This window comes from Sprattus sprattus (genome assembly GCF_963457725.1).
Source record: "Sprattus sprattus genome assembly, chromosome: 20".
Classification (NCBI taxonomy): domain Eukaryota; kingdom Metazoa; phylum Chordata; class Actinopteri; order Clupeiformes; family Clupeidae; genus Sprattus; species Sprattus sprattus.
Window position 1 is genome coordinate 18,018,234 of NC_137918.1, and position 54,513 is coordinate 18,072,746.

Sequence of the window (54,513 nt, forward strand, 5' to 3'; positions counted from 1 at the left end):
AGTGCATGAAATGCCCTGTATTGTTATTCCAAGGCTTCTTCTTCTTCTTCTTATTCTTGTTACCTTTTTCTGCGATTAATTCAGCCCGAACCACTTAACGTAGAAACTTCATTCAAACTTTGTCGCGTAGGTCTTGTAAACGACACTTATGCTATGTATTTTTCACTTTTCTAAACTTTATACTTTTTAAGATATTAAAGAAAAACGAATATAAATTTCTCCCATTGACTTACATTGGGCCATTATGACATCATAATAGGGTCTTTAAACTGGCTTGCACCTGTGCTTTACTCTGCCGTGCTAAGGCAAAAGACCGTAACTTCAAGTTTGGTCAAAAATGAGTTTTTGACGTATTTGTAAAATATCAGCAGTAATTAAACAAATGTACTGATATTAAATGTACTACTAACATGCCATTATCAAATTAAAGCCAGTGACATCAGTATTTTGGTTGATTTCACGATGTATAGTCTACCGACAGTTAGCATACCAAGCTAGGTAGCATTACCATTAGAATTGCATGGCAGATATGCTAAGCTATCGGGCTATTCCCCCACCCAGTGCCTGTGGCTAGTCTGAAAAAGGTGCATCTAAATCGGGTAACTTCGCTTGGCGAGCGGGGGCATGTGGAGGGGGAAAATGGGCCTCATTACAGTGCATGAAATGCCCTGTATTGTTATTCCTAGGCTTCTTCTTCTTCTTATTCTTGTTACCTTTTTCTGCGAGTAATTCAGCCCGAACCGCTTAACGTAGAAACTTCATTCAAACTTTGTCGCGTAGGTCTTGTAAAGGACACTTATGCTATGTATTTTTCACTTTTCTAAACTTTATACTTTTTAAGTTATTAAAGAAAAACGAATCTAAATTTTCCCATTGACTTACATTGGGCCATTATGACATCATAATAGGGTAATTAAACTGGCTTGCACCTGTGCTTCACTGACACCTGCGGCAAGCAGTCCAAGCAAGCTTCCAAGGGTCCTCTTCTCTCTGTACCTCTCCATTCAACTGTATAACTAGGAATATTAATAGACACCTTCCATACTCTACTTTTTTTTCTCTCTATCACTCTCACTCTACTTTCTCTCACACTCCATCTCTCTGCTTCACTCTTTTTTTCTCCTTCTTTCAATATTTTCACTCTCTCTTTACTGTCTTTATCCAGAGCCACTCTTGTTCACTCTTCTTTCCTTACTTTGTTTCTTCCTCTTTTCTTTCCTTTCTTCTTTCCTTCTTTCTACTCTTCTTTACTTTCTTCTTTCCTTCTTCCACTCTTCTTTCCTTTCTTCTTCCCTTCTTCCACTCTTCTTACCTTTTTCTTTTCTTCTTTCCTTCTTCCACTCTTCTTTCCTTCTTCCACTCTAATTTCCTTTCTTCACTCTTCTTTCCTTTCTTCTTCCCTTCTTCCACTCTTCTTTCTTTCTTCACTCTTCTTTCCTTTCTTCTTTCCTTCATTCAAACTTTGTCGCGTAGGTCTTGTAAAGGACACTTATGCTATGTATTTTTCACTTTTCTAAACTTTATACTTTTTAAGTTATTAAAGAAAAACGAATCTAAATTTTCCCATTGACTTACATTGGGCCATTATGACATCATAATAGGGTAATTAAACTGGCTTGCACCTGTGCTTCACTGACACCTGCGGCAAGCAGTCCAAGCAAGCTTCCAAGGGTCCTCTTCTCTCTGTACCTCTCCATTCAACTGTATAACTAGGAATATTAATAGACACCTTCCATACTCTACTTTTTTTTCTCTCTATCACTCTCACTCTACTTTCTCTCACACTCCATCTCTCTGCTTCACTCTTTTTTTCTCCTTCTTTCAATATTTTCACTCTCTCTTTACTGTCTTTATCCAGAGCCACTCTTGTTCACTCTTCTTTCCTTACTTTGTTTCTTCCTCTTTTCTTTCCTTTCTTCTTTCCTTCTTTCTACTCTTCTTTACTTTCTTCTTTCCTTCTTCCACTCTTCTTTCCTTTCTTCTTCCCTTCTTCCACTCTTCTTACCTTTTTCTTTTCTTCTTTCCTTCTTCCACTCTTCTTTCCTTCTTCCACTCTAATTTCCTTTCTTCACTCTTCTTTCCTTTCTTCTTCCCTTCTTCCACTCTTCTTTCTTTCTTCACTCTTCTTTCCTTTCTTCTTTCCTTCATTCAAACTTTGTCGCGTAGGTCTTGTAAAGGACACTTATGCTATGTATTTTTCACTTTTCTAAACTTTATACTTTTTAAGTTATTAAAGAAAAACGAATCTAAATTTTCCCATTGACTTACATTGGGCCATTATGACATCATAATAGGGTAATTAAACTGGCTTGCACCTGTGCTTCACTGACACCTGCGGCAAGCAGTCCAAGCAAGCTTCCAAGGGTCCTCTTCTCTCTGTACCTCTCCATTCAACTGTATAACTAGGAATATTAATAGACACCTTCCATACTCTACTTTTTTTTCTCTCTATCACTCTCACTCTACTTTCTCTCACACTCCATCTCTCTGCTTCACTCTTTTTTTCTCCTTCTTTCAATATTTTCACTCTCTCTTTACTGTCTTTATCCAGAGCCACTCTTGTTCACTCTTCTTTCCTTACTTTGTTTCTTCCTCTTTTCTTTCCTTTCTTCTTTCCTTCTTTCTACTCTTCTTTACTTTCTTCTTTCCTTCTTCCACTCTTCTTTCCTTTCTTCTTCCCTTCTTCCACTCTTCTTACCTTTTTCTTTTCTTCTTTCCTTCTTCCACTCTTCTTTCCTTCTTCCACTCTAATTTCCTTTCTTCACTCTTCTTTCCTTTCTTCTTCCCTTCTTCCACTCTTCTTTCTTTCTTCACTCTTCTTTCCTTTCTTCTTTCCTTCTTCAACTCTTCTTTCCTTCTTTTACTGTTCTTTCCTTTCTTCCTTCCTTCTTTCACTTTTCTTTTATTCGTTCTTTCTTAACTTTTGCATTTCATGCACTGGTATTTCCTTCAGGAAATGCATTTTCTAGTTCTCTATCGTTCTCTCTCTCTCTCTCTCTCTCTCTCTCACACACACACACACACACACACACACACACACCCCAATGGACTGACATAGATGTTTTATGTGTTTCATGTGACAATTCAAGTTCATTGTTTTATGTGCTTAATGTGATAATTCAATGGTGTGTGTGTGTGTGTGTGTGTGTGTGTGTGTGTGTGTGATAATCATTGTATTGGTAATTGTGATAAATGAAATAGTATTACTACTGATTAATTAATAGGGTCATTATTCCATTGTTATCATACCACTGAGCTTTAACATAGAAGTTACTGCCTTCTGCCTTAGTATGCTTCACTGACACCTGTGCCAAATCCAAAGAACCTCTTCTCTCTCTGTCCCTCTCAATTTAACTGTAACTAGGAACATTAAGACACCATCCATTCTCTATTTTTTTTCTCTCCATCTTTCTCTCTGTCAACTTTCTCTCACACTCAATCTCTCTTCTTCACTCCATTTTTATCTCCTTTTTTCAATATTTTCACTCTCTCTTTATCTCTTCATCCAGAGCCACTCTTGTTCACTCTTCTTTCCTTCTTCCACTCTTCTTTCCTTTCTTATTTTCTTCTTCCATTTTTCTTTCCTTCTTCCACTCTTCTTGCCTTTCTTTTTTCCTTCATCCACTCTTCTTTCCTTCTTCCACTTTTCTTTCCTTTCTTCACTCTTCTTTCCTTCTTTCCTTCTTTCACTCTTCTTTCTTTTCTTATTTCCTTCTTCCACTCTTCTTTCCTTCCTTCACTCTTCTTTCCTTTCTTCTTTCATTATTTCACTCTTCTTTCTTTTCTTCTTTCCTTCTTCCACTCTTCTTTCCTTTCTTCACTCTTCTTTCTTTTCTTCTTTCCTTCTTTCACTCTTCTTTCCTTTCTTCTTTCCCTCTTCCACTCTTCTCTCCTTTCTTCACTCTTCTTTCCTTTTGTCTTTCCTTCTTCCACTCTTCTTGCCTTTCTTTTTTCCTTCATCCACTCTTCTTTCCTTCTTCCACTTTTCTTTCCTTTCTTCACTCTTCTTTCCTTCTTACACTCTTCTTTCCTTTCTTCTTTCCTCCTTTCACTCTTCTTTCTTTTCTTCTTCCTTTCTTAACCTTTGCATTTCATGCACTGGTATTTCCTTCAGGAAATGCATTTTCTAGTTACAGTGCATGAAATGCCCTGTATTGTTATTCCTAGGCTTCTTCTTCTTCTTCTTCTTCTTCTTCTTATTCTTGTTACCTTTTTCTGCGATTAATTCAGCCCGAACCGCTTAACGTAGAAACTTCATTCAAACTTTGTCGCGTAGGTCTTGTAAACGACACTTATGCTATGTATTTTTCACTTTTCTAAACTTTATACTTTTTAAGATATTAAAGAAAAACGAATATAAATTTCTCCCATTGACTTACATTGGGCCATTATGACATCATAATAGGGTCTTTAAACTGGCTTGCACCTGTGCTTTACTGACACCTGTGCCAAATCAAAGGAACCTCTTCTCTCTCTGTCCCTCTCAATTTAACTGTAACTAGGAACATTAAGACACCATCCATTCTCTATTTTTTTTTCTCTCCATCTCTCCATCTTTCTCTCTCAGTCAACTTTCTCTCACACTCAATCTCTCTTCTTCACTCCATTTTTATCTCCTTTTTTCAACATCTTCACTCTTTCTTTATCTCTTCATCCAGAGCCACTCTTGTTCACTCTTCTTTCCTTCTTCCACTCTTCTTTCCTTTCTTATTTTCTTCTTCCATTTTTCTTTCCTTCTTCCACTCTTCTTGCCTTTCTTTTTTCCTTCATCCACTCTTCTTTCCTTCTTCCACTTTTCTTTCCTTTCTTCACTCTTCTTTCCTTCTTACACTCTTCTTTCCTTTATTCTTTCCTTCTTTCACTCTTCTTTCTTTTCTTATTTCCTTCTTCCACTCTTCTTTCCTTCCTTCACTCTTCTTTCCTTTCTTCTTTCATTATTTCACTCTTCTTTCTTTTCTTCTGTCCTTCTTCCACTCTTCTTTCCTTTCTTCACTCTTCTTTCTTTTCTTCTTTCCTTTTTTCACTCTTCTTTCCTTTCTTCTTTCCTTCTTCCACTCTTCTCTCCTTTCTTCACTCTTCTTTCCTTTCTTCTTTCCTTCTTTCACTCTTCTTTCTTTTCTTCTTCCTTTCTTAACCTTTGCATTTCATGCACTGGTATTTCCTTCAGGAAATGCATTTTCTAGTTACAGTGCATGAAATGCCCTGTATTGTTATTCCTAGGCTTCTTCCTCTTATTCTTGTTACCTTTTTCTGCGATTAATTCAGCCCAAACCGCTTAACGTAGAAACTTCATTCAAACTTTGTCGCGTAGGTCTTGTAAAGGACACTTATGCTATGTATTTTTCACTTTTCTAAACTTAATACTTTTTAAGTTATTAAAGAAAAACGAATCTAAATTTTCCCATTGACTTACATTGGGCCATTATGACATCATAATAGGGTAATTAAACTGGCTTGCACCTGTGCTTCACTGACACCTGCAGCAAGCCTCCAAGGGTCCTCTTCTCTCTGTACCTCTCCATTCAACTGTATAACTAGGAATATTAATAGACACCTTCCATACTCTACTTTTTTTTCTCTCTATCACTCTCACTCTACTTTCTCTCACACTCCATCTCTCTGCTTCACTCTTTTTTTCTCCTTCTTTCAATATTTTCACTCTTTACTGTCTTTATCCAGAGCCACTCTTGTTCACTCTTCTTTCCTTACTTTGTTTCTTCCTCTCTTCTTTCCTTTCTTCTTTCCTTCTTTCTACTCTTCTTTCTACTCTTCTTTACTTTCTTCTTTCCTTCTTCCACTCTTCTTTCCTTTCTTCTTCCCTTCTTCCACTCTTCTTACCTTTTTCTTTTCTTCTTTCCTTCTTTCACTCTTCTTTCTTTTCTTCTTATCTTCTTCGGCTCTTCTTCCCTTCTTCCACTTTTCTTTCCTTCTTCCACTCTTCTTTCCTTCTTCCACTCTTCTTTCCTTCTTCCACTCTAATTTCCTTTCTTCACTCTTCTTTCCTTTCTTCTTCCCTTTTTCCACTCTTCTTTCTTTCTTCCACTCTTATTTCCTTTCTTCACTCTTCTTTCCTTTCTTCTTTCCTTCTTCAACTCTTATTTCCTTCTTTTACTGTTCTTTCCTTTCTTCCTTCCTTCTTTCACTTTTCTTTTATTCGTTCTTTCTTAACTTTTGCATTTCATGCACTGGTATTTCCTTCAGGAAATGCATTTTCTAGTTACAGTGCATGAAATGCCCTGTATTGTTATTCCTAGGCTTCTTCTTCTTATTCTTGTTACCTTTTTCTGCGATTAATTCAGCCCGAACCGCTTAACGTAGAAACTTCATTCAAACTTTGTCGCGTAGGTCTTGTAAAGGACACTTATGCTATGTATTTTTCACTTTTCTAAACTTTATACTTTTTAAGTTATTAAAGAAAAACGAATCTAAATTTTCCCATTGACTTACATTGGGCCATTATGACATCATAATAGGGTAATTAAACTGGCTTGCACCTGTGCTTCACTGACACCTGCAGCAAGCCTCCAAGGGTCCTCTTCTCTCTGTACCTCTCCATTCAACTGTATAACAAGGAATATTAATAGACACCTTCCATACTCTACTTTTTTTTCTCTCTAACACTCTCACTCTACTTTCTCTCACACTCCATCTCTCTGCTTCACTCTTTTTTTCTCCTTCTGTCAATATTTTCACTCTTTACTGTCTTTATCCAGAGCCACTCTTGTTCACTCTTCTTTCCTTACTTTGTTTCTTCCTCTCTTCTTTCCTTTCTTCTTTCCTTCTTTCTACTCTTCTTTACTTTCTTCTTTCCTTCTTCCACTCTTCTTTCCTTTCTTCTTCCCTTCTACCACTCTTCTTACCTTTTTTCTTTTCTTCTTTCTTTTCTTCTTATCTTCTTCGGCTCTTCTTCCCTTCTTCCACTCTTCTTTCCTTCTTCCACTCTTCTTTCCTTCTTCCACTCTAATTTCCTTTCTTCACTCTTCTTTCCTTTCTTCTTCCCTTCTTCCACTCTTCTTTCTTTCTTCCACTTTTCTTTCCTTTCTTCACTCTTCTTTCCTTTCTTCTTTCCGTCTTCAACTCTTATTTCCTTCTTTTACTGTTCTTTCCTTTCTTCCTTCCTTCTTTCACTTTTCTTTTATTCGTTCTTTCTTAACTTTTGCATTTCATGCACTGGTATTTCCTTCAGGAAATGCATTTTCTAGTTACAGTGCATGAAATGCCCTGTATTGTTATTCCTAGGCTTCTTCTTCTTCTTCTTCTTATTCTTGTTACCTTTTTCTGCGATTAATTCAGCCCGAACCGCTTAACGTAGAAACTTCATTCAAACTTTGTCGCGTAGGTCTTGTAAAGGACACTTATGCTATGTATTTTTCACTTTTCTAAACTTTATACTTTTTAAGTTATTAAAGAAAAACGAATCTAAATTTTCCCATTGACTTACATTGGGCCATTATGACATCATAATAGGGTAATTAAACTGGCTTGCACCTGTGCTTCACTGACACCTGCTGCAAGCCTCCAAGGGTCCTCTTCTCTCTGTACCTCTCCATTCAACTGTATTACTAGGAATATTAATAGACACCTTCCATACTCTACTTTTTTTTCTCTCTATCACTCTCACTCTACTTTCTCTCACACTCCATCTCTCTGCTTCACTCTTTTTTTCTCCTTCTTTCAATATTTTCACTCTCTCTTTACTGTCTTTATCCAGAGCCACTCTTGTTCACTCTTCTTTCCTTACTTTGTTTCTCCCTCTCTTCTTTCCTTTCTTCTTTCCTTCTTTCTACTCTTCTTTCCTTCATCCACTCTTCTTTCCTTTCTTCTTCCCTTCTTCCACTCTTCTTACCTTTTTCTTTTCTTCTTTCCTTCTTTCACTCTTCTTTCTTTTCTTCTTATCTTCTTCGGCTCTTCTTCACTTCTTCCACTTTTCTTTCCTTCTTCCACTCTTCTTTCTTTCTTCCACTCTTCTTTCCTTTCTTCACTCTTCTTTCCTTTCTTCTTTCCTTCTTCAACTCTTCTTTCCTTCTTTTACTGTTCTTTCCTTTCTTCCTTCCTTCTTTCACTTTTCTTTTATTCGTTCTTTCTTAACTTTTGCATTTCATGCACTGGTATTTCCTTCAGGAAATGCATTTTCTAGTTACAGTGCATGAAATGCCCTGTATTGTTATTCCTAGGCTTCTTCTTCTTCTTATTCTTGTTACCTTTTTCTGCGATTAATTCAGCCCGAACCACTTAACGTAGAAACTTCATTCAAACTTTGTCGCGTAGGTCTTGTAAACGACACTTATGCTATGTATTTTTCACTTTTCTAAACTTTATACTTTTTAAGATATTAAAGAAAAACGAATATAAATTTCTCCCATTGACTTACATTGGGCCATTATGACATCATAATAGGGTCTTTAAACTGGCTTGCACCTGTGCTTTACTCTGCCGTGCTAAGGCAAAAGACCGTAACTTCAAGTTTGGTCAAAAATGAGTTTTTGACGTATTTGTAAAATATCAGCAGTAATTAAACAAATGTACTGATATTAAATGTACTACTATCATGCCATTATCAAATTAAAGCCAGTGACATCAGTATTTTGGTTGATTTCACGATGTATAGGCTACCGACAGTTAGCATACCAAGCTAGGTAGCATTACCATTAGAATTGCATGGCAGATATGCTAAGCTATCGGGCTATTCCCCCACCCAGTGCCTGTGGCTAGTCCGAAAAAGGTGCATCTAAATCGGGTAACTTCGCTTGGCGAGCGGGGGCATGTGGAGGGGGAAAATGGGCCTCATTCTCTATCGTTCTCTCTCTCTCTCTCTCTCTCTCTCTCACACACACACACACACACACACACACACACACACACACACACACACACACACCCCAATGGACTGACATAGATGTTTTATGTGTTTCATGTGACAATTCAAGTTCATTGTTTTATGTGCTTAATGTGATAATTCAATGGTGTGTGTGTGTGTGTGTGTGTGTGTGTGTGTGTGTGATAATCATTGTATTGGTAATTGTGATAAATGAAATAGTATTACTACTGATTAATTAATAGGGTCATTATTCCATTGTTATCATACCACTGAGCTTTAACATAGAAGTTAATGCCTTCTGCCTTAGTATGCTTCACTGACACCTGTGCCAAATCCAAAGAACCTCTTCTCTCTCTGTCCCTCTCAATTTAACTGTAACTAGGAACATTAAGACACCATCCATTCTCTATTTTTTTTTCTCTCCATCTCTCCATCTTTCTCTCTGTCAACTTTCTCTCACACTCAATCTCTCTTCTTCACTCCATTTTTATCTCCTTTTTTCAATATTTTCACTCTCTCTTTATCTCTTCATCCAGAGCCACTCTTGTTCACTCTTCTTTCCTTCTTCCACTCTTCTTTCCTTTCTTATTTTCTTCTTCCATTTTTCTTTCCTTCTTCCACTCTTCTTGCCTTTCTTTTTTCCTTCATCCACTCTTCTTTCCTTCTTCCACTTTTCTTTCCTTTCTTCACTCTTCTTTCCTTCTTACACTCTTCTTTCCTTCTTTCACTCTTCTTTCTTTCCTTATTTCCTTCTTCCACTCTTCTTTCCTTTCTTCTTTCATTATTTCACTCTTCTTTCTTTTCTTCTTTCCTTCTTCCACTCTTCTTTCTTTTCTTCTTTCACTCTTCTTTCCTTTCTTCTTTCCCTCTTCCACTCTTCTCTCCTTTCTTCACTCTTCTTTCCTTTTGTCTTTCCTTCTTCCACTCTTCTTGCCTTTCTTTTTTCCTTCATCCACTCTTCTTTCCTTCTTCCACTTTTCTTTCCTTTCTTCACTCTTCTTTCCTTCTTACACTCTTCTTTCCTTTCTTCTTTCCTTCTTTCACTCTTCTTTCTTTTCTTCTTCCTTTCTTAACCTTTGCATTTCATGCACTGGTATTTCCTTCAGGAAATGCATTTTCTAGTTATTCTTGTTACCTTTTTCTGCGATTAATTCAGCCCGAACCGCTTAACGTAGAAACTTCATTCAAACTTTGTCGCGTAGGTCTTGTAAAGGACACTTATGCTATGTATTTTTCACTTTTCTAAACGTTATACTTTTTAATATATTAAATAAAAACGAATCGAAATTTTCCCATTGACTTACATTGGGCCATTATGACATCATAATAGGGTCTTTAAACTGGCCTGTGCTTCACTGACAGCTGCGCCAAATCAAAGGAACCTCTTCTCTGTCCCTCTCAATTTAACTGTAACTAGGAACATTAAGACACCTTCCATTCTCTACTTTTTTTCTCTCCATCTCTCCATCTTTCTCTCTATCCCTCTCAGTCTACTTTCTCTCACACTCAATCTCTCTTCTTCACTCCATTTTTATCTCCTTTTTTCAATATTTTCACTCTCTTTTTCTCTTTCACTCTTCTTTCCTTCTTCCACTCTTCTTTCCTTCTTTCACTTTTCTTTCCTTTCTTCACTCTCCTTTCTTCTTTACTTCTTTCACTCTTCCCTTTTCTTCTTTCCTTCTTCAACTATTATTTCCTTCTTTCACTCTTCTTTCCTTTCTTCACTCTTCTTTCTTTTCTTCTTCCACTCTTCTTTCCTTTCTTCACTCTTCTTTCTTTTCTTCTTTTCTTCTTTCACTCTTCTTTCCTTCATCCTCTCTTCTCTCCTTTCTTCACTCTTCTATCCTTTCTTCTTTCCTTCTTCCACTCTTTCTTCTTTCCTTTCTTCTTTCACTCTTCTTTCTTTTCTTCTTCCTTTCCTAACTTTTGCATTTCATGCACTGGTATTTCCTTCAGGAAATGCATTTTCTAGTTGTTTAATACAAGCTGGTTGTGATCCGATGATGCCTCATTTTAGAAATTTGCTTGGGGGGTTGGATTATGGTGAAGCAATATATCTTGGGCCTAGTATTAGGAACCTGGAGGCCGATATATTGACTATAGTCTACTACTGTGTCCATTACGGGGCATACATTTGAACAGTTAATGGCAATGAGGGATACGGACACAATGCTAATCCCTGCCTGTAAGCAGAGGGTGGTTCCTCAGCATTTTTAACTAGCCTTCTCGTAGCAGTTTCTTTCTGAAGTTTAAGTATTTTTAATGATCTTATCAAGGACACTATACATTTTATATGGTATAGTTAACATTCATTAATTGGCTGTGAATGTTTTATTATGAAGTGTATATGTAAATGAGAAATGAACTGATAAAAATGAAGGTGATGAAAATGCATATTAATTGAAAAAGCCAGAACATGAAAATACACACTGTGGGAATTTATTTGCTCCATTCTTGCTTGCAAATATCCATTAAACTTGTGTTTATAAATACAGTTATTGAAATAAAGTTATTGAAAGCTACCAATTGGCCAGGTTCTAATCATCAACACTGTACAAGTGGCACCTAATTATCACACACACACACAAAAGACATGTTCCTGCTTCTAGCACATGATTCATACAAGGAATATATTAATACAAGGCACTTGATTATTATATTCTTAAGTCATTAACAGTGTTTGGAAATAATCTCCATCACAAACACACAGACTTCTATAGTTTACCAAACTATCCTCTTCTACCTAATCACCTTTCAGTTCGCACCTCCACCCAACCCCTGCCTACCCTGCTGTGTGGAGATTCTGCAGGCTGCAACTCAGACATACATACATACATACATACATACATAAATCACGTACACAGAATCTGTTAATAGGAGTGGGGTGTTTACATCACTGGCCCCATGTAAATTATGTCAACCTAATGGCTCTGGCCAGGTGCTATGAATGTGGACCTATTTGAGATGTTGTATATGCAAACAGCAGCAAGGAGACGGGATGAATAATCTCAGCTGGGAACAACACAAGGTGACAACGACTTGAAGCCTCCTTCACAATGCAATAACCAGCCAACAATCAGAGTCTAATAGCACAAAGTCCAAGACACGAAACCATGTCTGATGGCTCTCAACATAAACAAAAGCCCAGGAGCCCAGCCTGATAGCTGTGGCCAAGTTTTGATTTGAGATGCGGTATGTGCAAACGACAGCATGGAGACAGGATGTGCGGGGAACAATTCAAGGTGAAAACTTGCATCCTTCATACATTGCAACAACCATCTCACTGACTGGCATGAGATGGGGGGTGAAAGAATGCTAACTAAGTACCTTGACCCTTAACAAAAACTGTTCATTCTGTGCAGTCTTCTAAAGTGATTTTAACATGTTGTATGAAATGTGTGTCCACATATAATAAACAAATGGATGCAACAGCTTCTAGTACTTTCGGTTTATTGTAAATTGTCTTTAGGACAGAGGAGTGGTAAAACCAAATGTAAAAATAAAATCGCACAAAAATGAATTAACTATATACACAGTGCAAACTAAAACAGTGCTCACAAAGGAATACACTATGTGAAGTACAGTGTTCTGGGCTGCGGTGTGGTTAGCATTGGTTGCCCATATAACTGTCCGTGCCGTGCCCAGCGCTGCTGCTCTGGGGGTGTGCAAAGAAGCTTGCTCTGGGGGTGTGCAAAGAAGCTTGCACTGGGCTGTGGAGGTAAGCACATTTGCCTCATCAGAGCGAGGCCATATTTGATGGAGTCAGATATAGTTTCCATAGTGTCATTCAGCCTGTCCATGCTTCTTTGGTCGGCCTTGCTGCTCTCCTCCAATAAGACCATTGTCCGCCTCCTTATCTCCCGATCCTCCTGCTCACCGGAAAGCTTCCTCTTAAGTCGGTCCCCTCTGTGGTTGTTCAACTTCGCCTGGAATAAAGCATAACCAATCACATTATTACACAAACGTCCAAAGTCCAATCTATGTTATAAATTGTGTACGAAAGCACCTACACAAAACACGCAACGGATTCAAACTGTGTGCACAACAAACGGTAGGCAACAAATGTAAGTAGTAGGTCGCTAAGCTTGAAATCATGAGCCTACCTGGAGAAAATCCCTGCGTTGCTGAACAACCGCCGGTGGTGGAATACCTGAAAGTTCAGGTTCAGACTCAGCGATCTCGGACTCCGGAGGAGAGTCTTCCAGGACCGGGGATTCCAACAGATCGGTTGTCTCGAAGCCGGAATCAATGCCCCGCGTAGCAGGTGAGTCACCCCAGAGCTGCTCACACAGCTCGAAAAATAACATAACGCAGCCGTTCCCACTTCTGTGACCAGCGTCAACAGCCTTCCTATAATTCCTCTTCACAAGGTTCAACTTTGAGGTGACCTGCCCTTTAGCCACAGCGTCTCTATGAGGGAAGTCCTTATCCGTCGAGCCCCTTGGACATTGCTCCTCGAATAAGGCTGTAATGTCCTCATACTTGCTCCTGCAGGTCTCCCAGTCTACACCCTCCTGTATCTTATTTACTTTATAATCGAGGCTGATTTGCAACAACAGTCCCACCTCGTCGTCGCTCCAAATCATGATATTCTTTGCGTTAGCCATGTTCTTGCTTTTTCGGTTGTGGTTGTGGTTGTGGTTGTGTTCTTCTTCTTCTTCTTCTGTCGTGTTTGTTTTCGTCTCCTTCTTCTTCTGCAGTGGAGTTTGAGGTCACGCATTTTTTTATACGCATGCGCTTGTCTTATTTTCCGCTTTCTACCAATCAGTTGTCTGTACCACCGTTAGAGCGCCACCAACAGGCGTGGGGGCTACAGCTCATGTCACGAGATGCAATTATAAAAGAATTATAAAACACAACTTAAATGTCAGGATTTACTGAACCATCACAACCCCAATGAAGGTTATCAAAGCAGAAACACAATGAAAAGGCCCTTAATTAATACATATTTATTTTATATACAGTATATTCTGAATAGTGAATAGTAGTGAATGGTATAGTGAATATACTGAATAGTGAATAGTGTTCATTCCTGTTGTATTCTTAAAGTAAGGTACACTATGAAATGGCCTTTAATATATATATTATATATATATATAAACATACATATATATGTTTCATGTGAACCTTTTTTATTCCTGTTGTATACTTAGTTAGAGTAGTAAGATACACAATGCAAAGGCCCTTAATACAAATACAAATAATATCATTTTACTTCACATTAAGTGTTTATTTCTGTTGTATTTTAAAAGTAAGGTTCACAATGAAAAGCCCTTGATATATAGATAGTCATATATTTGTATTCCACATGAATTGTGTTTATTTCTGTTGTATTCTTAAAGTAAGGTACACAATGAAAAGGTTCTTTAGTTGTACCTCAGCTGAGCAGTCCACTGCTCCCTTCAGTCAAAACATGAAAAAATGTAAAATATTCAGAGTGAACTGGGGTAAATTTCTGGGATTCTGGTGCAAATGATGATGCCCTCTGTGTATTTAAAACAATAATAAAGTTTCTTGGGTAACCTGGTTCCTATTTAACTCAGTTGTGTGGGTTTTGTGGGGCTTCAAACTGGTATGTCAGTCTGATATTACCATTATATCATTATTAAAATACAAACACACAGGCTTCTACAGTTTACCCACCTATCCTCTTCTACCTAATCACCTTTCAGTTCGCACCTCCACCCCACCCCCACCTAGCCTCCTGTGAGGAGATTCTGCAGGCTGAGCTCCAGCCACCCACACTTTAGGGCAATCAGGTGTGTAAACGGTGCTCATACATATGGAAATCCTTCTCATAATCCTTTGGCGTTCTATTTTGCATTCCCAAGGTTCCTGTAGCTGATTGGATGAGCCACCTTTTTAAGGCAGACACTTGGATGGTCTATAAGTATAGTGTTTATGTGTAACTCATAGGCAGCACTACTATTCTGCAGTTCTTGTTTGCACATCTCCACTCTATTAGTCTTTTATTGAAGGAAGGTTCAAGGATTTCTTTTGCAAAACAGAGCTCAAATGTCAGGATCTACTGAACCACCCCTATTGCTCATGTCAGTGAAGGAGGAGTTTAAAGAAGAAGAACTTGATGATTTCCTGCAAGAGGATCTGTCTGCAATTCAGAAAATGCAAGAAAAGCCTGGACTGGAACCTGACCGTAAGACTGAAATATACGCATCACTAACATTAGCCCACAAAGAAGAAGAGTATTCACCATTGGAAATTAAACAGGAAGACAAATCTGATTTGAGAGAATATATTCACAATCAGAATCAGAATCATCAGAATCATGTTTATTGGCCAAGTACATTTTCATATACAAGGAATTTGTTGTGGTGTTTAGTTGCTCTCAATGTACTTTAACTGAAAATGTGCAATATATCACAACAGTATAGGATAAAATAAATAAATATAATGTAATATAAATATAATAATAAATATAATACATTTTCAAGTGTTCATTAAGGTGACGACAAGGGGAAAAAAAATGTTCCTGTGTCTGGTGGTTTTGGTGTGCAGGGATCTGTAGCGCCTGCCAGAGGGGAGGAGCTGAAACAGATTATGTCCAGGGTGTGAGGGGTCTGCAATAATTTTCCCTGCCCGTTTCCTGGCTCTGGTGGTGTACAGGTCCTGGATGGTGGGCAGGTCGGCACCAATGATGATTTCTGCTGATCTGACTGTCCGTTGTAGTCTGTTCCTGTCCAGTTTAGTGGCCGATCCAAACCAGACAGTGATAGATGAGCAGAGAACAGACTCAATGACTGCAGTGTAAAACTGGATCAGCAGCTCCTGAGGCAGGTTGTACTTCCTGAGCTGGCACAGGAAGAACATCCGCTGCTGGGCCTTTTTGGTGACTGATCTAATGTTTGGCTCCCACTTCAGGTTCTTGGAGATTGTGGAACCCAGAAACCTGAAGGATTCCACGGCAGACACAGTGCAGTTCAGTATGGTGAGGGGGGGCAGTGATGGGGGGTTCCTCCTGAAGTCCACTATCATTTCAACAGTTTTGAGCGAGTTCAACTCCAGGTTGTAGCGACTGCACCACAGTCTGTTCAACTTCCCTCCGGTATGCAGACTCATCTCCATCTCGGATGAGGCCGATGATTGTAGTGTCGTCTGCAAATTTCAGGAGCTGAACAGACGGGTCTCCTGAGGTGCAGTCATTTGTGTACAGGGAAAAGAGCAGCGGGGAGAGCACACATCCCTGGGGAGCACCAGTGCTGACTGTCCTGGTGCTGGATGTTATTTCTCCCAGCCTTACCTGCTGCTTCCTGTCTGTCAGAAAGTTCGTTATCCACTGACAGGTGGAGGCGGGCACAGTGAGCTGGGTGAGTTTGGTGAGGAGGGCTTCCGGCATGATGGTGTTGAACGCCGAGCTGAAGTCCACAAACAGCATCCTAGCATACGTCCCTGGGGAGTCAAGGTGTTGTAGGATGTAGTGCAGTCCCATGTTTACTGCATCTTCAACTGACCTATTAGCCCGGTAGGCGAACTGGAGAGGGTCCAGCAGGGGGCCTGTGATGACCTTCAGGTGGGACAACACCAGTCTCTCAAAGGACTTCATGACCACAGACATCAGAGCGTCCGGCCTGTAGTCATTCAGGCCAGTGATGGAGGGTTTCTTGGGAACCGGAATGATGGTGGAGCGTTTGAAGCAGGAGGGGACTTCACTCAGCTCGAGAGATCTGTTGAAGATCCGTGTGAAGATGGGGGCCAGCTGGTCAGCGCAGACTTTCAGATGACTCTTTTCAATGACTCTACTCCTACAAGTAAGTTGCACATTAGTTCTATTATGAAAATCTTTTGATAGTTAATATGAAATCATGTTAATATGAAGCTGCTAGGGCACCGAGATTGTTACTGCCTATCGTAGCTTTTTAACTATCTGTCTGTAGCTTAGGGAACCATCTTCACATTTGGCCGCTGCTAGTGTATGTTAATATTAACTTGTGTTTATGTCTGTGAATACTTACTCCTGTCAATAAGAAGCTGGACAGGCACCCAGAGGGTTTTTACCTATTATAAGTTTACAAGTTAAATTGAGGAGACTGTAACACCAGCTAGATAATTTAAAAGTTGTTTTAAAAACAACCCCCTGATTTGATCTTTTTTACAAATAAAATGTGAGACCTATTGAGATAATAGAGGTACCATTGGAATACCTTAATGATGGGATATAATTTGCAGTCTGTTATATTTAAAATGCCTGTCATCATTCTGTCTCCAGATCTGTCACGCATGTGTCTGTATCTCTGCTTACATTTACAGTGCAGTCTCTAGGTGGTCACTTTTAGCCTAAGGGACTTCCAAGTGATAAACTATTCTAGCAAAAAGCCGTTCAATCAAAAAGACATTGTTTTCAGTGTTGTAGTGCTAATGTAACAAATAGAGGAGAGAGAGGATATTCGTTTTAACATGTTTTCTAATGTTACAGGAGACATTCAAGGGATCCCTTCTAGAAAAAGGAGTACAGAGGAAAAACAAAAGAAAGTCATCGGACATCACCAATCGAACACAAGGAAGAAAAAACATGAATGCTCTCAGTGTTTCAAAACCTTTCCTGCTCCTTCCGTTCTTGCAATGCATCAACGAACACACACCGGAGAAAAGCCATATCGGTGTACTCAGTGTGGAAAAGCCTTTACTCGAATGAGTTCTCTCAAGAAACACCTGATGATCCACACAGGAGAAAGGCCACATCAGTGTACTCACTGTGGAAAAGCCTTTACTCAAATTAGTTATCTCAAGACACACCTGATGATCCACACTGGAGAAAAACCACATCAGTGTACTACGTGTGGGAAGGGTTACAAAAGTAGCAATGAACTTAGAATCCACCAGATGACGCATACTGGAGAAAAGCCACATCAGTGTACTACGTGTGGGAAGGGTTTCAAAAGTAGCAATGAACTTAGAATCCACCAGATGACGCATACTGGAGAAAAGCCATATCAGTGTTCTCAGTGTGGAAAGACTTTTATTCAAATGGGTCATCTCAAGACACACCAGATGATCCACACAGGAGAAAGGCCACATCAGTGTACTCAGTGTGGAAAAGCCTTTACTCAAATGAGTTATCTCAGGACACACCTGATGATCCACACTGGAGAAAAGCCACATCAGTGTACTACGTGTGGGAAGGGTTTCAAAAGTAGCAATGAACTTAGAATCCACCAGATGACGCATACTGGAGAAAAGCCATATCAGTGTTCTCAGTGTGGAAGGACTTTTATTCAAATGGGTCATCTTGTGGCACACCAGAAGAGCTACACGGGAGAAAGGCCATATCAGTGTACTCAGTGTGAAAAGGCCTTTGCTGAAATGTATCAGCGCAACAGACACCAGCGGATCCATACTGGGGAAAAGCCATATCAGTGTACTCAGGGTGGAAATACATGTACCTTTACTTAACTGTCTCATCTCAACAGACACCAGCGTATCCATACTGGGGAAAAGCCATATCAGTGTACTCACTGTGGAAAGACTTTTAATCGTACAGGTTCTCTCAAGAAACACCTGATGATCCACACTGAGGACTAGAACCTCACCGAAATACGTGATATATGCAAAGACTGAAATATACACCAATCTACAACCTTGACCTGCAAAGAAGAAAGAAATCGATCACCATTTTTATTTACAATTAAATGCATGAATTTTGTTTGTTGACTTTAAGTTGTGCTTTAGTCAAGCACATTTACACAGATTGTTTGAGAGATACTACGGGAATGTCTTTACCATGGGCTACTGTGAGCTTGGTATTTTTGCTTCTTCTGGCCTCCTAATGGTGGTATACAGTAATGCACAGTCTGTCCCAGCCACTGCCACTTCCTCATGTTCCATTTGTTAAGTGTAAAGTGTGTGAAGGATTGGCAACTGCATTGGAGTTGACTTGATGTAATACATTTGGGGCCGTATTCACAAAGAATCTTAGGGCTAAAAGTAGGTCATAAGTGGCGAATTTAGGAGAAACTCCTAAAAATAATGGGCGTGTCAGTCTTAAATGTAGGACTCCTATTTTTTTTTTACTAAGAGCAATTCACAAAATATTTTATCCCTAAAAGTAGCACCTAAGTCTAGGACAGCTTAAAACTCCTCATGAGGACTCCTAAATCACTAAGACATATTCACAAAAAATCGTAAGATGGCTGCAGCCGACTTGGAATTGATAAAAGACATTGCTTAAACCGTGAAGGTATTAATATTGTCGTAGAATTAGCGCGGGATGCAATGACGCCTTTAAACAACGATGTGTCCCGAAGTGAAATGTTTGGAAACATAAAGATGGCCTATTTGGCTTCGCGGAAAACGCAACTGACGACACTGGGAATCATCAGTCAGCCGTTTAATTCATCAAACTATCAACGCACTGTAGACCCCACATCATCCAACAGTTTATCCAGTTGCTTTTGGACAATCGCCTATTACACAATATCAAAGTAAATTCCATGGCGATCGCAGGAATGTCCAGTGACGGGACACACATTACAATAATTCGTCCACCGTGGCCTGGATGTACCGATGACTCGTGCATTTCAACGGAAAGCGGTCGCAGGTTTTTGAGAACTTACCAGCTGGATGCCGCTGGGGTGACAGTGGCTATTGGTCCTGGGACCAGTAGGCTTTCGCCTAGGCTACAGTTCACGTTCGTTTCGCTTTGATCAATTAAGATTGGAGGGCTTGAAGGGCCGTATGTGCTGATATTTGAAGTGGTCAAGGGCTGGAAATATAATAGCCTAACAGTTTGCTGGGTGCTTTAATTATTACTGCCTTGATTACATGCAATTGCCATATTATATATTGATCGCTTTCTATTTATCTTATCGTGCAAATTGTCATTCCCGTTGGATGCACAAACTTGTCATCATGCGTGTGCATTCTGCTAACTGCACTGTCCATAACTATTTAATATGACTTAATTTGAAGCCTAGCTTATTCTCTTATTTTCAGTTGATATAGTGGGATTGTTAGAGGGACGTCACAAATGAGTTTTTAATGAGAGAGCCTGTCAACAACCAATCACCGTCCTCACCCCTTCTAAACTCGTGCATGAGAATCGACGTCATCCATAGCAACGGTGCTTTTATCTTAAGCTTAGGAGTTTGTATTATCCTTAGTATGAGTAGGTCTCAGAGGCGTTGTGAATCACTTTTAAGAAATTACTCCTACGTAAAACGTTTTAGCGCGAGTTAGGAGCACTCTTAGTGGTAAGATAAAAAGCTTTGTGAATACGGCCCTTTATCTTTAAGAGTATAATGCACCGAATGTGACAAAATGCAATCTCAGAATAGATGTATAATGTAAACTGACTTTTGCTGTTAAGTATAATGATATTTCCATGTCTTAACTGAATGCTTTTACCAAGTTAAACCATTCAGTAAATAAACAAAATACTGTCAAAATGCTAAATTAACTTACTACCGTGTAGTTGTACTTTTTCTTTGTTACTGACAGTGGTGATGCAGTGGAAAGCCAAAATGTGCATTACAAATGTTGCCAACGATTCATAGGTCTGTAAAAACTGGAGAAGGGACGGTTAATATTAGTTTGATCTCACTATTTGAGCACACAGTTTTTCAAACGCTCAGGGGAGGTATTGAAGACAAATGAAACATGACCATTGTCAGATATTTACAGAATCAAGAACAACAGCTGAGAAAATGTTTTGCATTCTTTGTGAACAAACCCTTGACTCTCAAAATGTGCTCTGCAAGTCTTTAGTGCCACTTGGTGGACTTTCCACAAAGCTGAAGATATTTGCAAAGGCTATTCAGAGGATCAGGCCCTGGGCTCTGTAAAGCACCAAGAGATCCTTGTATTGTTTTGATGCTATATAAGTAAAATGTCATTTAATGAAACTAATGATTATGAATCTGGTTTTGATGTTTCTCTACGTGAGAAAACACTGAAGCCATGTGACATTTATAAAGCTGGCTCTCTACATGCAGTTCAAAAGCTGACCACATGATATGTACTTACAGTAATTGTTACCTGAAGCAGTTCATGAGCTACTTGATCACATATTTTGTAGGAAATTATGGTTTGATGGATCTAAGCTATTTTGACGTTATTACTTAACATTTGCCATGGCCTCCTTTCTTTGCTACAACATATTTCTTTGTATTTCTCAAGTAAAACAAGGAAGCAATGTCTGAACAATACGAATGTGGTGCAGTGGCATATTATGGCCACTAGGGAGCACTAGAGAACTCATTTTAGGATTCAAAATGTGCAATGTCACTTAGAACTGGGAGATAGCGGCCAACAATGACATAAGGATATGACTAGACGTTATGGTTTACTGCTCTACCTACATATTTTGCTCATGTATACCGATGTCTAAAATGTCTGTAAATGTCATGTACTGATGTCTTACCCCTGATTTGTTGTATACATGACCTCTTTTACATTACTTTGAGATACAGACATTAGATAACTTTAGGATTTTAGATATCAAAAACTGATGTTAGTGAAGGGTTTTCATACACAGATGAAAGGATAACAGAAAACATAATGTGAGCATAGATCAGCTTTAAATACTAACTGGACACTTGCTTTTGTAACATATTTTACACTGAAGGTCTGAGCACACAGTGCCTTTAAGCACTTCATTTACCCACTCAAACTAAGTTCACTCATGTATACTGAGTGCCCATGTGAGGATTGAAGATGGGCATTTACAGAGGCCCTTTTATGTTTTGCTGCCGCTGCTGGTGCCCGGGCACCTTTTCCTTTTGCACCTCATGGCTGACGCTGTAGGTCTTAGCTGTGAATGAGATTGGCTGTGAGATGTGATTGGATGGAACAGAGGGGAGGCATTGTTTGGGGCAACTGTTAGACTGGATAAAGCAGTGAGGAGGGTCCAGTGATTGGCAGAAACAGGCCTCGACACCAACAGCTGCATCTAAGAATGGAGAGAACGGTAGTGACAGAGGGGACCCACAGATACTATACAGAGGCTACGGCTAAATTTAGATGGAGCCCTATTTACTGTATGCCAGTCATCCGATATTTATATGCCCCTGGGTAGTGTAACATCATTCTAGTATTTTCCAAATGAACAATTCCCAATCATTTGCAGTTGCTCTATTGAAAGAGCCCAAATGTATTCTAGCCAGAACCCCTTTTTTAAATGTCCCTCTGCTTCTAGTGGATTTGTAACCCAGCCTTTGCACCTTGTAATCATCTAGCACTTTAGGAAATTCACAACTTGTTGTATGCTTGTCCAGAATATGCATGTCCTCACAGAAAATGGCGAATAATCTGTCACCGTCATTTAGCGACCTCTGACCTTTTGAGGCAGAATGTGACACCTGCGGTGTGGGGCTACTCCGAAGGCGCGAACATGTGTCTTTTTCTGTTACTGCCTGAGAGAAGAGCCTGGGGGTGGGGAGAGTCCGCAGTAGGATGGCTGCAGGGAGAGATATGCTCTGACTGTGCAGACTGGAGGTTGTGAATGAAGGGGAAAGGAATCGTTAAAAAGAGCCAAAGCATGTTGGATTTGTGATCCCCTCCCCTCTTTGGTGGATTGGAATATTGGCAGCAAGTGATTGACTGTGGGAGGTGACGTTTGGGAGGACGAACTGCTTGCTAAGAAGAGGAACCAAGGTTGGAACACGTGTGAAGGTCAGAACAGACATCTAAAAAAAAAACAAAGACAAACAAAACAGGACATAACCAGGAATTACTTTCTGGAGTATGTCTCTGGAATAAACAAAAAGACACTCTTGATGCAGATGACAACGGCCCTGACGTGCCTGAAACGTGAAGGATTCAAAGAGCAAACCGTCAGTGTGTGTTGCTTCTCCACCAATAGCTACTGGATTCTACCTACTTCATGCCTTACACTTTTGTGATACTTTAACTTCTTTTTTTCCATGTAACACACCTCTGGGAGATTGCTCACTCTGTGAATGCACAAGGCCATTGAATTTCATTACTGATCAACTATTTACACGTTTTGTGAGACCTTTTGGTGGAAATAAGGATAAACCCACTTTGGTTATTTCAGAATATCAAAGGTTCTTGTCAGTTCTGGAATACAGATGTTTCTATACACTTTCCTGGCGGTCATAACTGACCTGGCAGCCGGTCTCCTTGGCCATGCCTCATTTCGCCGCCATTTTCATTTGTTGATGGCAGGTCTAGTCATCTTTGGACCTGCACTAAGCCTGTGGGTCTCCCCATTTAGTGTCTTTGCAAAGAGGACCCATTTCCTTTACAGGTGAGGAGAACATTATACACACAACATTATTAGTACTACACAGAGCTTTTAAAATATCCATTGCAAATGTATGTGAAAGTAATATAACTTGTACTTGTATGCATTTGGCAATCAAAAGCCACACTACTAGACTAGAGCCAATAAACTGACGGCTAACATGAAAGTGTTTATCACACTGGTTTAGGATTAAAGCCAAATTTTTGTCATCACATTCACTGCCAGATACACTGTAACCTGACTACTGAGAACTAATGAGATCTACTTCACGTATCCCTTTTCTCTGTCAAGAATGTTTCTGCGGTCAGGGTGGGGATGGACCTGTGTCCTCGTGGGCTCCTTCGTCTTCCTCCTCTCTTTCTCCGTCCGTCGCTCCATCACCCTCTCCCTGCGCCACCTCTCACGGCTGGCCGTGGCCGGAGGTCTGTGGCAGGGCTTCCGGAAAGTTCTGAGCGTGCTGGAGAACACCACGGGTAGCTGCTACGAGCTCCTCGACAACCCCGAGGAGGGTAATGGGGCTACCCAGCCTCTCTTGGTGCTGCGGGAGGACGCGAGCAAAGCAGCCTGCCTGAACGCTGGCATGCTGTGGCGCGGGTACGAAGTCTCGGAGGACACCTTCCTGCTGTGCCTGTGCTGCCTGCTGCTGGCTGAGGAGACGGCCGTGTTCGGGCCCTACCTGCGCCTGGGTGGGCCCTCAGGGGCTCCGCTGCGCATCATCTTCCTCTTCTGTGTGCTGCTGCTGGGCCTCTGGATCTTCGTGCTACTGTGCCTCCTAGCCTACTTCCCACAGTTCCCCACCCAGTTACTAGGAGGTGCCCTGGGTTGCCTGAGCTGGCGGGCGCTCTACCAAGGCTGGTACCGGCTAGGACCCAGTTGGTACTGCCCAGGAAGGCCAGGCATGGGACTGCTGTCAACTGAAAAGGATGGGGATGGGAAGCCTGTGGGGCCAGGCCAAGAAAACGGTGCTAAACACAAGTAGAGGCCACTCACACTTACCTTACACATGAACCAGTGGTCCACTTCTCTTCTCAAGCCAATGGCACAATAAAGCTGCAGTGTCTAGTGCATTATGATCTTGTTTGTTTGTAACAAGTCTGAGTACACGCCAAGTAAAGAAAGTGAGGCGACTATTACCAACTTGGCTCTACCAACATGTAAACTAATACGCCATGGTATTGGTATCTGACTTTGGGAAAAAGGCCAGTGTATTCAGATGACAGCAACTCAGCATGTCCAGTGAGTGTCAAACAGCTCAAAATTCAAATATGATGAGGGTCAAAACTACTGAGGTAACACTAGATCAGCTTACAACTTAATCTTATTGAGACTGAACAGCCTAGCTAATAGCACAACATCCACTATCACATAAGCTATGAGCTGTTTTGTCAAGACCACATCTACAGTACCTTGCGTAAGTATTCACCCCCTTGGATGTTTTACCCTTTTATGGCTTTTATAAATCAGTCATGGTCAATATAAGTTGGCTTTTTGGACAAAAAAATTCACAAAATAGCTCTCTTTAATGTCAAAGTGAAAATATATTTCTACACAGTTATGTAAATTAAATACAAATATGTGATGAAAATAAGTGCTTGCATAAGTATTCACCCCCTTTATCACCCCCTTTGTATAGACTGACCTAATTCAACAGAGGTCCAGCCAATTGGTGCTAGAAGTCTCACAATTTGTGTAATGGGGGTCAGTGTGCAGTGAATGTGTCTCAAGTGATTGTAGTATAACGACACCTGTGTCTGGAAGGTCCATTCACTGGTCAGTATTCAGTAATCAGTATTACTGGCTATTGTTAAACCATTAAGACCCAAGATCACTCTAAGCAACTCAGAGAAAAGGTTGTTGAAAAGTATAAGTCAGGGGAAGGATACAAAAAAATGTCCAAGGCACTAAACATCCCCTGGAATTCTGTTAAATCCATCATCAAGAAATGGATGGATTGTGGCACATGTGTAAATCTGCCTAGATCAGGCCGTCCTCACAAACTGAGGGGCCGTTCAAGAAGGAGACTAGTAAGATAGGCCACCAATAGACCTATGACTACTCTGAAGAAGTTTCAAGCTTCAGCAGTTGAGATTGGAGAAACTCTGCATACCACCACTGTTGCCTTGGTTCTTCACCAATCTAAGCTTTATGGAAGAGAGCCACTGTTAAAAAAAAAGGATCGACTACAGTTCGCCAAAAGGCATGTGGAAGTCTCCATGGTCAAGTGGAAGAAGGTTCTGTGGTTTGATGAGACCAAAGTGGAGCATTTTTTCAACAGTGGCTCTCTTCAATGAAGCTTTGATTGGTGAAGAACCAAGGCAACAGTGGTGGTATGCAGAGTCTCTCCCATACCAGCTGCTGAAGCTTGAAACTTCTTCAGAGTAGTCATAGGTGTCTTGGTGGCCTCTCTTACTAGTTTCCTTCTTGCATGGTCACTCAGTTTGTAAGGACGGCCTGATCTAGGCAGATTTACACATGTGCCATATTCCTTCCATTTCTTGATGATGGATTGAACAGAATTTCAGGGGATGTTAAGTGCCTTGGACATTTTTTTGTATCCTTCCCCTGACCTGTACTTTTCAATAACCTTTTCTCTGAGTTTCTTAGGGTGATCTGTGGTCTTCATGTTGTAACAGTAGCCAGGAATACTGATTACTGAATACTGACCAGTGAATAGACCTTCCAGACACAGGTGTCGTTATACTACAATCACTTGAGACACATTTACTGCACACTGATCCCCATATCACTAATTGTGAGACTTCTAGCACCAATTGGCTGGACCTCTGTTGAATTAGGTCAGTCTATATAAAGGGGGTGATAAAGGGGGTGAATACTTATGCAATCACTTATTTTCATTACATATTTGTATTTAATTTACATAACTGTGTAGAAATATATTTTCACTTTGACATTAAAGAGAGCTATTTTGTGAATTTTTTTGTCCAAAAAGCCAACTTATATTGACCATGACTGATTTATAAAAGCCATAAAAGGGTAAAACATCCAAGGGGGTGAATACTTACGCAAGGTACTGTACATGGAGTTACTTCTCTATCTTCTATTGGTTCAGTTTTCATCAGTAGGGAGAGTGGGTTGAGTTGTGCCAGCGGGGAAGTTGTGCCACCCCCTATTTCTAGGGAACCATAGAAAAAATTGGTCAAGTGACCACACATTTTTTAAGAGTCAGCCATTTAACTCATCCTGCAAAGAAGGGAGCCTCTCTTGCATGAGAGATAGCCAAGTTCAAAAAACAGTGTTTTGCCTTCCAAAGAAACATGTCTATGATCACGGTTTTTTGATTGTTTTGTCTACAGTTATAGACAAGTTTGAAAACATTTCACACGTTTTAGTGCTTTGGTAAGCTACACTTTGAGTCTATATAGCTAGCATGATTTTAGCTCAAAACAGCTGGATGATGCATTTTTTCCAAAAAGGTGGGATTGGGGTGATTTGTGCCAAAGGGCCTGGGTTCATTTGTGCCAGTGATCTGTATAGAGAATTGCATTCAATTTGGTCTTCATTTAAGTTTCATTTTGTTCTGAACATGTGTTCATGTAAATTACCTTTAAATAGAATTGACTCCACTCAGCTTTGTTCTGATGTGTTCAGGAAGCCCTAGGCCTTGTTTAAGAAAATTGACCATTGATGTGCTCATGTGGCGCAATAGGCTTGTAGAAAATTGGCTCTTGATGTTGTAAAATGACTTTGAATAAACCTTAAATGAGTAATTTTGCATTGAATTTGTCTAGCTTTTATATAGCAATCACAGTTTCTGAGATGCAAATATACTGTTTTACTTCAATAATCAATGGCACAATTTACCCCAATGTATTCTCTTTAATGGCACAACTAACCCCGCGCACAAGACCACTTTTTTTCAGACAGCTATATTTCTTAAATACTATTTTTCAGAACCAAAGTGAGTTCCCAAGGATGCACCACATCCTGAAATATATGTCCATATTTGAGTTGGAAGCATTACCGTCATGGCCTTGCTTAAAAGTCACTTTAAGTAAAAACTGGCACAACTCACCCCACTCTCCCCTATTCACGTTGAGGAAATGTATTGTCCTTACGTATGAGGTTGTGGCATTCTAATGTAGAAGTCTTTATTTAAATCAAAATTCTAAAAACATAGCGTCCTACACCGTCAATAGATATTCTGAATGAGTTCATTAAAATAGTTTTTCTTCAATTGACATGGTGATCCTTTTCAATAAATGAACAAAACAGCAAAAAATGAATGCATATTAAAGTGTTATTTTAATGTTATCCACCAATTAACGTTTGAGTTTTATTACAAAAATATTTTCAAAACGTAATAAAAATTTAACACAAAATGGCATGACTTCATGAAGGGAAAAATATATCTTTTAAAGGGGTGGGACCATTTAAGCAAGTTCAGTTGTTAATGTGACAAGATTTGGACTGTCTGATCTTTCATACAAGTCCAAATGTTGGTCTTATGGAGGTAAAATATCAGACAGACATTACCACTTGCATCAACGAAAGACAAAAACTGAATTTCTTAAAAGCTAAATCCACTGTACATGTCTATTACAACACTTCAATCACAAAAGACATGCGTGTTTATCTCAATAATCACACTGGATTACCAAATTAGTCTTCACTTCAGGGAAACGTAAATCTAACACACAGTATGGCAAACCACTGGATTTTGCATTGCAACGTCATAAACAGAGGGCAACCCCCCCCCCCCCCCCCAACCCAGGCCATTCACAATCAAAATCTGACATGTTTATAATGCAGTTCTTCCAAAAAAAAAAAAAAAAAAAAATATCAAGAAATCTGTACATACATTAATCAGGGATATAATATGGTCTAACATGTGGGAGTTCGACTCTCAATCCTAACTGAATTAAAAAACAAAAAAACACTGGACGTTGTCTGTAAAGTGTGCAGCTCTTGTTTGCGTTTTAAAAAGGGATGTTTGGTAAAAAGACGGGGCCAGGTTTCAGGTCGGAGACGATGGGACGCCTCACGAGCTTGTTGTTGGGATCTCTGACGTGATGCTGTCCAGTGGCTGCCAGTGGCAGTTCATCAGGGAGTCGTAGAGCTCCTCGCTGCGATCCATGTATTGCCTATTTAGAGTTTCCACATCCATATGGGGGTTGGGGTCTAGAGAGAACAGACATTCAGTTATAACGGAGAACGGACCTGCAAAATGTTACATGTGCGGTCATGAGTCACATGAGCTCAGTCTTACCCTCAGCGTTATCCTCTTCGCCTTCCTCTGTGGACTCTTGAGGCTGCTACAGGGAGAAACGATGAAGGGGAGAAAAAAAGAATTAATAATAATATTAAACAGAAGAGACAGCCATGCACTGTGCACACTCCAGATTCGTAACAGTACTTTGGATAAACTGGCTTATACAAATTCAAGGGTTCCAGATCCTGCTTCTCCTAGTCTTATAGCCTTGTGGAATTTAGGAGAATGTTTAGTGTTTGTGCCAAAGTTGTTTCGCCAAGTGCTGCCGTGAATACTCCAGGTAGGCTTAGCTGACATGCGAGAGGGCATTCTGTTCTTGTTTAAAAGCTGAATTTTTGTCCAGCCCAAAGAACTCACAAATGAATGCAACCAAGTCCACACTTTTTGGCAAAAGCAGCACATATGTTGTGGACCACATATCACTGGTAGGGATACTATTGTCATCATGGACGCCTCAGTTGTATTGGCTATTTATAGGGATGCACCGATACCGGTATTGGGCAAATACTGTGCTCATATACACACTCATAAAGGTTCTGACAACACACCAATACTACTTTATGGCAACATTACTCTTTTATTTTATGACTGTCTGGCATTTTTGCTGCCCTATGACCTGGAAAGAGTTGGGTGGGGGAAATTGAGCATAAGCTAATTAAGTACCCATATTGGTACTATGTATCGGCAAGTATACAAATGTCAGTACTCGTACTCCAGACTTTTTTTTCAGCTAGCTCCTATTAAAAGGTCAGGAAATAATTTACGTTTTAACGGTTAGCCGTTTAAGCGTGCCAATCCCTTATAGTAACACTAAACACCATATAAATAATAAACAATGCCCATGGCTTAAAATGACCTAGGGGTGCCTTTAGCGGTGCTGGAGGGCAAGCAATCACTATAAACCAGGCATGAAAACGGGTAAGGGGTGAAAAAGGTGAGGAGGATATTACTCCTCTGGGGGGGTCCGGGGGCGTGCCCCCCCTGTAAGTAAAATTTAAATATGCCATATTTTAAAGCGTCAATCTGATGCAGTTTGAGATGCTTTTTTCCAACCTGGGGAGAGCTGGAGAAACTTAGCTTCAGCCATGAGTCAAAAAATATTTTGGCCTCCTTACTTAGTATTATGCAAGCCATTTCATGCCAGCCTGTCACTGGGTCTATCATTTACAGTATATGAGGCACAATGTGGTAAGGGCACCACAAATGGCTTAATGCATAGCCCCCACGAGAGATGCCGTAACTTAACTTGTCTACTCTTCCATCATGATTGACAGCCAATACAATGTTATGTAATTCAGATTTCAATACATTTTATTGGCGAGGCCCTTCGCGTTAATATTTCCATGCACTCGCATCATCCAGTTATTCAGCGAAAAAACAATACAATCATATATTCTTTAGAAGTACTAAATTATGCAAAATGTAAGGATCTCTTTTCATTTATGGAATTCTTGTCAAGAAAATATGATTCTATTGTTTTTTTCGCCGATGTTGAATAACTGGATGTATATATTTAAATATATGTTAAGCTCCTTTTAAAGTATCCATCTATCTACTTCCAGTGGCACTTGCTCTTGACTGCTTTGCCTCATAGCTTGGCGACTTGGCCTTTTTGAGCAGAGCATCACTGAAGCCTTCCATGTGACAAGAGTCCCCTTTGCAGCCATGCTCACCTTTCTTGTCACCAAAGTGCTTAATTATCATGTCAGTGCTCAGGGTTGCACTGTATTGGGTCTTGTTTATGGTAACGAGACTGAAAATGGTCATCTGACGTCATGATTGGTTTTATACCTGCAAGGCTTGTAGGTTGACTGGCTGAAATAGTAGGAATTATTTGCTACGTTAACAGTCTGTAGTCAAACACCTTTGCAATGGTCACTTTGCCCCAACAGAGCGATTCAAAGTTAGAACAGGGAGTCTCCGTGGCGTTTGAGTTAATGTAGCTAAATTATCTTACTCCATCAGTTATTCACACCGTAGCCGTCTCGTAACCAGGCTAATCACATCATTGCTAACTTTTTCATACTTGTATCTGAAGGTTATGCCCCTTGAAATGAATCTTCCCGTTAAGTTACCGAACACATGTTTTAACGTTTTATATGCTAACATTACGGTCACACAAAAAAAATGCGTCCAGCAGGGATTCCAAAATTGTCCGGGATTTTGCCTCGTCGGATATTATTGTTTCTCTGGGTCTTTCACAAATGAGTTATTACGTCTTTACACGTTTTGGAAAGGGTATCACTTACGTTCCACCTTCTTGCGCGAGCTCTGTCATTGGTCAAACTTTCCCAGTGTTGACAGATATAATTCATTATCCTCCAAATACGATCATTTTGAGCCTTTGATATGATACGCAATTTACAATCTGGCAACACTGAGCACCTTGCCGCCGCCAGCACTAGTTCAGTACAAATGTACATGTCATCTGAACACCCCCCCCCCACAAAAACAAAACTCATCGAATCTACACGATTCACGTAGGTCACCTATTTTGTTTTCAAAACGGCGAATTTCGCTGAAAGGTGAGTGATTCTCATGCCTGCTATAAACAAAAACAGCACAATAGCAGCAACGTCAAAGGCCATTATCAGCCAACATCGTCGTCAGTGCTACAATGTACACTTTGTGCAGAAGCCCCACAACTATAGAAGTAATACTGCACGGCTTACCTCTGTGGTGGGCTGCGTGTCTGGGGGCACTGGGGGCATTCCCATGGGGGGCGGGGGCATCATCCCATGAGGTGGCATAGGTGGAGGGTTGCCATAGGGACTGTAGCCATAGTTTCCATATTGGTTGTACTGATCGTAGCCCCACTGTGGGTAGTAGTTCTGGTATGGCTGCTGATAATACTGCTGCTGGTAGTTGTTGTAGTTATTATTCTGGTTGTGATAGTTGTTGGATTTGTTGCTGGAGGAAAACACACAAGGGGTGGGGGAATTTATTTTCAAGGATAAGTTCTGAGCTTTTTTTTTATTTTAAGACATTTCAGTGCTTCAAACCTGTCCGTTACAACCAAAAATGGAACTGACGTTTATGAAAAGCACACTCCAATTAGGGACCAAGGGCGACATCATTAACAAAGTTCTACTAGCAATGCATCAAAATACAGCTGGCGTACAATGAAACAAGTGAGCGTGGAAGTACATGAAATCTTAACACTACTGAAATCAGCATTAGCAATCTGCTTCAAGCAACAAGTGGACACTTTTTGGGGTATGCTGTAAGAGCATATAGTTTTGGTATCAACTTCAAATTACACATTTGACACGTTACATTATAGAACAACAGCGATAACTTTGGCCCTGAGGGCTAATCTGGAATTCTGCAGTAAAGTTCATATTTTTGATCTCAAAACAGCTGCGGAGTATTGTAGATATTGCGCAACATGACGGAGTTATAATACCCCTGCATTTCTTATATCCCCGGCCTTCTCTTAAAAGCAAGGTGTATCCTCTGTGCATAAGTCTCTTTGGAGAGTGAAACGTGGAAAAATTATTTCCACTTCTGCAATCAAAGTGTTTTTGCAAAAAATGAGTGATGCAAAAAATAAAAAAGGAGGAGACTTCCACACCATTGTAGTATTTTGAGTTAAGTGTTTGTTCTTGCTCAAAGACCCTAATGTGTCTGGAAGAACGAGAATGGTTTCGTCACATGTACACAGGCAGGATAGAATGATATGTCAACATATCAGTAAAGAGTGCTTGACAGTTACCAAGCCGTTTACACTTTCTTACTGTACGGCAACTTTAAGGAGCTTCTTTGGCTGGATTTAAGAGAACAAATCATGCCGTACCTCTTGTTGACAGCGATGCTTATCCTGATGGGTTTCCCTCCTAGTCCAGATGCGTTCTGGAACTCCTCCAGGGCTTTCTTCTGCTCGCTCTCATCTCCGAACTTCACAAATCCGTAGCCTCTACGGGAGCAAACACAGCACTGAACCATCAGCCTTGCTTCCCCCTCAGAGCATGCCGTATCATGCAAAATAAATACGAAATTTGTAAGAAATAAAAATTAATTATTTATGGTAGAACTGAAACTTTTTTTTTACTTTTAATATGAAGTAGCATCACTTCAATTGTGAGTTGCTCTTGCTTACCCTATATGGGGAAAACAATAGTTTTAGCAGATTTGTCATTACTGTAACACACCACAACCACGTATTTTCTCTGTCCTCGTTTTCGGGAAAGGAGGGAATAAAGCAGGTGTTGAAACGAAAGAAAACCATAATTAAACACGACAGTAGACTTGAGAATGAGACAATATTTCAAGATATTGTTGGAGGTCCCGATCCTTGATCAGTGTCACAGTGCAGTCATTGAAACTGACTCTGACATGGCCATAATCACAGGAAGGACCAGATAAGTCTGCTTGACAGTGGACAAAGGTATCTGGCATACCTTGAGTTCCCATACGGGTCAGTGACAACTTTGGCCCCTTTGCACGACGGGTATTTCTTCAAGAAGAACTGGTGGAGCTGGTAATCGTCAACTTCGGAGGTGAGGTCCCCAACAAATACTGAGTATTCAGGGCTAGGAGAATACCAAAAAAAAAAAATCAATGCAAGCATCTTATTTTTCATGTCTACCTCATGTTTACCTATTACAGCCCCACAGGCATACAGTCATTATTTCAGGTTAACTTTTGTTATTTTAAACAGAAATACAAGAGGCATCAAAAAATTCCACATTAAAGTCCATCAAGCGATTAAATGATCACAAGTATGCATGCTAGGGATGGGCATAATTAATCGACGATCGATTAATTGATCATTAAGAATTTCGTCGATGACATAATTTTTTCATCGATAAAACTAATGCATGTTCTGTTGCGTAGTGTGAGTCTTGAAGGAATGCAATGGATTTCGCTATGTGGCAGCAATTCAAATGTTACCAACCAAAGGCAATGTTTGAAAAAAACGCCACAGGCCTACACAGTTACCTGCAAGTTTCCGTGTCTTTCTTAAGTAAACATGACGAGGTCACGGCGTGTAGCGTGGGACCATTTTGATTTAAAAAAATGACTTAGTTCATTGACAACACTGCGAAGCTGTGTATAAGTACAACTCGGCCACAACTCAAATAATGTACCACTTGAACAACGCACATCCGACCATGGTTAGTGACAGTACACAACTAAGTATTAAACATTTTGAACCCACCATATATATCAGCACTGTTGGAAATAGCTTGCCATCCTACCAGCCTCCATCACTTAGCTTACCGTGGCTAAGTTAGCATCCCTACCTAACCTAGGATTGCTGGCGAACTTGGCTTGAAGGATTCCAAAAGGTAGCCAAGCTAGCTAACTGGTTGTTTTAAAAACGTGTGCTTTAACAGTTAGTTACTAGTTTTCAATACCTTCCAAGGTTATTGTTTCTGGTTAGAAAACCGGGGAATGACATAGGTTGAAATTGGCACTGGTCAAGAATCATCTTAAAAGTTGACGTTTACTATCAGCTGTTATTCTAAGCACCTGGACTTGTAGGTTTAGGGCTTAACTATTAATATTCTCTTTACCGGTGAATTGAATGGCTTGTCGATACTACTGTTACTGGTTGTTTTAATGGAGCTTTGTTAATTAGCCTAATTCATTGTTAGGTAGGCTAACCGAGTAAGTTGTGTTTATGAGCACCGGCTTCTAGCCATTAAACGGATACGGTTTAACTGCCACAAGAGTTGTCAATCTTGTAATAAATATCTCATTGAGGAACACGCTGTGTTTTATCTTTTTTCACTGCATTGTAATATAGCCTATAATATAGTGCATTTTTGATATAATTTTTTTAATGATTAATCGAAAATCGATCGTTAATTCTCCCGACGATCGATTAAGACAATTTAATCGAATGCCCATCCCTAATGCATGCATATAAATTCATCATATTACGGATTTATAATTTATACTCTATTGTACTGAGATATTCTGACGACAACAATAACTTACTATCAGAATTACAATTCAGTTAGAGAATATCACAAGAGCTATTCATTGAGATTCAAACCAAATGTTTGGTGGTTCTAGATCATTTCCAGATGACCCGGGTCCAGAACATTTATCAAGCAAAAGCACCGACTACTTACCCTGGCTCTGGCCTCTTCCCGTATGTAGCATAGTTCAGCTTGAACTTCCTGGGCTGCACAGAGAGAGAGATCATTTGTTTACCTCCATTCAGTGCAATGGTGGAGAACTATGTCTATATTGCTAGGATAACAAAAAAACAAAAACTACTGGAGAGATGAAACATTCTGTATGTACACATACCTCCACCACTCAGTACAGGCTTTATCCCATTCCTCACCTAGTTCCTAACAGAGTTTATTCAGCAGCTTCAAACAAGAATCATTTTATAAATCAGCCTCAACCACCACCAGAACATTTAAAGGGGCAAAAAATAGCCAACAGGAGCTAGAAAGCTTTTCAGATAATTTTGTTCAAGGTGGAGGCCATCTTGATTACACTTTATGTACCAATAAAGATGTTCAGACATTTTTAAATATTCGTTGTTGTGTGGTAAAGTAGCCTAGACTCTATTTAGATGCACTTACTGGATTTGAACCAGGTACCAGTTTCCCGTTGAGTCTGTGTACACAGCGGTCAACACTTGCTTCATCTGCCATTTCCACAAAGCAGTATCCTGCTGATCCTCTGTATAGAACACAATAGAGTCAAATATCTTCACATAGAACATTAGAGAGGCACCAAGTCATCAGATATCTACACTGATAAACTGAATCAAAAGTATATATGCAGATGCTGCACTGTAATTTAACTAGCCGCACAAGACGAGAAAATGCAGGGTGCTTGTATAGGCTACTAGAGCAGAAGGAAATTGTATAGTTTGTTGCTAAATCAAACACATATCTAATACAAACACACACTGGACACAATAGCAATACTTACCCAGTCACTCTGTGTGTTATAATTTTAACCCCATATGCCGTCTCTCCCATGTTACTGAAGGCCTGCTTGATGAAATTTTCATCCATGTATGGGTCTAACTGTAAGAGTAATATGGTGGACAAGGTTAGAACGTGGACAACAACTGGACAAGGCTAGAACATTCAGTGACAGAAATTAGATCCACTCAAAGCCTGAACAACCCACTTCTGTGTGAGCACATGTGAGGCTGCGCCACCTTGTTGCTAGGAGCAATGGCAGTGACATTTTATAATGTTGTTGTCTGTCAAAAGTTAATTCATTAAGTTGAAAATAACACCTCACAGTGAGTCTTGAGACTTTCTAAATTGGGTAAATATGTTAACAGATACCACTGGCTGACGCCTACTTGTGTAAAATATAACTGAAAAGGATGACGGCTGACTAGTTTGGTAGCCAGAAGACTAGCTAACCATCTTAACGTTAGCCTTTTAAGAGGAAACTGCCTTATCTCTTGTTCTTCGTGTTATCTTCACATCATTACTCGTTTCCCAATTTCTACAACTGTAAATTGCGAAAATAATGACAAATACAGCTACTTGGTGGTTAAATTTGCCATCGACCTAGTTTCCGGAAATCCACAGGTAACCTGGCTAGCTTGCTCACCGATTTGAATACACAAATGCTCTAACTCTGCGGCCTAAACGCGCCACATTGCTAACTAATGGCTAATGTTAGCCAGCTAAGAGTTAGCCTGCCCTACAATAATAGCAAATAATATGCTAAAAGTTGACGATTACGTCACACGTAAGTATATTGTAAATCATGTATAACGTGGCACATTAAAATACGTTGAGAGTTAACGACTTGTGCCTCACGATGTGGACATGCCACTGATACGTAGCGACATGACATTAGCTATGGCTACCTAGCGATAGATAGATAAGCTAACGTCAGCTATCCAACATTGCCAAGTGTTTTTGATTTCGAATCAGTTAATATTGAAACATTTCAGATCTTACATCACCCATCCAAAGGCTTGTCATCCGATTAAACATCGTTGTACTGTTTGTAGATCCAACCAAAGACGACTTTTTCCGTTTTTACCACACTTTGAAAGCGACAGCCCAGCGACACTATGGCCTGCTCACGTTGCTTCCTAGTTCTCAAGTCTGCGCATTTCATGTGCGCACACGTAGGTTAATCTAAACGTTACAACAAATAGACTTGTCGCCCCCTTGTGTTGTGGAGGTTAATTATTTGATGTGACGCAGAACCAAAAGGAGAGCCTTGCATCCCAATACAGTTATTTATGGCCAACAAGTTTAACAGAAATAAGTAAGACAGTTCACCCGGAAATTAGAATTATGCTTGTATCTAATCGTGCCACTAGATTTCTCATTCATTCTGTCACGTCTCGATCCAAACTATCGGTGGTGGACAATCTACACGCCCGCTGTCTAAATAGTGATCTGTAGGTGGCGGTATGCACCTGTAGGTGTAACCCGCCATTAACCAAAAGAAGAAGAAGATCTACACTCCCATCCAGTAGGCTGCAGTACGGCACATGACTTGTCATAGGCTACTTCTCGAAGGCAAATCCCACACCGTAGATACAAAAGATGGTGACATTGGCATGACACAAACGAGTGTACATCAAAGTTAGATTTGTTTTTCTTGGTATTAGACAAATGTACGATAACTCTCTATAATGAATATTATTAAATCGACGATTTTTCGGTTCAGTGGGTTGGCCTCGTTGCGGTAGGTAAATGATAAGTTGCTTATATCTTGGTGGTTTCCTGATAGCATATAGCAAGTTTGCTAGTAGCGAATAAAGATGTTTCCCTGTTGCCAGTAGCTTAACATATTTAGAAATGATCGGCTAGCAATTCTCATTTTCCCAGTATAGCTTACAAAGCTTTACAGTATGCAACTGGTGGTGTCTATAGTCAGATGCCAAGGGTGTTACAAACACATAGATAGATAGATAGATAGATAGATAGATAGATAGATAGATAGATAGAGAGTACTTTATTGATTCCTAAAGGGCAATTGTTATGTTGTTGTGCAATTCACTGACATTATAAAAACATGAGGTAGGTATAGTATATAGGTATGGAGATATTTTTCAGCACAAGCTGTTTAGTATTATATTTTTGTGTTGTTGTGATTGTGATTTTTATTTGGTCTGATTTATATGGTTCTTGGAGCATCTGATAACAGGACAGAAATCATTCTAATGACTGTTTGTTGTTACAGTGGAGGTCTTGCAAAATCCCCATCAGTGATTCCATCTCCGCAGCAAACTCTTTCTGGATGGGCACAGTTACCTTGGCAGCATCAGCAGATCCGCACTGTGAAGCGAGGCACTGAATACCAACCCAAGAATATAAAACGGAAAAGGACCCATGGCTGGATCAAAAGGCTCAGCACGCGAGGAGGAATTGAGGTGATTTTGCGGAGAATGCTGAAAGGACGAAAGTCTCTCACTCACTGAGAGCCATCAGAATGGACTGATTGAAGGCTGTTTTTGAAGCTGTTTTGCCTAACACATTACCCTCTGAAGGACTGAACAAGTTGTCTAAAGTTAGATTTGTTTATTTGGGAAAGAGGATCTCTGTTATGTTTACTGAGTTATTCTTTCTTGGCAAATAAAAAAATATACATTTCAATAAAATGATGTTTCCTGTGTGTCGCATAGATAGATGGATGGATAGATTTTTCAGTAGTTCATATATGGTCAACATACATAATGTCTTTATAATCCTTGAAACCCTTCTTAAGAAATTCAGTGGCTCTTTAAGTGTCAAAGGCCAAGAGGCTAAATATGAAGAAAGAGGGAAATCAGGATGAAGGACCTTCAACTATCTCTGTTAACTTTCATTATGACTCCCTGAAGTGCAAACTGATTAATGAATGGGCTGGAGACTTTTGCAACATATCCACATTGTTGAGTCTAACATGGTTGTGTGGTTCTTTTATGGTGTAAACAATGAACAATTTTACTGAACGTATAGTAGAGGACTGTGTTTATAAAGGATCTGCAAGGTGGAATTTTCCAAGGAAGGGTTCCAAAGATGAAAAGAACATAGGTTTTGCCACAGAAAAAAGTTGGAAACTGTAATGTATCAACCCTCAGAAAGTGCCTCTTAATCTTCGAAGCGATCAAAACTGGAAGATATTAGACATTAGCCCATAATGCAGTTAAATTCTTGCATGGGTATCATCACGGGGGAAAATGAATAATGTTGATCATCTCACAATTTTAGCAGTAGAAGAATGAAGAGAGGTTGTAGGCAACTATGTTCAATCTTTTTTAATGCAGAACACTGACGTCATAATCTCACTGGATGTGCATTTCCCTCCTCAGACGGTAGTAGTAGCTGTTTTACCCTGTTAGGAGAAGGGTGAGGGTGAAGATTGCTAGCACGCTATATCAACCAGATAGGGCCAGGCAATTGCATTACTCTATACCAGTTAGTTGGCTAAATAAACATACTACTTTCTGGTGGCGTCACTGTTAGAAAAAAGGCAACACTGAGGCTGTTTTGAATGTGGCCTTTGCTAAAAAATGAGAATCAGTGATCGCGATGACTTGTGTCGTTAGCTAGCGAGCTAACATTAACCTTCTGTTGTCGAATAATGACCACGTTCTAGGTAAATTAGCTACCTAGCTATAAAGAGAACGAGCAATACCTTGGTCGTTACTCGTCATTGTTAATATTTCTAAATATTAGCCATCCCTGGATCACGCGTCAAGCTTTCGTGTGGTATAGGGGATTGGGTGTATGTGGTGTTGTAGATAACGTCAGATAGCTAACGTTACAAATGCTTTCCTTGTCAGCTAGCGTTGACTATACATTGAACAGCTAAAATATCCATCTAGTCAGCCAACGCTACAGGAAATCTACAAGTCATGGATAAGGTAAGTTAACCAAACTCCCCAGCCTTTGAATGAATATTGCTTTAGCTGATTTCCAATTTGAGAATCAGAAGATATCATTTCACAGAGTTTTTTTTTTATCTGACATAGCATAACAGTGCGGACATGCAAGCTCACTCGTTAGCTAACGTCATGCCTGAATTTTCTGCTAAGGCTCGCTACGTGGGTTGGTTAGCTGGATATGCTCCAGTGTTAACTTTTACTGCCTATCTGGAAGTTTAATGGTACACTGAAAGTGTACGAAACAATGCACATGGTAATTTAGCACTCTTGATTCAACCCTAGAAATCATCTCTTAACTAGCAAGCGGTATCTACTACTATGCGAATGGCATGTTGGCAAGATAGTTGGTTTGTTTCAGTACACAAACTAGCTTGGCTAGCGTAAGTCGAACTGTGGGTGTTTGTGACAGGTGGGGTTCTAGAAGTGTAACTATCTTATTAGCAAGCTGACAGCCTGTTGCTGTTACGACAGCTCGTAGCCTTTGTGTTTACAAGGCATTTGTGAGTGTAGAATCTGTTGCATCAACAACTCAACTTTGTTCTGATCTTATCCATTAAGCAACACCTCAGTCATAATATACATGTTGGCATGTCCCTGTATGTGAAATAAGTTGGCGTTCACATGTTGTTATATAACATTGCACTACACACAAACTTAATATGACAAACTATTCACTTACACACATTATCAGTGACACGGACCTTTGTACTTTAGGCCTGAGACTTAAATTAAAGCAGAATTCAACTGTGGTATGCCAAGGCAATGATGTGCTATGTTGGGACATTTTTAAGGTTGAAACCCAATGCCCTCTTTGCGACAATGGCTGTGTAATACTGCTTACTTAATTTACTAGGACGAATGTAAGGTTAATGAAGAGAAAAGAGCACATTTGGCATTTTTGTAAATATTTGAGTTTTTAATGTTGGAATGGTTTGAGTCAGCTCCTGAAAGTAAAGTGGCAATACCTGATATTTAATGTAGGCTTATTTTTCTTCCAGGCGGACTTTTTAAAAGGACTGCCAGTCTACAATAAAAGCAATTTCAGCAAGTTTCATTCAGATTCGGTGTGCAAAACATCGGTAAGTGACTGAAGCCAGCCTCATCTCGTGGGCCTGTTTTTGTATCATTTCCATCATGTGTTTTTGTGTGATGTCTATGATGCCTAGGGCAGAATGTTGTTCAGAGTTGTTTAAAATTCTGATTGACAAGCAGGGATATGAAGTAAAAAGCTTAGCCTGGGGAATGGAAGCGTAGTTTTTTAATTCATAAATGAAGTGAAATTATTCAGTGGTTAGTAATGATGCTTATCTGGTGTTTGAACTTATTTTGTCAGTATGTATGCTGTGTTTGTGTTTGCCTTTTTCTAATATGCTTGATATTTTTATTCTTTCCTCCTCACCCACACTTCATACTTCAGAATAGGAGACCCTCTGTCTATCTCCCAACACGCGAGTTTCCCTCAGAACAGAGTGAGTAGCCCATTGGTCAATAAAGAAATGTTTTGTTCTCAAGTGATGAAGATCTGAAATTTAAATAAATCTGAAATGTATTTAAATAAATGTGTTTTATCACTGTCAATTGTAAAAACTCCTCAGTCAGGAAGCCACAAACATTCTGCTGAATTATGTGTTATCGGTTCAATGTCTTACTCTGTTGTATGGTTAATTTAGCCTTACAGTGAGTTTACATGATGTCTATTAAAGGTCAAGATTTGAAGGAATAAATAGTTTGACCTGATTAAGCCAGCAATTGTGTCTGTCCCCGACAGTCCCTCTTTCAATTTCATGTTCTTGTCTTTGTCAGAAAGAAACAATACATTGAATTAATCCTGCATATGTTAACCAACATTTCATGCTTTCGTGTTTAACAGTCATTGTCACTGAGAAAACAAACATTCTGTTGCGATACCTTCATCAACAATGGGACAAGAAAGTAAGTAAAAATGTCATCACAAAAGTCCTTTTTGCAGTCTTGTGGAATGATTTAATAGAATCCACTCCCTACCTCCCTTGAACAGTGATTGACAGTATGTGTATTTCACACCTGTGTTTTTCTACAGAATGCAGCCAAAAAACGGGAACAGGAGCAAGCTGAAGGAGAGAGCCCTGCTCCTCCAAGGAAAATCGCTCGGACCGGCAGCCGTGAGCTGAACGAGGACTCCTAATTGTCTTCCGGTTTACTCCATTTCACCACATGTAAGCAGCCACCACCTACATGTGGCTGTTTAAGGATTAACAAGCACACAGGCCAAGACCGCGGATACAGACAATTGATAAAGCCGCGCTTGCTTTATCTCAGAGATTGTGAAGCTGATTTGTTTTTCTGAGATATCGGTGTGTTTCTTTTTCTTTAAGTGCAACTCATTATTCTCACTTCTCCAGTGTGCTTAATGTCTTGTGTGATTTGACAATTACATTTTTTCTCAGTTGTCTTGTTATGACTGAGTGTCCAGGAATACTGGCAAGATATGTTGACCAGCTTGGTCTGTAGCCCTTCCTTGGCTGACGGCACCTGCTCAGCACACTGTAATATTTTGTCTTGATCTCATCCATTCAGTAATTTATTGAAGACCTGAATAAAGTTCCATTCTTTCTGTACACATGAGATGTGGATTTAAAATACTAAAGCAGTGTTGCTTGAGTTTACATGTCAAGTGTTTAGGTCTTCTCGCTGTCCAGCTCCTGAGTTTTGTTAGAGGCGATATTTCTTAGACGTATTTAACTCTGGTGTTTTTCAGATATTTCCTGACCTTTGTGGCATGTTTTGATATGCATACACACAATGCAGTTGATTATGAGCCTTAATTAAATAATTTGAGTAATCCTTCTAATGAGTGATGGAAAGTGTTGGTTTAATTTGTGCGGGATATAAATACATTATATGGGAGACTAGACCACAATAGCTTCTTTCATGCCTTTGTGTGTCTGTGTGTGTATCTCACGATCCTACAAAATGGAAATCTGATGGAAGTCTGACGACACTCCGTTTTTTTTTTCTTTGTTTTAGACTTTAAAAGTTTGAGTAGCACGCAAAAACCAGCCAAGTTTGCTTTCAGGATCATTTTCACACTGTTTCTACAGAATTGTTTAAAAGAACACACAACATGCATGTTTGCCAGGCCTTTGGTGAAGATGGGCAAGGTGGTCAAGCTTCCTCACCCTCTTAATTTCCTGTGTCCGACAATGCATTTTAACATCATGACAAAACATGTTGGTTTTATTGAATTTTATGCATATCACAATTTAGGTGTAGGCTACAGTTATGTAAAATTCACAAACCCCTCATTCTGGTCACCCACAATTATATCAGACATTCGTGAAGGATTTTATCAGGCTATGCTTAAGCTGGAATTTTTAAATAAACATACTTTATTTTGTCATCTTTTTTATGCTTTTTCAATTCTGTCTCATTTTGACTTTTCCATTGTGTGAAAAATCTGACCATAATTGTGTGGTCAGACATTTCCATTAGAGTTGCCTAAAAGCAGTTAAAATGATCTTGGTTTTCGAATTTAACAGGCCCAAGGACATTAATTCAGGGAGCTATCCTTACGCAAAATATACTTGTTGCTGAAGTAGAAAAAATAGGTATTTTGACTAATGGTCTATAGTACTGAATGTATCTTTTTCATTAAAAAATATTTTCATCAAAGTAAGATTATATTAACAGTTGTTCACAGTTTTCTAGTTATTGACCTCTAATCATGGTATTCCATCCCACTACATTCCACAAAAAAGCTTTTTTATTTAGTACTATATAGCATCATTGATAATGAAAAAAAAAACAGTACAGTTTTAATTTTTTATTTTGATCATTGTAAATAAAAAAACTTCAGTGAAAAATAGAATGTCTTTAAACTATTCATCAAAAAAATGTACAGCATAAAGATTTCATGGAACATTTTCAATAATTTTCACAAAAAATATCACACAATATGGAATGTGTTGGTGGTCAACGCTGAAATGATGAACTGCAGTGTTCTGTGCGTATTTAACAGTTCTGTGCCATGCAATTATACATACGTTTATAGTTTCATATTTAATTCTTCATGCCTTGTTCAAGCAAGCTAATATTCTAAGGTATGGGTTGGCACTACAGTGTTGCCACTGCGTATATTGCTGCAAGACATACATAGCTATATGAGGACTCTAATTTTTTTCACAGTTTTTTAGAAGGACTGGTATCTGAATCTGTGGACTCTTCAGCATCGTCCTCCAGGGAGGGCAGCTGCTCTGGTGTTGTATTCTGGTTGTGTGATTGTTGCAGACTGGTGGTCTTTATGCTGTCCGCTGCTTTAGAATGCTGATCTGTCACGTCAGACTTGGTAAAATGGAATAGCTTCCCTGGGTTGAAGGACTTGCTTGGAGACTGTGATTTGTCCTGATTGGAAGAGGCTGCTGCCACTGCGGAAACAGCAGCTGCAGGGTCTTTCTTCATCTCGGGAGTTTTGAGGAATTTGAAGTTGAGGAATCCTGGGAGTTTGGGTTCACTGCCTGTGGGAGAAGAGCCGGTCGTCATCATCTGCTTCAGCTTCAGCACATTATTACTGGTCAACAGTGAACTGGGTCTCTTAGGTTTGTCCCCACCAGGCTTCCCTACTCCTAACCCTCTGTAATGCTGGGGGTCTTCGCCTGCAGGGGATTCTGGGGTCCCGGCCTTCTCTTGGTCCCATTCCTGCCGGGCTTGTTGTTCGGCCCTTTTCAGCTCCTCCTCCTCTCTCTTCTTCCTCAGCTGCAGCTGGTACTGCTGTTGAGCCTGACGCTCATGTCGCTGAAAGGGACCAACACAAATGTCAGCAACAGCTGCACAAAAGAATAGTCCTACAAGCTATAACTATCATTTATCTGATAGTATAGCCAGCACGCATGTACATAAAATGTGTGATTTTGTCTGAGAATCATTTGTAATTGTATTTGCATTATATTTGCCTTAAATGATTTGATGCACTGTTTTCTTTCCACAGAGGAGTATGTGTCATCTCTGAGGTCTTCTCCCCTAACATTTTGTGGTCATGAGCACTTTTGTGGTTTTATTAATTTATGTGAGAATTCTTATAAACGCACCTTCAAGGCCTCACGACGCTTGTATTCGAGTTTGGCCATCTCGTCTGCAACCCAGCCAGGTATGTCAGGTATGGCCATATGAATGACATACTTGAGGAGAATGGCAAAGTGCTGGGGGGAAAAAAAGGAACCTCAGAGATCTTCTTTGCACAAAGTAATCTCAAAATCAATATATCAATGTCAAAGAGTAAATATGGGAATTCAATTTAACACCCAAATCTAGCCAGATCATATGTGTGCTTTATGTAACGTTGTTAAAGTAACAGTCTTTACCTCCAGAATAACGATGGAGATGATGGTCATTTCAGGGCTCAGCCAAGGGAACAGCCTCTGGATCTGACCACACTGGCTAATCAGGTAGCAGTTAACTATAATAGCAATCAGACCCATTGCTTCCATTGCTGTCTTCTCAGAAAGAGACATAAAGCAGTTTTAAAAGTTTATCCAGGGAACTCTTATTCTTTTCCACCATAATAAATCATTCCAGTGCTTCGTCAGGACACAAAACACGTCTGTACTAATCATATTATTAAATATGTGGGTGAGATACTGGACAATTGTGTGCACCAGGTATACTGCTGATCAGCATATAGTGTTCAGCTGCTAACCTGCCACTGTCCTATGTTTTCCACCCGCTGGCTGAAAGGCCTCTGCAGGCCAGTGCAGAGCTTCAGAGCATCACTGCGGATCTCAATGATGTTGTTGATAAGAGCACACAAGGCTGCCAAGGGAAATGCAGAGGAAAACAGGACAACATATCCAAACTGGATGAACATCTCCTGGTAATCCTGAAGGGTGCCCTGCTGATTAAAGCCAAAAAAACAACTCACAGGAGTCCCAACGGCTCATATATGGAGACCACATACTGTACACTTGCCAGCTACTAAGGATTATTAACTATTCATTATAGTGGACTGTATCATTTATGAAAGAAGTGTTGATATAAAATTACTACAAGCATACCTCATACGTCAGCATGCAGCTCTCAATCTCTGGTTGGGTCAGGGTTGGAGATTCAGTTTTTTCTGGTGGGACCATCCAGGATATTTTCTTGCTTTCTGTTTCTGATGCGCCAGTTGCTTTCTGTCTCAGGGGGAGAACAACATTGTCTTTTGACCCAGATGACGTAGATACAGGGTTAGGATTACTTGGGGCATCCTTGATGACCTCCGAAGAGTCTGTGTCAGAATCACTGTAACAGCTGTCAAAGATTGAGTCAGGGTCAGCTCCTTCCTCAACAAGGGTGGGACTGCCATCGTCCGGGAAGCTACGCCCAGACTTCACGGCAGGGTTTCTGTGTCTGACCACCGCCTTCTTGGTGAAGCTGACCTTCCTCTGTTTGAGGATATTCTCATCGTCATCTTCCTCAGCCTGTGTGTTTCTGTATCCAGCCAGAAGATTTTTCCTCTCCTTCTTCTCAGGCTTCCCAGACGCGTCCGCCATCTTCTTTTCATCCAGAGCCTCACCGGTCCACCATGCCTTCCTTAAAACGGCACGTCCATATTTGAGAACGGAAGTCTGCAGGACCTCCCACAGGGTCCTTAAGGTGAATTCACCTAATTTTTGGTGTTCATACAGGTAGGGCTGTAGCACCTCCTTAATATTTTGCAGGAACTGACGAATAATTAAGAGAGTGGCCAACATCTGTATAGAAGAATACGTTTATTTAGTTCCCATACCTATTTTCTACAAACATACATTTGAATATCCTTGATATTGTAATGTTCTCCAAGGCAACTTCCCAGTTTAGTTGATAACTCTGTTTTTATCATCTTATTGCGACTTACCTCTTTTAGCCGTTCCATATCTTTGAGGTAGAACCCAATGTAGAATAGGCTTAGGTATGAGTTTATGAACTGGAACTAAAGTGAAGCAATATTTTGAGGCAGTTGTTAGAGATTTAGTGCAATTAGCATAGTGAACATTGGTAAATTATAAGAAATTGTTAGATTCACTGAACTTACAAAGACCAGTTTGATAATAAGATTATTCTCATAGGCACTCTGCAGTTTGTAATTTTCTATCAGAAAAAGAGAAAATGCGTAAATCATTTTGTCAAGTGCATGGCTGCATCCTTCCACCTCATTCCTTCACTCTTAAATAAATGCAAACTATAATTTAAAGCCATTCCTGGCCAAATACTGTTTAAAACAAACATACTAACATTTTCAGTTACAATCACAGTTCTCAAGATATTTCCCTCAGTGGTTCTCATCTTACCCATGTCATTAAGCCAAAGGGCTATCTTCTTGTACACCTCATCACACGTGCTTACTGTTACAGCAAGTAAGATTTTGGGAAGGAATCTACTGATGCTGGGAAGCTCTTTCATTTCCGTTACGAACTCCTGGAAATATGGAGACACTGTGAAGTAAAAGATAACCTTGCCCTTGACCATGCCATGCTAACAGCTAACTTCGAGGTCAACCAAAACAAGACCAAACATGCTGTCCACAGCAAATTTCAAACTGACACAGGCAAATGTAATGAAATATGACATTTCAAAACAAAAGAGCAAGTGATCTTGTCATATTCTTTTTGCTCAACATGACAATTCAAAATCTTGCCTGGAGCCCCAGGGCAGTGAAGACTGTCTGCTTCTCTTACCTGAAGCTCAAGGCAGATGAACATGGCCAAGAACACAAAGCACAGACAGAGGAGACAGACGGGGAGGCTGACCAGCCACCGGAACACATTTCTCTTCCAGGTAGGGTGGTAGAGCTCCTCACACCCCGTCACGGGACTATAGCGCTTCACGCCCTGTTGAAATGATATCTTCCTTAATGGTCTGAAGTTTCAGGTGGATAAACAAAGATGTGCAAGGATGAGCATGGCAGCAGGGTGTGGCTGATCTTACTCGAAACTGTGGTCGGGGCTCCTCAATGGACTCTGCCGGGGTGTCAAGAGTTCCCCATTGAAATGCCAGCTCTGCTTCTCTTCTCTTCCATCGTTCCAGGAAGAGTGTAGCCCATATGACATTGAAGAGGGCAAATACAACACAGCAGATGTCTTGGCTTTTCTGAGTATGAGAAGTTGAGTGTGCACATGTCATTGGTGAGCTGCACACTTATATGACTGGGGCAATTTTTTTACTTTCACCCACTTTGTCAGTCTTAACAGGGTGCATGTCGTTACTCACCTGATCTGCTTCTGAGAGCATCCACAGCAGTAAGCCAATCACCGCAGGGTAGAGCATGGAGCTGGTGTAGAAACCCAACCAGGCAAAGTACATGGCAATCTTAACCCCAAAATAACCACAGATGTCATCTAGCAATGGAAGGAAAGCACAGAGAAATCAAAGGAAAAACATTTAAATGGCACGTGTAGTGGAAATTCATCAGCTGATTATTTTGTTGTGTGAGGCATAAGAAGTGGTCCTCACCAAGGGGTTGTCTCTCACAGACGGCCTGAACCCAGGAGGTAATAAGTTGGCTGAGAATCCGCGGTTCATGTAGAGGGAACATCTGAAGGATTACCCCCCTTGCGTTCAGCTCTGGTACTAAAAGAAATAAACACAATACTTTGGTGTATGATTTACACAATTACTGAATGTTCTTTCAAGATATTACAATGGAATGGTAGTGTGAGGTAACTATATAATATGACATTACATATTATGATACAGATTTACAGAGTATTGTGGCCAGATACCACATACTAATTGGCTGGCCTTCCAGGAAGTGAATGTTGTGAAGGACATCCCCTTGTCTGGCTCGGAGATTGTCCAGCCAATACTTAATGATAGTCTGGCGTTCCTGAAAAATAACCCACAAGAAGTTTGCAAACAGACCTTAAAACTCACATGAGGAATGGTCTACCTTATAGCAGAAATGAGAGAAAATTAAACTCACCTGTGATGTGAAAAAACATAGTTCACTCTCTATGTTTTCATAGATAGTGTCCTCTTCACATGAAAATCGCCGTGTCCCACCTCCATATTGAGATTTGACCTGTTTGGGCATTCCTATTTGCTCTGCACCTCTTAACAAGCTGCAAGGAATTTTGAACGATAAGTACGTACACATTCACAAGATCTAGGTAAGGAATTGAGTTTAGACATAATACTACTGCTAGCTTTGAGTGCAACCTTACTTCTCAAAAGTTGTGGTGATGAAGAAAGCAAAGCCCCGAATATGTTTATGGTGTCTTATGTGGACGATAATTTGTGGGAGTCCGAGTCTAATTTGGTTGAGAAGCCATATCAAAGTATGGTCATCTATGTCGTCTAGAGGAAGAGCACATGTACACAGTAGTTATTTTCACTGACAAATCTACAGTAGAGTTATGTACAAATATATCAAATCGGACCATTTTCACTGCTATTAGTGCAGATCACGGCATGTCTTTACAGCAGCACCTGGGAATGTCATGACAATGTCACAGTCTTCAGTGGGCACCGGCTTCAGTCGGGATTTGTGATACATGATGTACTCTCTGGCCTGAGAGAGCCGCCTCCCAAACCATTTATCTTGAACGGGTAGGCAGAAAAGAGAGAAACATGTCAGTGCAGGGCAACACTATGTGAGGTTCATTATGTCTATCCTGTGATTCAAGTGCCAATTACAACACAACTGAGTTGCAAGAATGAGACTTATTTGTGAATGTCATAATTGTGCCACAACCTGAGTTTTTTCATCATACCACCCATTTCCTGATTTCACCTTTTCTTCTATTGAATAAAAGTGTTAAGATGGCATTCTAATTTATCAACATTCATTCTTACACAGGAAATATTGCAATGGAAAACCCAGGTAGAAAAGCGTGGGCTTTTACCCACAACTACTTTCACCACTGAAACCTTTGCATGTAGGGCAACCACAGGAAACCATTCAATTTCTCATCTTAATTAGGCCACACCAAATGACACCACATCAAAGGAAACAGGCTTAACAAGAAAAAGATAATGTAGCATTCAGACAGTTGACAAAGAATATTCTTGATTGGTATGATAGTATGATGACAATCAATGCATAAAATTCAGGCATGACAGCACATTATTTTACATAACACATTTGCAGTAAATCATGCGTGCAGTAACATAATTTTAAGGAATGTCGTGGTCTCATTGGTTGCAGCTAGAATTAGTAATGTCCCTTTGAATTGGTTTAGTGAACCATCACCCAGCTTCACAACTAATCTCTCAGACATTTAATGTGTCAGGGCGATGTGTCCCCTGATAGGTTTCCTAGGATTTGATCTACCGTATCGCATGGCTGCACGGGGATGTCACAGAGAATCCATATCCAGCTCAGAGGCCCAGTCTGTTTTTTCCCCCTTGGAACTTATATGTATGTCCTGTGTTTTATAATCCAATCTACTGTATTCCTGATACATTTATGACAAGTCATAGACAAGTCAACATACTCTGTTTGTTGGATAGCTGTAATAAATCATTATATATTTAGCTTTTGAGCAAACCGAGCTTATCTTGTGCTCATAACTGTTTTCATTGTGTATGTCAAAAGGTTTCAATTAGAAAAACACAGATGGCTTCCACAACTTAGCATATCACATGGCCTTTGGATTGAAAGGACATGAGGATTAGGGTCTGTGTGCACTTTGGTTGCCTTTTGAGTTGCCTGCAACGCCTATGGGTCAACACCGGATTATGTTTGGTTGTTTACACTAAGTTTACATGATGAAGTTTAGTTTTAACATTTCACATTGGCATGCATTAGTGTGAATTACTGATATCAAGCAACACTGGAAGAATACTTAACACCCCAGAGACGAATGTGGAAGTGCTGCTCACTGTGCATTTTTGACTTTTTCAGATGGCCAAAAGTGCTTTGTTTTTGCCACCTATTGCAAAACTGCTTACAGTGATAAATGTCGTTGACGCTTAGTATCTACTAAGCAGTTTTTGAAAAGCAACATGATAAATTCTTGTAATTTCATGAGCAATTGTACAGCTTCTACTTTCCTCTAGAATACTGTTATATCATGTCAAATTCAATGATACACTGAGTCCTCATTGTATCATACTTAAATAGTAACCAATGGCTATCATAACTATAACTGCTAGGCATGAAACCTTTTTTTTTTTTTTTTTACTTAGTGCATGAGTTGTCTAGGGAAAACAAAACCTGAGTCTGCAGAGGGAAACTTGTTCTCATCTGTTGATTTGGGAATCAGAGAATCAGGGAGTCACTCAGCACAAGACTTATGAGAGATAAAGCATCTGAAGTGGATATTCAAAACTGGGTCAGAGAGATACGTTCGCATGGATTTTCCTTTCAGCCTCAACTAAAGACATAACTATTTGGGCACTTAATCAGTCTGCATCACACAAATCAGTTTACAGCTTTGTATAAATGATTTTTGCAAAATGCTGTCTGCTTTTTAAAGTTACACCTTTGTTTGAGGTCCGCAGACTGGGCCGTGTCTCTGTTGCAACGGCAACGTTACAGAAACACAATATGATAGCTAAAAATAAAAAGCTAAATTTTGATTGAATCTTCAACTCATAACAATTAACCACGAAAGGCTTCTTTTAAAAAATAAAACTATACTGAACATTTCTAGTAGTAAGTTTTCTTTTCTGTTCCGCATAACTTTCTGTAGCAGTGTTGCCAAATACTGTCCTGTGAGATGAATACAAATTAAACAAAAGATGGGCTTCAGCCAACTTCAAAACAAATGAGGATATTATACAACAAACACTATTCTGTTCCGCCTATAGCCTTTCAAAATGTAACCCCCTTGAACAACATATAGCCAACTGACTGTAACAGACAACAATGAGACATACTACAGACTATAATTTACCATAATATCAAAGAACTATAACGTTAAGTCTACTGGTTGCAACGATTTTGATTTGAAGGATGCAGGCTATTTTAAACCTGAGCACGACCACAATTCATTGCTGCAGGAATAAAAATACTGCAATTCTTCGGACATTTGTTAACAGGTCGATGTAGCAGGTGTTTTCAGACGTAACGGTCCAGTTGGTTAGTCCCCGTTTGGGGCACTGTGAATCACCTGAGTTAATGAATACATATAACCTATAGAAATTCTTCATGCACAGGTGTCAACACTATACTCACTCAGGACCTTTGAAGACATTTCCGCCGCTTTGCATCATTTCTTCAGCGTGCTGCAATGTTGATACCACCATCCTCCATCGTGGGCTGCAGTGGTTGTGCTCTCTGTTTGACAGCATATAAATCAAGGACCTTTACATTTTCACGACCCGCGATATACTACATCCTTATTTGGAGCAAGAAATGCATGTAGTAGCCTAGGCTACAGTGCCCCACCGAGATGACTAAGTGAATGTCATTCATAGCCTATGTGATCTCATAATTTAGCGAACCGAGGTCACGCAGTTTCAGCAATACGCATCTGAATAGACATTCTCATTTTATTCACAACGCTCTTCGGACGCCCAGAAAGAGTGGGTACTGGAAAAAATGTAGCAGGTAGCATGTCGACTTGCCAATTCCAATGTCTGCATTTTTATTTTTTATTTTTAAAAACTGATGTTTCAATTCAATATTCAATTAATTTCTGATGAAGTTTGAAATTAACACTTGCATTAGCGATCAACTTCAGCCCCTCCCCTCAACACACCCCAGGTACGCTTTAGCATGGCACATTCAGAAATGGTGTTCCTTCGTGTCATGAAGGCTTTGAGTTGTATTTCCTCAATCGCACAGTCATCTCGCTCTGCCTATACCCTTGCTGTCGCGGGGCTCCCCACTGCAAGCAGTCTGCTTACGTCATAGATCCTTCTGGGTGGTATCTGGGCCGATACTGATGCTCTTTAATTTGTGAATATATTTAAATGTCAAGTCTCTCCGGTGACAGTGACATTCATAAAAATGCACTAAGACCCAGACTTATGTTTGGTCTTGGTTGTGTATTGAAATGGTCCTGCTCAATTTCTCTCTCTCTCTCTTTATCTCTCTCTGTCTCTCTCTCATTGCATTGATTTGTTCAAGGTATTTTAGTGATTTTCCAGTTAATTAATGGCATATATTGTGGAGCATTTATTCTTTCCATAATTTCCACTGATGTTTTTGTTCTTGTTTCCACTGATATGTTTTATATTCAGGCAATAGCACAATAACACATTCATTGTATATAGACATACAAAGTGAATGAATACTCTCTCTGTCTCTCTCTCTCTCTCTCTCTCTCTCTCTCTCTCTCACACACACAAACTCACACACACACACACACACACACACACACACACACACACACACACACACACACACACACACACACACACACACACGTGTGTGCATGTGTTTTTGCTCACTTTGACCTTCTGAAGCAACCATAATGTTTGTATCCAGCATAAAAACTTTTCCAACTTGTTTTCATTTGATCTGGTAAGAATACCTGGGTACTCTCTCCTCGTCAATACTCCCCTTTTAGCTCTTTTGTGTCGGACACTAGGGGGCAGTCAGAGTAAGCAGCCTAATTTTCACTTACATTTTGGTAACACATTGAGTCATATTAAATTGCGTTTTGCGCTTTATATTTTTATGTATATTTATTATGGTTTACCATGTAAATGTGAAAAAAATCTGATTCTGAAAATAACGATCTAATCAGAGAGGAGAGTCCACAGAAAGAGAAAACAGGACCAATGACAGGATCGCTTATGAAATCCAGTGGGATACGCCTGCATCTGAGTGCAATTCTATAAGGCTCTGTAGGTTCAAGGTCAGCTTAGGTTGAGCCTGACCTGGAAAACGCATAAACGTGTTGCGTCTAGCCCAAAGGTTCCCTGGTTGACGTCTGCTGGACAAATCAACAACAGGAGGGTTGTGCCCCCTAATGTCTTAAGCACATGGAAAGTATGGAGACTTAAGAGGGGCAGGAAAAATAGGAAGTGCAATTAGGACTTGTGGAGAATAGGGAACAGTAGAAACCAGAGACAAAGGGTCTCATAGTCCTATGACCCCATGAAGGAAGGAAGACACCCTTTCCTTTCCACTGTTGAGGGCGGAGTATGGAGATTTGCCCCTCACTATATCACAACATGCTTACAACAGTACCTAGGCAACCTACAGAAATCTATTTTGCTTGTCTGAAGAAAGGCTGCAAATACAGTGTTATGAACTATAGGCCAAAATAAATGTGATATTCTACAGTGAATGCTTGTCAGGAAATACATTCCAGAAGTGAACAAATATTTCATAAAAATCAACATGTTCAATGGCAACTACATGGGAGATATTGGTGTAATGTAGGGGGACAAATTGTTATAAAAATGCCAATTTAAGGAAAAGGATAGATTCCTGGCTCTAGTGGCTGCCTAGACCCTTAAGAGGGGTTAAGATCTAAAGACGCTAAATAGGGAAAACATGTATCATAAACAAAGGATATCCTTTAAACAGGATAGAGTGGCCTTCTTTACTTGGCTTCACTATTTATTAATTGGCTCCCAGTTGCCCTGTGGGGACAGGGGACAGGGGGAGGAGGCCTCCTTCTGTGTTTTCTCTGACGGGAAGCTAGTGATCAACATGGGAAAGGCGTTTGATTGTTCTCAGTGTTGCTCACGCACTGACGGGTAATTATACTTGGAGGGGATTTATAAGTGAGGAGGCAAACTATGACCTTGTATCTTGAGCAATGAAAGAACATATGGAATTTAAGTATAGAAGAAAGACTATATTTGAGGATAGGCAGAGATACGTGATGGGCAGAAACCTTATTTGTCTCTCAATCATGTTATGAAACTTTCCTGTCATGTGAATGGGCGGGTTCGACTAGCAATGGTTTGCTTATGTTAAAGCCCCTCTGCTGGCTTGGGCACTGTTTTAAATACTTGCTTCCCATTGACGCAAAACAATAACAATTGTTGTAAACCTGCCAGAGCTAAAAAAGAAATCGTGGGGATTTCAACTGTGAAGCTTTCACATTTTTTTCCACCTTCCAGCATCTGCCTCAGCACCTGTGCTTTGACCACTGGTGGACCCTTGCTCCACTTTGTAAACATTATCATGACTCCTGCATCCGTCCCCATTGTCCTTTTACATTTTAGGGTTGTCCGACCAATGTAAACATTTTTGTAAAACAGAAACAGTGCCTGGGATGGGCTACTGTGGAAGATTCAAAATAGGAATATTGTGAGCTCAAACTGATTTATTTTAAAGTGGAATGTGATGCTAATCTTAATGAAAACTATTTCATGTCATGAAATATATGCAAAAATTCAATATTGATTACATAATAGTGGTTATTATTTGTGTCGCCTTCTTGTTATTTTATTATTAGTGTTATTATGATTATGATTATTATTATTATAGATATTTCAATTCATAGGTGGTAATTGGAGCAGGGTTAAGGGTACTTTGTGTACTTAAATCACTAGGATACACTCAGTTTTGAATATTA

General features: G+C 39.9%; 5 protein-coding genes across 7 annotated transcripts; 2 read left to right on the top strand and 3 right to left on the bottom strand.

Annotated features, from left to right (window-relative positions):
• Window positions 1-12,387: 12,387 nt before the first annotated feature.
• On the bottom strand, window positions 12,388-18,651 carry LOC308381621 (uncharacterized protein; the record flags this gene model as incomplete). Its single annotated transcript, XM_080859209.1, has 4 exons — window positions 12,388-12,744; window positions 12,922-13,512; window positions 16,383-16,578; window positions 18,554-18,651. The coding sequence occupies 4 exons, from the start codon at window positions 18,649-18,651 to the stop codon at window positions 12,388-12,390; spliced, it is 1,242 nt and encodes a 413-aa protein (XP_080715335.1).
• Window positions 18,652-22,193: 3,542 nt separating this feature from the next.
• Window positions 22,194-24,109, top strand: fitm1l (fat storage inducing transmembrane protein 1, like). Its single transcript, XM_080859148.1, has 2 exons — window positions 22,194-23,039; window positions 23,328-24,109. The coding sequence occupies exons 1-2, from the start codon at window positions 22,861-22,863 to the stop codon at window positions 24,013-24,015; spliced, it is 867 nt and encodes a 288-aa protein (XP_080715274.1). The 5' UTR covers window positions 22,194-22,860; the 3' UTR covers window positions 24,016-24,109.
• A 1,933-nt stretch (window positions 24,110-26,042) lies between these two features.
• Window positions 26,043-36,308, bottom strand: trnau1apb (tRNA selenocysteine 1 associated protein 1b). 2 transcript variants are annotated; one of them, XM_080858923.1, is made up of 9 exons: window positions 36,168-36,308; window positions 35,170-35,267; window positions 34,815-34,914; window positions 34,350-34,402; window positions 32,667-32,798; window positions 32,063-32,182; window positions 30,939-31,176; window positions 28,264-28,309; window positions 26,043-28,175 (listed from the first exon to the last, which is right to left on the bottom strand). In XM_080858923.1, the coding sequence occupies exons 1-9, from the start codon at window positions 36,201-36,203 to the stop codon at window positions 28,036-28,038; spliced, it is 963 nt and encodes a 320-aa protein (XP_080715049.1). In that variant the 5' UTR covers window positions 36,204-36,308; the 3' UTR covers window positions 26,043-28,035. The 2 variants fall into 2 exon arrangements, with proteins under 2 accessions (XP_080715049.1, XP_080715050.1); XM_080858924.1 differs by having other exon boundaries at window positions 36,173-36,225.
• A 2,250-nt stretch (window positions 36,309-38,558) lies between these two features.
• Window positions 38,559-42,471, top strand: LOC308381885 (DET1- and DDB1-associated protein 1-like). 2 transcript variants are annotated; one of them, XM_080859524.1, is made up of 6 exons: window positions 38,559-38,805; window positions 38,993-39,073; window positions 40,093-40,173; window positions 40,512-40,563; window positions 40,965-41,026; window positions 41,154-42,471. In XM_080859524.1, the coding sequence occupies exons 2-6, from the start codon at window positions 39,065-39,067 to the stop codon at window positions 41,256-41,258; spliced, it is 309 nt and encodes a 102-aa protein (XP_080715650.1). In that variant the 5' UTR covers window positions 38,559-38,805; window positions 38,993-39,064; the 3' UTR covers window positions 41,259-42,471. The 2 variants fall into 2 exon arrangements, with proteins under 2 accessions (XP_080715650.1, XP_080715649.1); XM_080859523.1 differs by having other exon boundaries at window positions 38,559-39,073.
• Window positions 42,472-43,252: 781 nt separating this feature from the next.
• ano8a (anoctamin 8a) lies at window positions 43,253-54,142 on the bottom strand (the record flags this gene model as incomplete). The annotated part of the gene is made up of 17 exons (XM_080859210.1): window positions 43,253-43,864; window positions 44,158-44,268; window positions 44,431-44,562; window positions 44,766-44,960; window positions 45,121-45,801; window positions 45,945-46,019; window positions 46,122-46,177; window positions 46,378-46,504; window positions 46,765-46,917; window positions 47,015-47,176; window positions 47,297-47,424; window positions 47,540-47,656; window positions 47,816-47,912; window positions 48,009-48,147; window positions 48,250-48,382; window positions 48,515-48,625; window positions 54,049-54,142. 17 exons carry the CDS (start codon window positions 54,140-54,142, stop codon window positions 43,253-43,255), a joined length of 3,123 nt encoding a protein of 1,040 aa, XP_080715336.1.
• Between the last annotated feature and the right edge of the window lie 371 nt (window positions 54,143-54,513).

Bases quoted from the DNA above. Each gene is read 5' to 3' on its own strand.
- fitm1l (XM_080859148.1), top strand. From the start codon at position 22,861: ATGTTTCTATACACTTTCCTGGCGGTCATAACTGACCTGGCAGCCGGT. The intron at 23,040-23,327 runs GTGAGGAGAACA...TTCTCTGTCAAG, and splicing joins AGGACCCATTTCCTTTACAG to AATGTTTCTGCGGTCAGGGT.
- trnau1apb (XM_080858923.1), bottom strand. From the start codon at position 36,203: ATGTTTAATCGGATGACAAGCCTTTGGATGGGTGAT. The intron at 32,183-32,666 runs GTATGCCAGATA...TTGCTCCCGTAG, and splicing joins GACCCGTATGGGAACTCAAG to AGGCTACGGATTTGTGAAGT. The intron at 31,177-32,062 runs GTACGGCATGAT...GTTTTCCTCCAG, and splicing joins AGCATCGCTGTCAACAAGAG to CAACAAATCCAACAACTATC.
- LOC308381885 (XM_080859523.1), top strand. The intron at 40,174-40,511 runs GTAAGTGACTGA...TTCATACTTCAG, and splicing joins ATTCGGTGTGCAAAACATCG to AATAGGAGACCCTCTGTCTA. The intron at 41,027-41,153 runs GTAAGTAAAAAT...GTTTTTCTACAG, and splicing joins ATCAACAATGGGACAAGAAA to AATGCAGCCAAAAAACGGGA.